At 38.1% G+C, this 72089-nt stretch overlaps 3 protein-coding genes and 1 non-coding gene across 6 annotated transcripts; 1 reads left to right on the forward strand and 3 right to left on the reverse strand.

Moving 5' to 3' along the window:
* The first annotated feature begins 21006 nt into the window (after positions 1-21006).
* Positions 21007-34098, forward strand: LOC142554089 (pathogenesis-related homeodomain protein-like). Of its 3 annotated transcripts, none has more exons than XM_075664721.1 (9): positions 21007-21272; positions 21588-22495; positions 30593-30758; positions 30945-31068; positions 31170-31282; positions 31362-31901; positions 32670-33005; positions 33304-33393; positions 33504-34098. In XM_075664721.1, exons 2-9 carry the CDS (start codon positions 21738-21740, stop codon positions 33834-33836), a joined length of 2460 nt encoding a protein of 819 aa, XP_075520836.1. In that variant the 5' UTR covers positions 21007-21272; positions 21588-21737; the 3' UTR covers positions 33837-34098. The 3 variants fall into 3 exon arrangements, with proteins under 3 accessions (XP_075520836.1, XP_075520834.1, XP_075520835.1); XM_075664719.1 differs by having other exon boundaries at positions 21007-21189; positions 21575-22495; XM_075664720.1 differs by having other exon boundaries at positions 21007-21189.
* Positions 34099-34967: 869 nt separating this feature from the next.
* On the reverse strand, positions 34968-41778 carry LOC142554090 (zinc finger protein 4-like). Its single transcript, XM_075664722.1, has 2 exons — positions 39164-41778; positions 34968-35433 (listed from the first exon to the last, which is right to left on the reverse strand). Exon 1 carries the CDS (start codon positions 40538-40540, stop codon positions 40022-40024), a length of 519 nt encoding a protein of 172 aa, XP_075520837.1. The 5' UTR covers positions 40541-41778; the 3' UTR covers positions 34968-35433; positions 39164-40021.
* A 6431-nt stretch (positions 41779-48209) lies between these two features.
* LOC142554767 (uncharacterized) lies at positions 48210-52607 on the reverse strand. Its single transcript, XM_075665445.1, has 4 exons — positions 51078-52607; positions 50529-50954; positions 50214-50408; positions 48210-49958 (listed from the first exon to the last, which is right to left on the reverse strand). The coding sequence occupies exons 1-4, from the start codon at positions 52605-52607 to the stop codon at positions 48210-48212; spliced, it is 3900 nt and encodes a 1299-aa protein (XP_075521560.1).
* Positions 52608-69455: 16848 nt separating this feature from the next.
* LOC142554869 (small nucleolar RNA R71) lies at positions 69456-69561 on the reverse strand. Its single transcript, XR_012822235.1, has one exon. It is a non-coding gene; the product is annotated as a small nucleolar RNA R71 (small nucleolar RNA).
* Positions 69562-72089: the final 2528 nt, after the last annotated feature.

Here is a 72089-nt window from a genome sequence, read left to right on the forward strand (position 1 = left end):
TTAGTACTCATTTATCATGTAATGTGGTGTTGTGACAAGATCTTCACATGTAAATTCAACCGAGTCAAAACTAAACATCATTTCATCAGTAGTTTCCAGCTCAATTTTAGAAGTCTCTAGCTAAATATCTGCCATGAGACACCGAACATTATCATCACCACTTTCACTTGATGAGTTCACCGAACTAGATTGTTTTGAATCTAAATTGACCCATTTGCTTTTGTTCTCCTTAGCAAGAAACACTCTTTCTTCTTGAAAGATCTTTTTTCATCTTTGGACTGGCATTTCTCAACGGGTTTTTTCACCTTTCTTTATCATATTACAATATTCAATTAAATGACCATGTTTTTCACAGTTGAAACAAGCTTGATTTTCATCATCTTGGTCCTTTTTACTATTAGAATTGAATTTGGATTGATTTTTGTTAAGAAATTTGCCAAATATCTTAACAAATAAAGACATAGCCTCATTATTTATCTGGTTGGAAAATTTTCTTCTAGATGTTTCTTCACTAATGGTTAGAGTTGATATTATGGCGGCCAGAGCTTTTGCTGGTTGAGGAGTGGATGACTCCTCTCCTGTCCTGATCTCCAGCTCAAACTCGTAAGCTTTCAGGCCAGCAAAGAAATCATATAGCTCTAGTTTGTTGAGGTCATGAACTCCCTCACGGATATCGTCTTTAGATCACACTTTTTGAGAAATGCTCTCATTACCTTCAAAGAAATCTCACGATCAGAATATTCATCACCGAGAGATGCAAGTTTAATAACGATACTGTTAAACTGTTCATAAAACTCATTTAGAGTTTCACCGAGCTTCATTTTAGCATCAGGGAACTTTTGGATAGCAACAGTTAACTTATTCTCCTTGGTCTGATCATTGTCCTCGCAAAGTTGAATTAGTTTTTCTCATATCTCTTTGGTGTAGAACAAGTCTTGTTGCTATCCAAAAGTTCCATAATGCTAAATATAAAATGGGAATATAAAAAGAGAACGATTGGAAGAACTAAGAATTAATACATAAAAAAATAATAAGCTGGTTATCTGAGTTTTTAGATTTTTTCTCAATTTTAATTTATATCAATATTTTCTTGGTTATTTCAAATTGCTTGATGCAATAAAACATTAATATAACACCTAATAAATTAATTCAAATATTTCTCGGAGATTGATATATCACAAAAACTCTTATGAAATCGTCTCAATGATCAATTTTGTGAAAAAACCTTCAGCCCAAACCGGTCCACGAAAAAAAATATTTTTTACCTAAAAAAATATCATTTTTCTTTATAAATATGGATCGAGTCAACCCGTATCATACATATAAATATATGATATTTTCTCACATATATAGGACTGAAGTATTATCGAGATGTATATAAATTCCGACAACACGAGTAAATTTAAATTTGAAACTTTAACATATACAATTTTTATAAATACATATCATCGAACCGACAAGTAGGTTCGATTATATAGTAAAAAAAAAAAGATTAATTCTACATCGAACCGACAAGTGGGTTCGATGATATATAGTCACAGACACATACACGAGTCTTTGCCTCTATATGACAGATGTATGGGACAAAAACGTGTTACCCATGCAAAAGGGGTCCTCCAGTTTGAAAAGAAAGCGCACTTTTATTCTTATCGATTTGTTCCATCAGAAATGGTCCACCATTTAATTTGATTGTGAAACGATATTCGTACAGTACTGTAAACTTAGTCAAACGTGGAGATAAAGGGGAAGTTTGACGGAGACTTCCAGTTGCTTTGTCTCACGTTTTTTCCTTCATTCTTCTCTGTTATTTTCCCTTTTATTATAAGGTACAATTACAGTACTTTGCACGTGAAATATTTTTGCGCAGCCACAAAATTCTATCCATTAATCTCCTACACTCGATAACTCGTTATTACAAGCAATGGACTACATGTGATTTGTATGTATTAAGATTTTCACTTAGTAAGCAATAGTTGAGACCCTTTAAACGGATGCGTTTGGTCTGTAATACGCTTTGAAAAATTTTGAGTTTTGATTTGCAGCATCACCGACAATAATTACTTTTGATAAAATGATAAAATTTTGATTTTATGTGATTAGTAACAGAGTCAAGATCGTATGTTCAGTTATAATGAGTTGCATATCAATGCAACTATTATAAGTAGGATTGATGTGGATCGATACTTATTGTTGGTAGAAAGATGATTGAAAAGTAACGTCACTACAAGAAAAGTGGGTTTCCGCAGCGTGCAATATGCGCCGCGGAAAGGTATCCGCAGCGTGCATTGCACGCTGCGACGCACACTGTAAAATTGAAAGCCGTCTTAAGTTTGACACTATTGGCGGCGTGCGATTTACGCTGCGGTTTAGTCTAATAACGGCGTGCAGAGTATGCTATTGATAGTTAAACTATTGGCAACGTGCATATGTACGCTGTTAATACAACTTTTTGCAGCGTGCACAAGTACGTCGTTAATATTCATTAAAAAAAAAATTTTAGCGACGGTTTCGACAAAACCGTCGCAAACGGGCGACGGGGACAAACCGTCGCTAATTTAGCGACGGTCTTAAAATTTAGCTACGGTGTTATAATTTCGCGACGGTTTTGGGTTTGCGTAAATTTTAAAAAAAAATTACTTTTATAATTTAATACATTTTTATAAAAATACAATACAACTATAATAATAATACTCATGATCTTAATTAACAATTAAAAAATACTCATGATCTTAATTAACAATTAAAAAATTAACTAAAAATTGAAACAAAAACAGGTATTTAAATCGAAACTAAAATCATGTAAGTAGAGAAAAATTAGCGACGGTTAATTAATAACCGTCGCCGATTTAAATCGGAGACGGTTTTAAAATAAACCGTCGCTAAATGTGGCCTTAAATCGGCGACGGTTTCTTGTAAACCGTCGCTAAATGTGGCCTTAAAAACTTTAACTTTAGCGACGGTTTACTAAAGCCGTTGCTACGTTAAAATTCGAACTCATTTTCCGCAGCGTGCTTATAATATGCATGCCGTGAATAATACTATTGACGACGTACGATTAATGTGCGCCGTTAATGTCTGAACACAATTTTTTTTTTAAAAAAAATGATTTACTTTTTGCAGCACACATAAACTTGCACGCCGTTAATAATACTATTAACGGCGTGCTTTTATTGTGCGTTGTCGTTTATATAATTATTAACAGCACACATAAATGCAAGCTGCAGATATTACTATCCGTAGCGTGCTTTTAATGCACGCCGTTCATAATAATATCCGCATCGTGCTTTTAATGCACGCCGTCAATAGTATCAAGTTACTATCCGCAGCGTGCTTTTAATGCACGCCGTCAATAGTAATATTCGCAGCGTGCTTTTAATGCACGCCGTTAATAGTGTACGCCGTTAATAGTATCAAGTGCAACACTATTAACGGCGCACATATGGGTGAACGTCGTGAAAAGTAGTATTCGCAACGTGCGTTTAATGCACGCTGTTGATGACGTGCTGCGGAAAATCATTTTTCTTGTAGTGCGTTTAAATTTCTGTATGCTTAAAAAAAACGAGTTGCAGTGTTGGATGCTTTTAGTTTTGTAAAAATATAACGTCATTTTGGGGGTTTAGCTGGTGATCAGAGTTGCTTCTCTCTCGATGATGAAGCTTATCCCTCGTCGTCTCACTGGTGGCCTTCACCCTTACTATTTTGAGATCATATCTAGTATTCAGAGTTTGTCTCGATTTGGTATCGCTCTCGTGGCCTGCACTGAAACAGTGCTTTACCTCTAGATATCCAATTCAACTTATGTGTCGCAACGTTTTGTAAGAATATCAACCGTGTGTGGTGTGTAAAAGATTTGCTGGTTTCCACACATACTAGCCTTTTCTAATCAAGATTTGATTAATGAATGGATATCACATTAGTCGTCCCATGCTTGAAATGTTTTGGATACGAGTCAAATTTCAAAAGTTGAACACCTCGAGTAAATAAGGTGTATTTTTTTTTATTTTTTTGGGTCTTAACTAGATTTATTCAAAACTAATATATGGAGTATTCGCAAAAATATAAAGAAAATAAATACATAATATTCCAAACATCTATAATGTAATCAAATAATTAAAATAAATAGTCTAAAAATCACTTAAATATAATACTTATATTGCTATTTTGTCTATAAAAATATCAAGTAACTTTGCATAATAAAAATTCTTTAATCAACAAATAACATAACAATTTATTTAATATTGATTTGAAACCAGTTGAATCTAATATCATATCTAGGTACTATATAAAATAATTTTTTTGACCCCCTTCAGAATTAGGCCAAAGGCAAGCGACTTTTGGGTCTTAAAACAATTGTCGTTATCGATTCATTGGATCCAAATTGATATCCGAGATTCTTTTGTTACATCACATGCATTGCATTGATTATTCTATATTTCATTTATATATGAAGTAATTTATTCGATCTTCATATTGGAATTTAATCCATGTCCTTCTGAGCATCTATTGCTTGTTACGTGATTCCATAGCAGGTTATACAGGTGATCCTGACGCAGCTGACAGAACATCTGTCAGTGGAGTCCTGTGAGTTGAATTTGTAGTCTCCAAATATTTATACTATATATCGAGTTTTTAGTCAGGGAGAAGACAAATGTATTTGTATGTTAGTATTTTGTTTGATGTATTAAACTCTATTTATAAACATGTTATTGTTATTGTGTTGTTTTGATTTTTCGGTATGTACTATGTATAGAGAAGTCAATGTTGAAATTTCCGTAGATAAAAAATTTGAATTTTTTTTTACTAATTTTTGCTATTTACACTAATAAATCTGATTATTTGATAATTAAATGTTAATCAGGTATATGATATTTCACAATTTGGTAAAAATTTGTGTAAGACGATCTCACGGGTCGTATTTTGTGATATAAATATTTTATTTGGGTCATTCATGAAAAAATATTACATTTTATGCGAAGAGTATTACTTTTTATTGTGAATATCGGTAGGGTTGACCCGTCTCACATATAAAGATTCGTGAGAACTTTTCAAAAGATACATACTCTAACAATTTTATGTGTTCCTCATAAAATAAAGCGTCAAATTCATTTGTCGTTACCCGCACTTTAAATCCACCAAATTAACGAGAAAATATTATTTAGAAGTATACAAGGCAAGGCGCACGCATTATTTTTTCCAATCAATCTTTTTTGGTCAAAAAGACAAAAAAACGTGGCTAGCGATGAGGAAACATTTTACACTCAAATGTCTCCTCTTTTTTCTTAATCTCCAAATGTGCTCTCTTTTTCCTTTTGTGAACTTCACAATTATTTACGCTTTATCATCTTTACTCGGTTATTTCTACGCATTTTCTCTTTTCTTCGTCTTCGGTCCACTTTTTATGCGTCGGTCTAAAGACGACCAGCTTGCAACACGAAAAAAAAAACGAAAATAATTTAACGTAGTTTTTTGAAAGACAAAAACTTGTGTGACACGGTTTCACGAATCGTATTTTGTGATTCATCCATGAAAATGTATATATATATATAACTTGACATCAGTACCCATGTTTTTTTGGACATGCCTAGTTATGTAAAAATTAGTGGTTTGTTGTGTCACCATTGTCATCAAAAGAGACAATTCCAAAATACTTTTATTCTAAACTAAGCATAATGAATTTAATCGATTATTTTTTTAACAAAAAAAATATTTATCCAAAATGTTAAACGGAAAATGAAAAAAATATATTTTATCTTATAATTACATACATAAGAAAAATCAACAGATAATCCAAATCAGTATTAAATAATTATTATAGTTTAAAATTCATTTCATTTATTCCGACATTATTAGAATTGATTTTGTATCAAAATTTGAGTAATTTTATAACAAAATATGTCATTAAAAGAATAACCTATTATGTGATATAAGTCGATTTGATTCAATAATGAATTAGTAATCTTAGGGAGTGTTTGCAATCATTAAAAAATGATTATTTACTTTTTACTTAAAAAATTTTAATATTGTGTATTTCTTAAACACAAATTCCGTGTCAGCTTCTGCATAAATTAATTGAAATTTAGAAGCTGAAATATAAGTGAGATGTTATTTCTCCTTCTACAAAAGTAATTTTAATAACAAGTTACTATTTAAATCAATTATTTATCAAATGCTGGTTCACTTCCAATTTTCACCTTTTCACTTTTGTAGATTTCAAAGGTTTCTTCACAATCTATAAATTAATTATTTCCTTAAAAGCATAGTTATTTTCTTACAAACAGTCGCTTAATCACCTTTTTAAAAGTAGAAGTTGTTGCGAAAGTTTGGTTATAATAAAAATGTTATGAGTAGGGTCTCTTGTGAGACGATCTCACAAATCTTTATCTGTGAGACGGGTTAACCCTACCGATTTTCACAATAAAAAATAATACTCTTAGCATAAAAAGTAATATTTTTTCATGGATGACTCAAATAAGAGATCCGTCTCACAAAATATGACTCGTGAGACCGTCTCACTCAAGTTTTTGCTAAATGTAATTTTTAACTTTTAAGAACATGTGATCTTTCATTACAGATCGGGTCTTCCTTCGGGCAACTTAACGAGGAGATGCCCAGAAAAACAAGGCCCTGTAAATGTTGTCAATTGGGACACTGTGGGCTGGTTTTGGAACCTGAATGAAAATAGACTATAGCCATATGTGAAAATGGCCCAAATCTATTCAATCCGATAATCAATGTTATTCCAAACTTCAACATGTATAAATATTATGAGCAAGGTCAATGAAAAAATAGATACAAAGGATAAAAATACACCAGCTTTCTGATACATGGTTCAAATATACAAAAGTATGCAATCCACAAACTATCAAAACCAACCTCAATCGGGTAATAAACCCGATTAATTGAGAAGTTTTTCCTCATTCATTGAGTGTTGTCTACTATGATATGATAATATCCATTGAACTCGTTGATATGATGAACAACATTTCAAAGAGGACGAGTTCCGTGATCGAGAATCTGACTCGCTTCATTTTGACATTATCGAACTTTTGCGTAGCATCAGTTAGTATGCTATATGGAAAAAAACACAAAGTGCAAAAGTTTTTATGAAACAACAAAAAGAAAGCTCTAAGCACCACACCCTTGAGCATACCTAAACTTGCCCGACACAGAAATGAAGAAACATTTTGACTTCTTTGATTGAAACTAGTTGAATGGAAAACAATGAGTAAAAAGAGAATTTTGAAACCAACACCGCGGTTTTTTTTGGTTGGCGGAAGCACATGACACGATGTCTTTGTTGTTGTATCATTTTCTCGAACCCAAAACACAACGAAAGTTTGAAAAATTTTGTGTTCTGACCAATCAAAAACAGAAGTTCGTGATCTAAGTGAGTGTTCTGAACTCAATGAAACAATATTGGATACAACATAAGACTACAAAGCACAATGGGCAGGGACGGAGCTATATAAGGGGCTGGGTTGGGCTCCAGCCCCACCTAGTTTTTTTTAAAAAAAGAATAAATATGTTTTATTTAAAAAAAAAATTGATTAGTCCGAAAGCCTAATATGTTTTTTCTCTCTCTTTTCACTTACCTGTTACGTCAATCTATTCTTCTATCTCAAACTATCACAATTTTCGTTACTTCAATCGATCATAACTTAATCAGCGGTCATCAGTTTTCAAAATCGATTGTTGATTCGAAAAGCCCATGACATAAGCTTTCTTTTAATACCAAATTTTCGAAGTTTCTTTGTAGTCTTGAAATCAGCCGTCGTCCATCGGTCGCCGTTTTCACCGAAAATCATGAGAAAATCTTAGTGTTAGACTTTCTACAGCTCGTTCTTGTTGTTCTTAGTTAGATTTCGAATTTAAATGTAATTTCATATTTTAGTGTTACGAAATTTGAGTATTTTGGTTTTTTTGAATTCTGATAATAGATATATATTAAATTGTTGATTGTAGATACTATATTTGAGCCGATTGATGGTATTGATAATTTTTTGGAATTTATTTGAGTATTATTTCGAATTTTAAGATTTTATATTGGGTATTGTCAATTTTTAGTGTTGATTATTGATTATTTGGATGTTTAGATGCTATAGAAAATATAAATGTGAATTTATAGAATTTTGTAGGAATTTTTGAGCAATGAAACTTGTTAAAACAGCTCTTCGTAACAAGATGGAAGCATAGTTTTTCGGAGATTCTATGATAATCTACATCGAACGAGATTTGGTTGAAAAAATTGATGATGATTTAATAATTTACGAGTTTTATTCTAAGAAGAATCGCAGAGCACAACTTCAGTAGTGTTTTAGCTCTATGTTTTTGAAGGTATTAAATATTAAATACTCTTGTTCTATGTTTTCATTAAGTCAATGTTTACATATTTTTTATTTTAAATTTTTTAGTTAATTATTTATTTTATTAAATACAACATGGGACGGAGCTAGCCCCAGCTAATTTTAAATCCTGGCTCCGCCCCTAACAACGGGAAAAAAAATCAATTATTAAATCAAGTGATTCCGATCCAGATGCCAAGTGCCGAGATTTAAATTTCGAATCAAAGAAATATATGAATAAAAGAGAAATTTTGAAGCTGATGGAGCAAGTCAAATTGATGAAATTCCCGACCAACACATCAAGGAACATAGAAAAATAGCATATCCTTATTGATTTGAAATGGTAAGACTAAATATGATCGAATTTCCAAATCACTTATTGCTGTGAAATTTTTGGAATGTGAATATATGAAGCTGGAAATTTTCCGTTTCTTGCCGTGAAATTCTGTAGACGTGATGTGAAGCTGAAAATTGTAAACTTAGGAGAACAAAATTGCTCCCAATTCCTCCTTTTACGGGATGTATTGGTTCTAGACTTGTAATGATTTTTATGGAATTTAAAAGTTTAGAGTATTTAAACTAGACTTTTATAGAGTCTATAAAAATTTAGTGGTATTCAATGTAAACTTTTGTAAAATTTTAAAAAGTCACATGATATTCAAACTTGACTTCTAAAAACTATATAAAAGTCTATCAGTATTCAAAATGTCATTTGACTTTTAATGACTCCATTGAATTCTATTAAGTACAATAATTATAGCCTAAGGTACAACAATAAAATGTAAAAAAAAAAATCTTTGATTCAACCTAAAATCTCCCAAACTCACATACACAATACAAACACTAAAATTTTCATTCTTTTCTCATCAATAAAAATCCATCAATTCCACAAAAGTCCGTCATTTTTAAAAAAAATATTAAAAGTTTTTTAAAGTATAAAATGAATACATCCCCCTTAGTTTCTGGAAATTTGTGTGAGAGGCGGAAAGCAAATGTTTAGTTTGTGGAGATGGAGGAAAAAAACTGTCTTATTTACCGATTACAAAATAAGAAGTAATTTAAGAATTCTTGAGATTTATTTGGAATTTGATAAATGAAATATCAAGAAGTCATTCAGTTAGTATATGACTACTTAATATATAATAGAGCATCGACGCACGTATTGCGTACTTGTACAATATATTTTTATATAATTCAATTAGTTTATATTTAAATGAGATCAAAATGTATGTTGGAATATTATAAGTTTCAGAGTTTGACAAATTAATTTGTATAAGAACTGAAGAATCTTACTGATCAAACAATTAAGTAATCGTACTGAAGACTTCGTTTGAGCTAAACTGGAAAACCCTTATCAAACTGAAGAATTCGTAACTGATAGGACATCTGTTAAAATTGATACTGTCCAGATGAACTGATTACCTGATTATTTGGCTTCTAATCAGTTGTCCACGTCATCAGTTGAAGTATCAGCAGACATACTCACATGTCGTACCGAATAAGAACAATTGAATAATAACTATACAATCTGTATACCTCGTACTACTATTAGATAAAGTAACTAGACGACGATTCAACGGATATTTGTCGTTTAATGCATTCAATATGACCGTTGAGATCGAATACTATATATAGCTGATTGAATCCGTTGAAGAAGGTTACTAGAAGTGAGTTAACACTTTTCACGAGTATTTTCTCAATTTACAGATCATACACTCAAGCTCTATAAAAGTCTCCGAACATCTATAAAAGTATGTGTGTTTATTGATAGGAGCATTTGAAGTCTCCGAACATCTATAAAAGTCTGTGTGTTTATTTCAGCTACAATTTCAGTTTTACATTTTATTAACCATAAGTATTCAATTTATATTTCAGTCTTATTCCGCATTATTATCAGTCGAGTAATTTATATCGACAAACAAGATTCTAATATCAATTCCTTGAAGAATTGATTCACACATTTGAAAAGAGTACAAAAATCCTAAGTATTTATTCAATCTTTCTTCTAAACACTTCAACTACCTTAACCGATCATATCAATGTAATTATAAGAAAAAGTGATATACTACACAATAATTTTGACAGTAGTATAAATATATATTAGATTTGAGAGAGTTTGTTACATTATTTGGGTAGATGGAACTATTAAGCTGATTACTTGGATTGATATGCATTTTTTAAATGATCCATTCGATAATTTCAATCAAGACTATTAGGATAGGGAAAGAGTGTAGAAGGGAGGTGAGTAAACTCTTAAAAAATATTTACTTTTTAAAATTGACTTTCAAACGTTTTTAGGTGGTTGAAAGTTTTTCTTGAAACAGTTAGAAATTTGAACCACTTGAGAAGTGTGGAAAACGATTCACAATTTTTAATGATAACTTCAACTGGTTGTGTGGCTTGTTAACAAGAAACGGTTCGGAAAGTAAGTGCAGCGAAAAATAAAGACGTATGATTTTTATGGATGTTTGGAGATAAAAACTCTTACGTCACTCCTTCTTCCTCTTTAAGAATGATTCCACTAAAAGACTTTGGCTTTACAAACTTTTTGTGAGAGTGCGGACCAATCAGGACTTGTTACACTGTTTTTTTTTTGGAACTCTTAGTGATCGATTTACACTTCTAGATTTTAAGAACCCTCGATTCACCAGACAATACAATCAATCAAATAACAAAAAGGTTACTGAGAAAAGAACACTAAATGTTTTGAGTAACATAAAATTAATCATTGAATGATAAGATATCTTTCTGTTAAGTGCGTGCTTGATGAGGGATGAAGTATATAAACTTTAAGTGTGCTCAGATATTTGAGTATGCAAGCTTTTGTGGTGTGTCAATCGCGTGGTTGAAAAGCTTAAATTGATCGAACTTCTTATCTGCATTCTTCAGCTCTTTTTTTATAAGCTATCATCCCAGTGGTCGGAAAAGATACATAATGTCCTGTAGCGTTGGAATGATGTGTCACTATCAGCTGCAACTTCATTAAATGTTCTTCAGCAAACATTTAATGTTCTCTTTGCTTGCACATCTTTGAATCATGTTCCTTGAAGAGTTGCTGCTGAGTATCCTTTTACAACAACTGTTATTAACATCAGAACTTGTAGAATGTATAAGCAATCTTTCTATTCTGGGATATTGACATTAATGCAGATAAATATCGAGACTGGTGCATGACATAGTTGACTCTTGTTGTGGTGCAAAATCATTGAATGTCTTGAGCTGGTTAGAGAATGTCTTTCAGTAAGTGAGCAATAATGAAGCGGTTTGAAGACTTTGATCAGCCGGTTGAAAGTCTTCTAATGGTTGATACTTCTTCAAGCTGTAGGCGAACACCCGATTGAAAGTTCAAACGGTCGAATACCAAGCGGTTGAGATCTAGACGGTTGAAACGGTTTTTGTTATACAAGAAATATTGCCGTTGTTTCGTGAAAAAGTTAGGTACTGTTTTGATTTTGTCAATCACCAAAACTTTAGGGTGTGTTTGGTTGATGTGATTAAATAAGGATAGATGAATAATCACATACTTATCTAATGTTTGGTTAAAATTTTAGGATATATTAATAATCATTTTGATCCGGTTTAAGACCTAATTTTATGATTAATTATTTGATTATTAATCTAACAAATTAAGTGGGATAAGTTATCAACACACCACAAATTACATTTTTATCCTCTTATCTCTTATGAATATAAATATTTATTAAATTCTAATTTATTGTGTTTAATGATTACCGTAATATTTTCAAATATATTTCTAATAAATATATTTAAATTAATTTTAATAAACATAAATTATAATTATAAATATTTAATTATCTATTTAATTATTTTAAGAATATTTATAATTATTTCAAAAAAACAATAATATTATAATATCACTAAACTTTATTTAACAGATTCAAGAATGCAGTAGAGACCTAGCCCCGGATTTTCAAGTAGCCCGGCCTGAGAAGAGAGGATTTTGCACCATGCACAAAGTATGTTATCACAACACTGAGGACTGCAAAACATTGAAGGGAGACTATGTCTTACCTTCCGTCCCGGGACCGAGTCAAGCTAACAAGAGACCGAGATTGCTTCCATGGACATCTCGGCAGCCATGGTCCAGTACCCGAGGAGGAGGTATAAGAAGTAGTCTGAGGAGTGAGCCCAGGAGAATGAGAGAGCCCGAGCCCGAGAGAAAGAAGAATTCGCCCTCTGCAATGGGGTTGATTAAAATGATATCAGGAGGCTCCATTGATGGAGACTCCAATCGGGCGATGAAGTCAAGGAGTAGGAGAGATTGTATGGAAGTGGATGGGGTGAGGAGAAATGAGGCGGTGATCAGTTTCGGCCCGGAAGATTTAAAGGGGGTAAATTTTCCCCATAATGACGCCCTGGTTATCCAAGCCCGGTTAGCCAATTATGATATTTTGAGAGTCTTCGTGGACTCGGGCAGCTCTGTTAATGTTATCTTTAAATATGCATTTGTACAGATGGATTTGCAGGGTTATCATTTGGAAGCTATAGAGACGGCCCTTTTTGGCTTTGTTGGCCATGTGGTTTACCCTGAAGGGGAGATTATCCTGCCACTAACTTTGGGCTCCACAGATCTTAAAAAGACGGTGATGACCTCTTTTACTTTGATGGACTCTCCATCATCATACAACATCATTCTGGGGAGGCCGGCTATGAACGAATTAAAATCCGTGGCATCCACCTACCACCAGAAGATCAAATTTCCTATGGGAGCCCGGGTAGGAGAAGTCCGGGGAGATCAACCTTCTTCCCGAAAATGCTATGTGGAAGCAGTTCGGGCTGATCAGAGCAAAACCAGGAGGGAAGAGAAGAAAGCGAGAGTTGATGAAGTGGGAGGAAGAGTAGTGGAGAAGGGAGATGTTCATTTTGTGGCTGAGGAAGAGCAGGAGGTGATAGAAGTCGGGCCAGGCCAGCAAATTCGGGTGGCTCGGGACCTCAGTACATCCACCCGGGTTAGTTTGATTAACTGTTTGAAAGCTAATATTCATGTATTTGCCTGGTCCCAACAGGATTTGACAGGGATCTCACCCCTGATATCGGAGCATCAACTGAATGTTCTCCCGGGATCTCACCCAATAAAGCAAAAGAAGAGGCACTTTGATCCTGAAAACGACAAAGTTATTGATGAACAGGTGAAAGATCTGCTGAAGGCCGGCCACATTCGAGAAATTCAATTTCATACATGGCTTTCGAATGTAGTGTTAGTGCCTAAGTCCACCGGAAAGTGGAGAATGTGCGTGGATTTCCGAGATCTCAACAAAGCTTGCCCAAAAGACCATTATCCCCTGCCCCGGATTGATCAACTGGTGGATTCCACCTCAGGCTTTGAACTGCTGAGTTTCATGGATGCTTACCAGGGATATCTTCAAATTCCCTTGGCCAAAAGTGATCATGACAAAGCCAGCTTCATCACCTCGGGAGGAACATTTTGTTATGTTGTTATGCCTTTCGGGTTGAAGAATGCAGGGGCCACTTACCAGCGTCTCATGAACAAAGTCTTTGAGAAGCAAATGGGCAGGAATGTGGAGGTGTATGTAGACGACATTTTGGGCAAGTCTAAAGAGATTGCAGAGGAAGAAACTTTCGCCACTTTGATCCATTACGGGATAAAGCTCAACCCTGCCAAATGCATTTTTGGTGTAAAGAGTGGCAAGTTTTTGGGTTTCATAGTGACCGACCGGGGGATTGAGGTAAATCAGGAAAAAGTCAAGTCCGTATTGTGCATGCCATCTCCCCGATCTGTCAAAGAAGTACACAAGCTGACCTGGAGGATTGCTTCCCTGTCTCGATTTATATCTCGGTCAGTACACAGGAGTTATCCTTTCTTTCAAGTCCTAAGAAAGGCACAACAATTCGGGTGGGATGAAAAATGTGAACAGGCCTTCCAGGACTTGAAAATTCATCTTGCAGAGCTACCTGTATTGGTGAAGTCGTAGCCCGGGGAGAAGCTATTCGTTTATCTGTCTACTACGGAGTATGCTATCAGCTCAGTTCTAATAAGAGAAGAGGGCTCTGATCAAAAGCCTGTCTACTATGTGAGCCATGCTCTAAGAGGCCCCGAGCTCCGTTACAGTGAAATAGAGAAGATTGATTTGGCCTTGATCATGACTGCCCGGAAGCTGCGACCTTACTTTCTGTCACATCAAATCATTGTTCTTACCAATAGTCCTCTTGGCAGGATCATAACTCACTCAGAAGTATCCGGGCGGATGATCAAGTGGACAGTGGAGTTGGGAGAGTATGACATTGAATACAAACCCCGGGTTGCCATCAAAGCGTAGGCCTTATCAGATTTCTTATCCGAGATGGTTCAACCCGAGGAAGAAGAAGTATGGAGAGTTTTTGTGGATGAGGCGTCTAGCCTTACTGGGTGTGAAGTAGGGGTTGTGATAATATCCCCCTCGGGAGAAAGAATTAAATTAGCCCTAAGGATTGATTCCCGGGTAACCAATGATGAAGCCGAGTATGAAGCTGTCCTTGCTGGTATCCGAGCTGCCCGGGAGGTTGGAGCATCCCGGATTATTCTGTACTCTGATTCACAGCTAATCACTCAACAGATAAAGGGCGTTTATGAAGCTAAGGATGACAGAATGCTCAAATATTTACAGCTCATTCAAGCCCAGGCGGAAATCTTTGTGGATTAGAGTATTGAACAAATACCCCGGGATGAGAACGGAGAGACAGATGCTTTGACGAAAATGGCTGCTTCATTGTCAGAAGTCAATACCCGGGAAATCTTGCATGTTTCCCGATTGGTCCTTTCTACTGAAGAAGAAGCATTATCAACACTAGAGAATTCCTAGATGACACCTCTGATAAAGTTCATTGTGAACAATGAATTACCCGAGGATAAAGCCCGAGCTCAAAAGATTAAGAGACAAGCTCCCATGTTTGTTTTCTTAAATAATGTTTTGTACAGGAGATCATTCCAGGGACCGTTATTAAAATGCTTATCCGAGGGAGAAAGGGATTATGTCCTCCGAGAGATTCACGAAGGGTGTTGTGCTGAGCACCTCAGAGAGATATCTTTGGCCCGGAAGACAATGCTTGCCGGGTTCTGGTGGCCAACTCTTAGCCGAGATTCTACCCGAGTGGTCTAGGCTTGTGAAGGGTGTCAACACCACTCAAATTTTCAACATAGCCCGGTCACTCTTATGAAGCCTATTTGGGCATCTTGCCCCTTTGATCAATGGGGTATGGATATTGTGGGCCCCTTCTCAATTGTCCGGGCTCAGAAGAAATTCTTACTAGTGGCTGTAGATTATTTTTCTAAATGGGTGGTAGCTGAGCCCTTGGCCAAGATCACTGAGCAGCAAGTTTTGAAATTTCTGTGGAAGAACATAGTATGCCGGTTTGGAGTACCCAGAAGAGTGATCTCAGATAATGGAAGACAGTTTCAGGGCAAAGAGATTACATCATGGTGCCGGAAAATGAAGATCACTCAATCCTTCACCTCTGTTGCCTATCCTCAAGCTAATGACCAAACAGAAGTTGTGAATAGGATTATTGTACAAGCACTGAAAACCAGGTTGCAAGGCAAAGGAAAGGGCTGGGTGGAAGAATTACCAAGTGTTCTCTGGGCATACAGAACAACTCCCCGAGCACCTACTCAAGAAACTCCCTTCAACTTGGTATACGGTTTTGAAGCAGTCCTCTCAGTTGAAGGGCAAACCTCTTCCCGAGTAGAATCTTACCCAGATGACAATGATCAAAGCCAGGCCATGGAATTGGACTTGATAGAAGAGAAGAGAAAACGAGCATTCGTTCGAATGGAATCATACCGAAGTCGGGTTATGAAATCATATAACAGAAAGGTCCGAATCCGAGACTTCCAAGTGAGGGATCTAGTCATGAAGAAAGTCAACCCAGCTGGGGAGGTTGGAAAACTGAAATCTCGGTGGGAAGGACCTTACAAAATCACCCGGAGGGTCAGCTCGGGATCTTTTATCCTGGAAGATACCCAAGGACGTTCTCTAAAAAGACCTTGGAATGTATTTAATTTAAAGAAGTATTATGCTTGAGAGATGTAATTGCTTGGTGGAAGATAAAATTAAAGGTCTATTTTCTCAGAGAAAAGTGTTATATATTGTTTCTTGTATCTTAACTCGGGATGTACCAAGCCCCGATTAGTTAAAAAGCCCAGGGCACTATACCCTGGCTCGGGGAACCACACCTCGACCATTCCCAAGTCCCGGGACATGTTCCCCGGCCGAAGGCTCCGTACCTTGGTTCTTAAAAAGCCCAGGGCACTACACCCTGGCTTGGAGAACCACAGCTCGATCATTCCCAAGTCCCGGAACATGTTCCCCGGCCCAAGGCTCCGTACCTTGGTTCTTAAAAAGCCCAGGGTACTACACCCTGGCTCGGGGAACCACACCTCGACCATTCCAAAGTCCCGGGACATGTTCCCCGGCCCAAGGCTTCGTACCTTGGTTCTTAAAAAGCCCAGTGCACTACACCCTGGCTCGGGGAACCACACCTCGACCATTCCCAAGTCCCGGGACATGTTCCCCGGCCCAAGGCTCCGTAACTTGGTTCTTAAAAGGTCCAGGGCCCTACACCCTAGCTCGAGGCACTACACCTCGATCAGTCTAAATCCCGAGGGATCAGATCTCGATACTTATTGGAAGTTACAGACTTCTCAACACTTAGTAAAATTTTCTGATTTTATACACTCAAGCAGTTACATTACCAAGTTTTTTCAAGACTTATCAGAATATTAATTGTCAAGAACAATTAAAGGAAATAGAATTGCATTAATGAAAGCCCGGAAGCCAAGAATTACAAAATAAAAGTACAAAAATACAATCCTATTCTAAAAGGCTATTCAAGTAGATGGTTCCCCGGCTTCCTCGGGATCCTTCTTAGCTTCTTTATCAGCATCATCATCCTTGGGAAGGGAATCGATGGCTTTGTCAATATCCGGGAAGCCCTCCTTGCCTGCCGGGATAAGACCCTCTTCCTCGAACTGCTCTTGGCACTTCTCAAAGCCGACTTTGAAGTAGTTATACGATCTATCTTCAACAGCCGCTTGGAATTCCGAAGATTGAAGGAAGACAATCCTTCATTCCTCTTGGGTAAGCTGCAAGAGCCCGATCTTCTCCTCAGCAGCCATGGTCTGATGCTGCTGAAGGATGGTTTCATCCTCAAGATAACGAACTCGGGATTCGAGGAAGGAGATCCGCCTCTGAAAGGTTTCCTCCCGAGCCAAGTCTTCATCCCTGGCAATTTGAGCAGAGGCCAGCTGCTGGTTAGCCACCTCCAAGGAAGCCTGGAGGCCGACACTTTATTCTTGATGAGCCCGGGTTACCTGGGTTAGCTCTTCTTGAATCTTGCCAAAGAGGTCTTGGCTGGCCTTGGCTTGTTGACCCTTCTTAGTGGCCACTGCGGCCAACTCCTCAAAGGCCGAGACCATCATTTGAGCGGCCTGGACAACAATAATAATAAAATTGTGTTTATGAATATATACAAAAGAAGAGGAGGAGAAGAGACTTACAGATAGGAGCCAGTTCGAGCCTTCCAGAAATCTGGCATTCACAGGGGTGCTTTTCAAGAAAGCTGCCTCAGCAGGGACGAGTATCTGCTTAAGGCGCCTAATGCCGGTAGCAGTAGCCCCCTCAAAAAAGATATTAATCGGGTTAGGCTGATCGGTTTGAGGGGGCTCTCGGCCAGGTTCATCCAAGGATTGTTGGCGGAGGGGAGGTGATTGGACAGACCGGGAGGTGCCCTGACCACCCTCGGGGAAATTCTCAAGAATGACCAGTTCTGGGTCTGCGACAGCTTTTCGTTTCCTCTGCCTGAGAGGAATGAGATCTTCATCATCCTCTATGGGCCCAGCCGCCACCCTAGAACCGATCTCTTCTTGATCCCGGGGAGTGTTATCCCGGGTAGGTTCAGCTCTCGAGGCTGCCTCCTCCTCGGCCTGCCTCCTCTCTTCTTCAGCAGCTGCTCGGCGAGCTGCCATTTTCTTCTCTTGGGCCGCCTTCTCAGCCGCCCGCTTTCTGGCAAAGGCTGACTGCATCTCGGAATTATCTGCATAAGGAGGTGACAGGGTTGTAAAAAATTAAACGAGCAAATTAAGAAAATAATGAAACAGAGAAGAAAAGAGGGTTGAGAGCCCGAGCTCGCTATCTCGTCGATTACCCAGTCCAAGGGGTCTTCAACCCGGGCGCTCAAACTGTAGGCAATCAAGTTTTCGTTGGAAATAATGGTGGATGAGGAGTATTTACGCCCCTCCACCAGTGTTTGACTTACAAGGAATGGCTCTTCAAGTTTGTAAGTTTTGGGAAGGGCAGGTTGTGGGGGTAGAGAGGGAAGGAAGCCGATGAGACAGGGGAGAGGAGCCGAGAGTTGGATACAGAAGAATCTTCCTTTCCATCCTTTCTGAGATGAAGGGATGTCATCAAGGAATCGGGCATTCGGCCGGGCAGTCAGGAAAAATGCATATCCCCGAGCCGGCAAGAGAAATAGTAATGAAGGATGAGGGGGTGATGGAAAGATTGTTCATTTTAAAAAGGACGAAGGTCGAGGCCATGATCCTGAAAGAATTGGGATGAAGTTGGTTGACTGACACACCAAAAAATTTGGCGACCTCAATATAGAAAGAAGGGATGGGGAACCGGAGACCATTTCTGACTTGATCCCGGAAAAAGGTAGTATAGCCGGGTGGTGGATGGTCTGCCCGGTCAGAGGGACCGGGAATCAAGATGGAAAATTTTGAAGAAATACTGCCCAAGGCCCGAAGTTCCTCATCTGCCCCCGAGCGTAGGGTGCTGCTCATAGAGGAGAACCAGGGAACACCCGGGGTCTCGGTTGGAGGAGGGCCCGAAGCCCGGACTTTGCCTTTGCCCTTGCTCTTTGCAAGAGCTCGGGAGTGGCTAGAAATAGAAGGTTTGAAGAAGTTGGTTTGGTTTGGTGGGCTGAGGGTTTTTTAGAAGGCTTGGTAATAGAACGGTGAGGGGGAGACGGGGAGGAATCAGAGCGCATCGCGGTAGACTCGTCACTAGGCGAGCCTCGCGCATTGGCTCCTGAGGTTGAAGAGGTAGAGTTCGACATGGTTTTAAGAAAAGAAATAGAAAACTTATGAATTTCGGGGGAGGAAATTGATGGAAGATCGCCGGAAGTGGATGATTTTGTACGGAGGAGCTTCAAGAGAGAATTTTGTAAGGGCTTCGCTGTTAGTTTGAATTTGTAAGTGATTTTTGAAAAATCGATTAGCCAATATTTATAAGGGGTGGGAATCAATTTCCACCGTTGATCTAGATCAAATTGGACGATCAGAATGGATCTAGGAAGTTGTGCGGGCATATGAAAGGACACGCGCAATTATTAAAATGTCAAACTTATCGGCTTCTTGGAATGCGAAACGTTTCCGACCATTGGAGTAAAAGAGCACACGTCATTATTACATAGCATTAATTACCTGAGAATACTAAACGACAAAACATGCAAAGCCCGAGAGATATGAGGCCCTGGCATCTCATGCAAAGCCCGGGAGATATGAGGCCCCGACATCTTATGCAAAGCTCGGGCAATGTGTGGCCCCGACATATTATCTTGAGCCCGAGTGGTATCAGACCCCGGTGTCTCCTCCCAATCTATGAGATATTTGAAGCTTCCGATGCTATTACACATTCTGAATTGTGTTTCTACGAAGTACAAGTATGACTGATCGGGACAGCGAGTCAGACTCTAGCCCGACTATTTTAGGGAGGGGTAGAGATACCTTCATGAGGATACGTGTCATGGATCGACCCCATGATATTAAGTGGATAGTCCATAACAACGCCAGTGTGTCGGGTATTCTCCTCAAATACCCGGACACTACGCCTCTTCCCGGGCAATCATCATCACAGCCCGGGCTCTCAAGCTAATAACCGGGATCTCAAGCAAATACCCGGGTACCCTACTACCCGGGCTACCTCGAGAATTGCACCACACTCGAGTATGATTGATACAGGCCGTCTAATCTGTCAGAACCACTTGGACTTGGAGTGTCCTAAAAGTCATCAGAAGCTAGTATGAGCAACCGACTTGCCATACTTAGTAGGTGGCACGAGAATTGAGGTATCTACCCCATTTTCTACTATAAATAACAGGTATTAATGTCATTTAATGATTCGAAAATCTTTAAACTTTCAAGCACTTATATATTTCCTCTCAAATATTGCTTGTGTTCATCTGAAAAACCTGCTGACTCTAGCATCAGAGTGATTACGCCGGACACCCCTCCGGCGCCCATTCACGATTTTCTTTCTTAGTTGCAGGTGTTGCTGCAGCCACTATCTTTACTCAAATTCTCAAATACTAAAAATTATTGATTCGATCCGTTGGAACTCCTTACTCGGCTTATCAATTTCAGCGGGATTGCATCAATCGGATTAAGAAAATAAACTATTCCTAAATTGAACGGATTAAAGCATAATTGGAATCAATTTTTTAATATTTTCCAATAACTATATTCTTCTTTTAAGAAATGAATCCGTTTTCTAACAAGACAATTCGGTTCAACATGGACACCGAATTCAATTCAATACAAAATCGATTAAATGGTTTTGAGATTAACCGAATTAAGTCCGATCCGTTTCGGACCGGTTCAAAGTTATATAAATAAGCATCCCCGGTTCCTTGTCCCGTCGCATTTTTTTGCTCGTGGCAGTAAGCGAATACAAAAGCGCCTCCTCTCCCTCTCTTCGTGAACCTGCGCCGTCTTCGCATGACATATAATGCTACGCTCACACGATACACACACGCAAACACACTAAAATTGGCGACGGTTTCACATTCCACTAGCGGTCTGAAGAATTTTCTGGAAAGCAAATCTCCTCAGGTATCAAGTCTAATTTCTTCTTTGGAAAACCAACCCCTAGCTTTGTGCACGCATATTTTGTCGACATGACGCTGTAGTTACATGTAATTTCAGCTTAATTTGTTCGCATATAGGCGTGCGTTGATATATCTTTTCACGTGCTTGGCTATATGATGTTGTTCTTGAAGATTTCTAATTGAAAATAGGAAATGTGGTTGCTTTTTAGTTTTTATTTTTGGTTTTGGTTTTAGTTTTAATTCTATTGTTTGTTAGCGTATAAATTGCCTTAGTTGATTGTGGATGTTTTAAAAAATCGGTTCTTTGGTTTTGCTGTTGTTTTCTTAATATTTTTTTTGGAGTTTGGAGGACTGACTATTGTTATCCGTGGGCTATAATTGAATTACAGTGTTAAATTACAGTTTTGGAGGATGTGAGCATCATTAAGTACGGTGCTGAAGGAATTTTAAGGCCTAGAGCGATTTGCTATAGAAGAAACGGGAAGTTTGGATCGTGGGTGGTGTTTTGAGGGTGAATTAGGTGGAAAAAGTCTGGAAGTTTCAAGGTAAAATATGGGTTCAACGGGAAATGGGGCTCAAGAACTTGAGTCTAACGAAATCGAAAAATCGAAAGCTTCTGAAATTCTGACTCAGAATTCAAGTCGCGAACCTCTGTCACCAGACAATTGTAAATTGTGTTCTGAGACACCGGTTGTTGAGCTAGCGGATAAGATAAGGCTCTCTGGAGGAGAAAAAAATGAAACGAATAGAGTTTCAACTGAAGAAGTCTCCATAGGTAAAGAAATGAGACCAAGTCGTGTTGTTACTCTCCAAAATTGTAGTGAAGAAAAAAGAGAACCATTATTGGAAAAAGTGAATACTTTGTCGATTCCTGAAAACATGGAATTGTCATCATATGATGGGCCAACAAATGTCATGAGTTTGGATATACCTGCTGCCTGCGCTTCTGTAAGTTCTGCCCATGGAGAATTGGAGCCAAGAAGTAATGGTCTCGGTTGCCTGGAAAATGAAGATAACAGGATTGATGCACAACTGAGATATAATAAAGCTAAATCAAAATCTGTAGTTACTAGTTCCTGGATTCTGCGTTCAAAATCTCAAGAGAAACTCAAGGTGCCAGAGGCTGATCTCACTGTGAAAGGTGTTGATGAAGAAAGGAAAAAAAGGGTAAGAAAAAAGAAGCAGATGAATAAAGGTTCTGTCAGTGAGTTCTCAAAAACAAAGACCCATCTAAGATATTTATTGCAACGGATAAAATATGATCAAAACTTAATTGATGCTTACTCTGCAGAAGGCTGGAAAAGACAAAGGTTCGTGTGATCCTTAAATTATAGTATATATTTAAAGTGGATTTGCTATTTGAATTTACTGTTTACATTGATATTGTCTCATTTATATTATGTGATGGGATATATGGTTCTTAATGTAACCATCTTTTTTAACATTTTCACTTTGATTTTAACTAAACTAAGATAATTGGAAGTTTTATTCATGTTAATTGGGGGATAGATTTGTGGTTACATATTGCCATGAGTATTTGCAATTTGTATATGGTTGTGGGTATGCCTCTTAAATTCGAAGGCATGTTAAACGTGGAAGATGTATATGATTAAATAATGGCGTAGAAAAACTACCCTTTCTTTTTTTATTCATTCAACGAATTTTGGTCATGACCAATGGCCACTAGCTAAATACACGTAAGAAAGCTACCCGAAAAAGGCAAGGTGCACCTTGGAATTAACTTGAAGGATTGCATTTTGCAATAAATAACCACATCTTTCTCTTTCAAAATTATCATCAAAACCAAACAACCGTCTTCAGTTTACCTGGCTCTAGCTGCAAACCAATACCCCATATTCTAGAACCTGGAGAATAAGATCCTCTAGTCGTGTACACTGTAATTATGTCTCATGTTGTGCTTGTTCAACATTGGTTGAAAATAAAAGTTTAAAATATTTTATAATGAATTACAATGGACTCCTAAAATAATTAGGTAAATAATTTTTATAAAGTGATAGACAAAAACGAAGTAGTTACTTTAGGGTCCATTGTGCAGTTGCGTTGGTGCAGGCTTGAGCTCGGGGTGCGACAAAATGTTATCAGAGATGGTCTCGAGCATGAACATCGAGAAATAAGTGATATGCAAGACAAAGTATTACGAAGGTTAGAGTCATCTTTTGAACCCGCGGGGCAAAGTGCTATATCATGGGAGCCACATCTTGAACCTGACAAGCTATCGCTAGATTTCAGGTTCTGGTGGAATGAGGAGGAGGGCGTGACGATGACGTCGCCTTCTGAAGGAGGGATAATTGTGATACTCTTGTCCCACATTGGTTGAAAATGAAAGTTTAAAATACTTGAGACTTATAGTGGACTTTTATAGTAACTTGATTTAATCATTTTCATAAAACGAGAATGAATACGAAGTAATTATTATAGCGGATCATTGTGAAGTCGAGTAGGCGGGGCTTGAGCCTGAGGTATGACATATGTTCTCTAGAAGTGTCTTAAGATTACTCATTTCCCTTCATAAAGTGAATCTGAAGAGACTTCAGAATCACTCGATTTTTGTTTTCAATCGCACATTGCATCCATAGATGTAAGACTTACGAGACCAGATATCTTTTGATCCTTGTTAAAAGGTATAAATGACTAGAAACATATTATTGCCACAATTATTTATGAGTCTGATTGAGAAATATAAATATAAGCTAACGACCTAAATATGAGATCCTTATGTTTAAGCATTAGAAATCTCTCATATCATTTAAACTAGATAAGATATCTCATAATCTTATAGAATTAATGATCAAGATAAAAACATAAAAATTAAAATAACAATCTTATTCTATCTCCAACACTCCCCCTCAAGCTAGTGAATAGATAGTTATCATTCCTAGCTTGCATGTTAACCGTTCGAACAGTACCTTAGACAAACTTTTTGTCAAAATATCTTTAACTTGTTGCCCTGAAGGAATATAAGTCATGCACGCACTTTTATCTTTCGTTGTTACAGTAGAGCTTCATAGGTTCTTTGTTAGACATTTTTAGTTCTTCCGGTACTCTCTTTAGCCATATGCCTTTAGATGGTCCTTGACCAACAACCCTAAACTCAACTTCTGCGCTACTTCGAGCTACTACTGGTTGCTTCTTGCTACTCCATGTTACAAGGTTTAAACCCCACACATAAGTACAATAACTTGTCGTAGTTTTTTTGTCCACTATTGATCCAGCCCAATCTGCATTGGTATAGACTTCAAGTATTTTTGGTTCATTCTTTTCAGGCTTCCTTTGAGATACCTTAATATCCTACGTACAACTTCTAAGTGTTGGTTACGAGGAGAGTGCATGAACCGGCTAACAACACTCCGACAAATGCAATTTCAGCCATAGTGTTAGATAAATAAATCAACTTGCCTACTAACCGTTGATAAATCTCTTGATCAACCTTAGGCTCATCATCCCCTTGTCCAAGTTTTGAATTCTGCTCCATAGGTGTCTCGGCTAGCTTGCAACCCCACATGGCCGTTTCCAACGAATATAAGGTATTTCCTCTTATATATGGTGATTTCGAGTTTGCTTTGAGCTACTTCCATCACCAAAAAATATACGAAGCTTCCAAGATCTTTGGTTTCAAATTCATTGGCCAAAAAACTTTTCAACTCCTCTGTCTCTTCAAGATTGTCTCATGTGATTATAATATCGTCTACATAAACAATTAATATAATAAGCTTTCCATCCTTGGAGTGTCTAAAAAATAGTGTATGATCAGGTTGTGCTTGGATATATCCTCGGCCTTTGATAGATTTAGTGAACCTTTTGAACCACGCTCTAGGGGATTGTTTGAGGCCATAAAGAGCTTTCTTCAATTTGCATACTTGATTAACCCCTTTTTCTTCAAAACCATGTGGAAAATCCATGTACACTTCTTCATTTATATTCCCATTTAAGAAAGCATTCTATACATAATCACATCTAGCTGTTTCAATGACCAATCAAGATTAGCAGCAAATGACAACAAAACTCTTCTTGGGTTTAACTTGGCTACATGGGCAAAGGTCTCTTGATAGTCTATGCCAAAGGTCTGGGTAAATACTTTAGCCACCGACCTTACTCTATACCGTTCTATGCTTCCATCTGCTTTGTACTTAATGCTCAACGCCCATTTGCATTCCACAGTCCTTTTATCCTTAGGCAGAGTTGTAACCTCCCAAGTGTCATTTTTTTTACAGCTTCTATTTCTTCAAGTTCAAACACAGTCTCTCTATTCTGGACTTGCAAAAGCGTCATGCACATTCTTAGGAGTCTGACTGCTTTAAGATTACAAGTGAAAGCTCGGAAGCTAGGAGAAACATTTTTGTAAGAAATAACATGTGAGATGGGATGTGCAGTACATTTTCTTATCCCTTTTCGAAGTGCAGTAGGAATATCAGAGTCAGGAGAAGTTACCTCTGGTTCAAGAACTTGCGGAGCTGAATCCTGTTCGACCTCTTGGTTTTGATGAGTTTCAGCTGGCTCTACTCTTGGAGCTTGCTTACTCCTAGAATAAACAATTAACTCAGGTTCTGCTTCATCTCCCTCTTTTTCCAAACTTTCAAATTCTCTTGTTGGCAAAGTAGATTCAGAAACTCTAGATATGGTATCATTTGGATCGTTAGACACAAGGATAATGTTTTGAAATGATGTAGGTCTAGGAATAGGTACAGAAGAGGGTTCCCATGACTAGTCTTCACCTATACGCTGTTCCCATGACCGATCTTCACCTATACGCTCCCCTTGAGGAGAGGTTATGGGAAATAAAGGTTGAGAGTTGAGACTCAAAAAATGTGACATGTACCGACACAAAAGTTCTTTTCAGCTCATAAGAATAACATTTATAGCTTTTTTGAGTCGGAGAATAACCAATGAATACATATTATATGGTACGGGGATCAAGTTTGGATCTGGTTGGATGGTGATTGTGGACAAACATGGTGTATCCAATTGTTTTTGGAGTTAGATACGACTGGGAAATGAGAATATTTTTGCAAGAAAAACTCGTGTAGGTATTCCATTAATTAGATAATCAGCTGTAAGAACTGCTTCTCCCTAATGATACTTTGGAGTATGCATTGTAAACATCAAACCCCTGGCCACCTGCAAGAGAGGATGGTTCTTTCTCTCAGTAATACCATTTTGTTGAGAGCTATATGGAGAAGAGCTATGGTGGATAATACCCTGACTTGTAAGATAATCCCCAAGTATAGATTGAAAGTATTCACGCCCATTATCAGTGCGGAAGGTTTGAATGGTGGTGTGGAATTGTGTCTTAATCACATCATTGAATTTTTGAAAGATAGGACCGGTTTTTTTATTTTTCTTTCAACGAGTAAACCCAACACACTCTGGCATGATCATCACTGAACGTTAGAAACCATCGAGTCCATGTATAATTATTCACACGTGATGGCCCCCAAATGTCACTATGAACTAATGCAAATGGATGACTTGATCTATAAGGTTTAGCAGGAAAAATACGGTGTGTGCGCGCAATGTTGTAAATGGAGAGAGGCTGTGGCGGGCCAGTTAGTGACCGCCTAATCATGCAATTTAATTATAAATAATCATCATTTTTTTATATATAATGATGCAGTGTAATTATATATAATCATGTAATGTAATTACAAATAATAATTATTTTTTTATATATAATCATGCAATGTAATTACAAATAATAATAATTATTTATTTAATATATATAATTAAATAATTTTATCCATAAAAAAACTTCATACAATATAGACAAAGTACAAATAAATATATGAATGCAAACTAACAAGATTTTAAGGTGGTGGTTGATAGCGGTGGCGGCTGGAGGCGGTTTGTGGTAGGTGATGGCTAATGGTGAAAGACGATTATAACCAAAAGTAATACAAAAAGAGAGCGAGATGTGTTTTTATTATATCTAGACTCTAGAGTTTTTTAAATTGATTGACTTTGACTTGTTTTTAAAATTATTTGACTTTGACAGTTTACTAGGATTTTAAAGTCATTCACCGCCTAGGCCGCCACATCGACTGCTGGATAGCCTTGGACCGCCTTAGACAAAGGCGGGGCGATCGAGGGTGCCTTGGGCGAGCGCCATTTAGAACACTGTGTGTGCGTGGCTAGTTGACAAACTTCACAAGAAAACAAGCTGTGACTATTATTCTTTAACAAAGATGGAAACATGTGTCAAATATTGAAAATTTGGGTGTCCTAATCTACGATGGTTGATGCCATAACATAATTGCATCTTTATTAGAAACATAAAAAAAGTTGACTTCAGCTGTTCAGCTTGGAAAACTTGTTTATTCATAGAAGTGACAGTTTCGAGATATAGAGACTTCCTTCTACTCTAGCATTGTCAATTGTCTTCCCCGAATCCTACTGCTGAAATACTGCACAAGACTCGGAGAATTTAGCAATGCAATTTTGATCCTTGGTTAATTTACTGATGGAAAGCAGATTGCAGGTTAGATTTGGCACATGTAAGACAGTGGATGGTTAAGGAGTCTGAGATTTGAATCGAACCCTTACCAGCTACAGTGGACAGTGTTCCATCCGCGATTTTAACTTTAAATTACCATGACAAGGAGTATAGGATGAGAACAAGTAGGAACTAACTGTCATATGATCAGAAGTGCCCGAATCAATGATGCAAGGACGTTTTGCTTCTGTTACAGCACTATATGCAGTGGAGAAAGTACCTGTTTATGCTAGGGTACAAGAGGCTGATGGAGTTTTTGTCATAGACTGATTTATCAACTTCTGGAGCAGCTGTAACTAATCTCTATTCAATGTAATGCTGACTGGTTTAGGATTAGAAGTCGCACTATTTTCAGTTGTGGCTTGATACCCCTTGACTCCATTGCTTTTACCGTGTGGCTTCCAATCTGCGGCTTTCCCATGCAGCTTCCAACATGATTCCTGTGTGTGATATGGACGATGACGATACTCACACCGAATTGGATCACCTTGTGATTAGATTTGAACTTGGCCTTAAATGTCCAGTTACTTGTTCCTCTTGAAACCAAGGCTGATGACTCTGTGAGTGTTGGATTGGTAGATTCTTTATATTCTCCCAACGTCACTCGACGAACTTCTGAAAATACTCTCGAATGGTTGGAAGAGTACCTAATCCAAGAATGCGTCCCCGAACTTCGTCCAACTCCTTGTTTAGTCCAGTCAAAAACTAGTAAATTCTCTCTTTTTCAACAAATTTCCAGAATTCAATATTTTTGTTTTTGGATCTCCCCAATGAGCTTCATAAAATTGGTCCAATTCTTGCCATATATTGTTGACAAGAGTAAAAAATATTCAGTGACATCAAGGTTTTCTTGTCTGATTTCTCGTAGCTTTGTCTTCAATTCGAAAACTTGAGAACAATTCCCAAGATCTGAATATGTTTCTGTAAAAGCATCCCAGATTGCCTGTGCTGCTTTTAAGAATAAATAATTTTGGCTGATTCTAGGCTCCATAGAATTTATCAACCATGCCATCACGATCGTGTTTTTGAGTTCCCATGTTGCCTGACCAGTTTCACCATCCTCCTCCTTTTTTGTTTCTCCAGTCAGATACCCCATGTTACCTCTGCCACGAATCACCAATAGAATGAATTGAGTCCATAATAGGAAATTTCTGGAGTTCGATTAGTGATTAATGATCTGAAGCGAATTATTATCAGAGGGAGGCATAGTGGAGGGTTGATTTGGATTTGGTTGTGACGGGACTTCAGAGGTGGAATCCTTAGAGTCTCTTGAATACCCAGTCACGACTGTTTTTACCATAATCACTTTGATACCATAACGACCTAAATCTGGGTCCCTATGTTTAAGCATTAGGAATTTCTCACATCATTTAAACTAGATAAAATATCTCTCAATCTTATAGAATTAATGATAAAGATGAAAACATAAAAAATAAAATAACAATCCTATCCTATTTCCACAATCCCATTTTGATGTTCCATTCATTTTATATTCCTTAAGTGTGAGTGAAATCAATAAATATGTTTGAAAAGGCAAGCTTAAACATTCCAAAACATTGGCAGAGGTCTCCGGACATGGGACGAAAAGAGTCTATTTACCTTTACAATGTTCTAGAATTTATCATGGCTCTATCTGTGTGGCACAAACAACAAAAGATAAAACCGATGGTATGAAATGCCAATATCTAACAAGTTTTGATTTCCTAAGCGATGAATTTTATGGCTTTGTAGTTGTTGGAACTTGGAAGTAATGACCTGGATTGCACTTTGTATAGTGGAGCTGAGTTCCATAATTTGGATCACATGGTTTTAACCCGTTTCTGTGGCTGATAAATTGACGTGCTTGGTCATTAAAAGCCCACAAGGTATGCGCCTAGGCTCAAAACTAGTCGAGGTTCTGCTTTTGCTCCTCGACACAAGGTAAGGCACAATCCTTCAATGAAGCATGTGCCTTAACCACGAAGCCCAAGTCTGGTGTGTTTTGAAGGTTCAAGGCCACGTTTAAGCGCACCTTCAATATATATATATATATATATATGGGGTAAATCAGCGATGAATTGCAAGATCATGAACATATATTTTGCTTATTACTAATGAATTTTGTTATAGGTTGTGCTTAGATGGATGAATTTGATGATTTCAAATTCACTTGTTAGGATGCACAAAATTAAAGTTAATTTCAAATCCACTCTATGGCAAGTCAAACAATTTTAATAGAAACTTTGGTGTATCTTAAATACATAGATGAGTGTCGTTTAACATTCATTTCTCAAATTCTTTCTCAAATCAAATTTCTTCCTTCAAATTCAAGCGCAATCTTAGTGTTTCCTGAATAATTTTTAAATCCCAAATTGCCTTATATGCAAGAAACTTTTTTTTTAGATTTTTAGACTTTAGCATATCATTACTTAGGGTTTTACTTTAATAAAGTGGGGGCCTCGCATTATGTGTAGGCTCTACGATACTTAAGAGCCTTCGTGCCCCACGTGCTTCTAATAACCATTGGCTTTAATTACTTTTAACTATCGTGGTTTACTAAACCTTATTTCAGATTAAAGTATGTGTTCCACTATCTACATATGTATGCAGCAACTAACTCTTTCCACCATCATTTATTCGAATCTTTTTTTCAATGTGATATCCTTCAAACGATGCATTTGGGGTTGTAGTGGTTGAAGGACTATTTTAGTGCACTCCTTCAATTTGTGTACAAGCTGCCTCATCCAGGTTAATGTGGCTTAGAAGCCTCCATCCTTGGTTTGGTGAATGAATGGATGCCATGTTTAGGGTTGGTGGTCTTTTCTTATTTTCTTGTGGTTGTCATTCCATCATTCATTCATCTTTAAACTGTTTCTGATAATTAAATTTACAACATGTGATTTTCTTTACATTTTTGCAGTGTGGAAAAATTAAAGCCAGAGAAGGAACTCCAACACGCAAAATCTCATATTATGCGTTACAAATTGAGAATCAGGGAATTATTTCGGCATCTTGATCTGTCACTTGCTGTGGGAAAACTTCCAGAATCTCTCTTCGACTCTGTTGGAGAGATAGACAGCGAAGATGTAGGGAATTGTGTCTTCGTTGCTTTACTATTTTTTGCCTTTTATGTGCTTAATTGCTGAAATTTTAATTGTAGAAAACACTTCTTCCTAATGATGATGACATTTATTTCAATAAGATTGGATGTTCACCTTAATGTCACAAAATTGGCATTCAGGAATGCTTAAGGATCCTTATTCTTTTTGCAGATTTTCTGCGCAAAGTGTGGCTCAAGAGATGTATCACTTGATAATGATATAATCCTGTGTGATGGTACCTGTGAACGTGGATTTCACCAGTTTTGCTTGGAACCGCCTCTGTTGAAAGTGGAGAGTAAGTTCTGTAGCGGATTTTCTATTTTTTCTTTAGCATATCCCGGTTATTCCCTGTTATCGGCCCTTAGTTTATCCACTTTTTTGTGGTGTTATTTGCAGTTCCTCCGGATGATGTAGGCTGGCTTTGCCCTGGATGTGATTGTAAAGTTGATTGCATTGATATGTTGAAGGATTTTCAGGGAGCAAATCTTGACATAGATGATGGTTGGGAGGTCTGTCTGTTCATTGTTATGCATCATTCTTACTATAGCTTAATCTTAACCACTATTTATCTGTCATATCTCTGTGCAGAAGATCTTTCCTGAGGCTGTTGCAGCTGGAATGAAACTGGATGTCGGTTATGGGTTTTCAGATGATTCCCAGGATGATGATTTTGACCCTGATAAGCTGCAGACAGTAAAGATTCAAGAAGATGAATCCAGTTCTGATGAATCTTCTTATTTTTCAGCATCAGATGGCTTGGCAGCTACTCCGGATAAGGGCAATTATCTGGAGCTTCCTTCCGATGATTCAGCTGACAATGATTTTGATCCCACGGCTCCAGATCAAAATGAGCAGGTGAAGCAGAGTAGCTCAAGTTCTGATTTTACCTCCGACTCGGAGGATCTTGGTGCTCTACTTGATGATGCCACCATGACTGATAAAGATCCAGAACACATCTCGCCTTCATCAGGCTGCAAATTTCCCTCCGAAGCTTCTGAAGAAGAAACTGCTGCAGTGGGTAAATTGAAGGGACTAAAAGCTGAGCTTGCTTACCTTCTGCACACTAGTGACCAGTCTGTGTGTGACAAAAGACATGTAGAACGGTTAGACTACAAAAAATTGCTGGAAGTGAGTTTCTCTATGTGCACTCTTGTAGGATGCATAGACACAATAACACAACATTCATGCACGCACTCACAATTTTCCATCTGCAAATCTTTGAAATAATGTAGTTACATAGTCTTATGGCATGGTTCTCCATGTGTTTACTGCCTTTCATGGAAATCTTATACTCCATTTCTTAGTTGCTGAATAAGTTTTTCTTAAACAACAAATTCTGTTAATTTCCGGAGAGTCGCCCAGCAACTCATGCTACTTTGGATTAAACGTTAGAAGTTAGCTTAGCTGTCATTCAATTCGTATTTGAGCTGCTGTGTACCCTAATCAAACTGGGAAAAGTTTGCCAACAGAATCTTTTCATTGCAACAGAAAGACCTTATTTCTTGAGCTGAATGTTTAGATGACGCTTAAAATATGGGGCAACACATTTTTTTCTAGTTAGAGTAACCATAAGAAGCTCTGTTTTTAATTTATGATAATATTTCTATTATCATTGATTTTGAGTTTCTACGCCAATGATCCCATGTAATTTACTGATTTTTGTTATTTGAATTGCAGAGAATAAACATTTGAGTAGACCACAAGAAGTTACTTCATGAAAACCAAACAGTTTATTCAAATTGCATTTTTATTGATGAAAAATCCGGATTGTTCTTCGATTATCTTGATAACTATCATTCGCGAGAATATACTGTCTAGAATAAAGGTTCTTGTTTCTTGATTTGTTCCATTCTTTGTTTTTGCATTGACTACCGGTGTAATGACTATGTGCTGAAGGAAACATATGGAAACTCTTCTTCTGATTCAAGTGATGAGGAATTTGGTGCAAGTTCTGATTCAAGTGATGAAGATTTCAATGATACTGCTGCTCCTTCCAAGCGAAGGAGGATTAGTTGTGACAAAACCATGGTTTTGTCCCCTAATAGAACTCCAGTTAAAAACAGCACTGTACACACCAAGGAGGAAAACCATGAAAAAATTCATCGTTCGCCAAAAAGAACTCGAGAAAACCTTGTCGATGGTGGCACGAATAAGTCATCAGCTGAAAATGTTTCTTCTGGTACTGGTACCAAGAGATCAGCTAATAAGCGGCTCGGAGAAGCTGTAACACAGGTCCTTACGCTCAACTGGCAGGCTTTCCCCTTTGCTGTAATGAATAAAAATATTCAATTATTGTGAAATTGCTTAAAAAAATTTATTATTTAGGAGAGGCATAACGTGAGCATGCTTGCTTTACCCGCATAGAAGTTTTCATATCAATAATTTCCATACGTATGGCATGTGCATACTTAGCCCAGAAAGTAGCTACTTTCAGTTATTCTTCTGCTGCCTGCTCTTCTCCCAGAATGATATTGTCTCAGTTTTGGGGTTTTGGCTGTTGATTTATTATATTGACACTGCATCGATGCAGAGACTCTATCAATCCTTCAAGGAAAATCAATACCCCAAAAGAGATGTAAAAGAAAACTTGGCTAAAGAACTAGGCCTCACACTTCAGCAGGTCTGCACATGTATCCCTTGCTTCATTTCCTTTTTTTCCAATCCACAGTTCTATGTTGACATTTGGCAAGTATTTTATCTTGTCACATTGTACGAACATTTTTTATGCAGGTTAGTAAATGGTTTGATAATGCTCGATGGAGCCATAACCATCGACCACAGATGGAATCAAATACACCTGAGAAGCCGCACGAGTCTCAAGCTCCTATTATCACAGAAAATACACCATCCAATCAGGTGACCCCCCAGACACTTGATCTTGGAGCAGGTGTGGAAAATCTCCTAACCAACACAAATGGAGAGAATTCTGGAATTGGGAAATCCAGAAAGGGGAAAGTCAAGAAAGATCCGGCGACAGCCAGCACTTGTGCTATAAAGCAGAACGTGCAAGCTGATGCTCCGTCTTCACTTGCCACTAGTAAAAGACAGACAAGAAACAGCTAGATGCCTTTGACCAAATGGATTTGAAATTTGGGTACGCTAGCAGTACTTTGTTCAAGATTCTTCGTCCGGGCTTAAAACTTGAGGTGCATAAATTGTTTTAATTGATCCACACTCACGGATCACTAAATCTTTTTTTATGGGATTTATGTCCTGATTTGTAGTTGTATTACTCATAGAGTTAACTCTTTCGATATATTGATGGTGAAGTGAAATCATTCTGGTCATTTCTAGCAAATTATACGCTGTCAATTGTTATCAACCACACAAATCAGAATCCATCAAGAAGAATCAAATGGAATTGATATTCATATGATTTATTGCTCATAACTATGTAACATCACAAATATGATCTAAAACATGAAAAAAAAAATGTAAAAACTTAGTACCATGAGTTAGAACAGCCACCAAATTTGAACCAAACCTACAAACTCCTGAAAATCAAAATTAATGGCAAAAGGTTTTAAAGTAAAGACCAACTGGAAATGGTTGTTTGTGACTACAAAGAAAAGCCTGAAGCATCCGAATAACGAAGAAAATTATATTTGAGAAGATTAGAGAGGAAAAAAGAATGCCTTCCTCCATCATTTCTTCGTACCAGAAATTGGCAACCTGAAGGAATGATTTTCCTGGAGAATTAACGATTAACATTTTTTGTTTTAATTATTATTTAATAATTATAATGTAAATATCTGAAAATTTTGAAAAATAAACTTCTCTCCACTTATATTTAAAAAAAATGTGTTTGTTAGAATAGCAGAATCAAAAGACGTGTTTTAATCACTATTATTACCGTTATCTTTCGTGTGCACTGGGTAAACCTCAGACTATCATAATATAGAGCAAACTACGTTAATTAGGTGAATCATATTAGACAAGTCATGTGTGACGAGACCTTCCGAGAAGGTGTTAATCATGTTATCCAGGTAAACAACATTATGCAAGTTTTGTGCGACAAGATCGTATGAGAAAGTGTTAATGAAGATAATCGAACTCTTGACTATTGATCAAACGTTCACCTACTCTACCAACTCGAACACACCGATATATTTTTTTAATCACTATACTTCATATGATGAGTAATTGATATATCCTAATTTAGTGTTTATTTTTTTACCATACTACGTTTTTAACTCGAACAACAGGTATTAAAGTTCAACCGAATTTGTTGCAATCAAAAGATCAAGCATAGCAAGATGGAACCGCAAAGTGATTAGACAAGCTGAAGGCCCACGCTGCGTAGCCGCTGTTTAATTCCTCCTCCCACCTCAATTCGTGTGTGCGTTGGATATTGAGTATTTTCCAGTATGCATGAGTAATTGCAGCTTTACATGTCTTGAAACCAAGTGATTTAATAATTTTGTTCAATAATATTTCATTGTATGAGGTAATTTATCCCGAATTTTTTATCTGCCTGTGTGAAGTATTGTTTTTTCATTGGCTTGACACTTCTTTGAAACGAATTGGGCAATCTTTTTACACAAGTGTTGCACTTGCAGCGGTTATGAATGATCAGTATGAGAAGAATACTTGCTACCCTCTCATTTTTATGTTTGTGTAGGTTCTTGCAAGACAGATGTGGGCTATTTTGTTAAATATTCTGTACGTATCGCAGTTCTCTATAACCATGTTTACACACGGATAAAAGATCTTAATATCTATGTACGCGAGAACTGTAGTTGTATAATTATCGGCAATCATGAAATATATTTCTTGGTGATTGTAGACACTAAATTTTTTTCTGGTCGAAGTGATTTTCAATAAGTCGATGTCTAGCTAGAGATCCTTATTCATGTTATCAAGTTTCTGGGTGAAATGTGTTGAGCTGGTCCTAAGTCCTTCATTTCAAAAAACTTAGAGAGTTCATTCTTCAACTGACCAATCTTCGTTGCATCCTTTCCCACGATCATAATATCGTCTACATAAAGTAGAAGAGCAACGAAACTCCCGTCTGAAAATTTCTGAATGTAAACGCACTCATCTGCGCAGTTTTCTTATAGCCTTGACTTGCCATGCATGAGTCAAACTTCTTGTACCACTGCCTTGGTGCCTGCTTTAGACCGTACAAGCTTTTCTTAAGCTTGCAAACGAGGTTATCACCTGAAACCTCAAAACCTTCTGGCTGTTCCATATAGATTTCTTCTTTTAAATCTCCATGAAGAAAAGCTGTCTTCACGTCCATCTGTTCAAGCTCCAAGTTCATACTTGCTACCAAGCCAAGTATAACTCGGATTGACGTCATCTTGACTACTGGTGAAAATATCTCATCAAAGTCAATTCCTTTCTTCTGTTGGAATCCTCTGACTACCAATCGTGCTTTGTATTTCACCACTTGTCCGCTGCCATCTTTCTTCATCTTGAACACCCATTTGTTTCTTAGTGCCTTCTTCCCTTTTGGAAGTTCTACGATCTCATAAGTGTGATTCTTCTGCAGAGATTCCATCTCATCTTGCATTGCTGACAACCATGTTTCTTTGTCCTTATGAGATAGTGCTTCTTGGAAACTCTCTGGTTCTCCATCTTCAGTAAGCAGAAGGTATTCGGATTCCGTATATCTTCTAGATGGAATCCGTCCTCGTTCAGACCTTGTTGGGAATGCAGATTGTTCGAGACAGAAACAACCAACGGTTATGGTTATCTCAGGAGAAGTACATTGAACGTGTGCTCGAGAGGTTCAACATGAACAACGCCAAACCAGTCAGCATTCCACTCGCTAATCATTTCAAGATGAGCAAGAGTGCATGTCCTTTATCCAAGAAAGAGATCGGGGAAATGTCATCAATACCATATTCTTCAGCTGTTGGAAGTTTGATGTATGCAATGGTATGCACAAGGCCAGATATTGCTCATGCAGTGGGAAAGGTGAGTCGTTTTCTCTCCAACCCTGGGAAGCAGCATTGGGAGGCAGTAAAGTGGATTCTCAGGTATCTAAAGGGTACTACTAAATTATGTCTTTGTTACGGGGGAGCTGATCCAATATTGGATGGCTATACGGATGCAAATATGGCCGGAGATATTGATAGTAGCAAATCTACTTCAGGATATATCTACACTTTCGCGGGGGGAGCTGTCTCATGGCAGTCACGACTGCAGAAGTGTGTTGCTTTATCCACAACAGAAGCAGAGTATATTGCTGTCGCTGAAGCTGGGAAAGAAATGTTGTGGCTAAAGCGATATCTTCAAGAACTTGGAATCAAGCAGAAAGAGTACAAGGTACATTGTGACAGTCAAAGTGCTCTCGACTTAAGCAAGAACTCCATGTACCATTCCCGTACAAAGCATATTGATATTCGATATCATTGGATACGTGAAGTTATGGATCGACAACTGTTGAGACTAGTTAAGATTCATACGAAGAAGAATCCAGCAGATATGTTGAAAAAAGTGGTAATGCGAGAAAAGTTAGAGCTATGCAGAGACATAGCTGGAATGCTTGTTTTGGATATGGCTGGAAGGGGAGAATTGAAGAACTCAAATTGGAAATCTCCAGCCACCATCTAGAAGGTCCACGGTAGGTGCAGTTATTGTTGATTCTCCAATGGCTGCCATCGTCCATTCACACCAATTAACATGTGCAGAATATCCTCTATAAATAGAAGCTTCAGCTCGTTGTTTAAATCATCCAATTCCCAGTTGAGGAATCCTAATCCCAAGTAGAGGAGAGCCTTGAGAGTGCTGTGAGATCTGAGAGTTTTTATTTCTTTCTGTAAATTAAATCTATGAATTGAATAGATTGATTTTTCTCTCAAATTAGTTTGATCTTTGATAGTTTAATTCCCAACAAAATGTGGTTGAGCAATTGTTGGAAACATTAAATATATTTGAGTAGGTTTCTTGTGAGACGGTCTCACGAATCTGTATCTGTGATACGGGTTAATCCTACCGATATTCACAATAAAAAGTAATACTCTTAGCATAAAATGTAATACTTTTTCATTGATGATTCAAATAAGTGATCCGTCTCACAAAATACGACCCTGTGAGACCGTCTCACACAAGTTTTTGCCAATATATTTTTCAGTGACGACATTATTTAGACCTGTTCTTGGTTGATGAACCATCCAATAAAGATATCAGTTTGCTTGCTAGAGGTCGGTGTCTATGTTGTCTCATTGCTACACACATAAATAGATGCTTATAGGAGGTGTTCACCGAATGGTGAATAACCCTCAACCTAAATTTTCCAAGTGGTGTCTGCTGGTTAATTAGAGAATCTATAGCTGCAGTTATGTAAATATTCCTCACAACCCGATACACACCAATGTATCTCTATTCGACAAGCACTACATCGTGGCTTGTTTTTCGACTTCGAGATGTTCATAAGGTGACAATTTCGATGTTAATCTAAACTGATAGGAGATTGTGCATTGAAGTTGACGATTCACCAATCCCATACATGGATGACTTAATTGTTCTATCAAAAGAGACTCTAAGAGTCTTTGCTCAGAGCATAATGTATATTTTAGAGAAAAAAGAGTTCCTCTAGTTATATACGAACAAGTTATGACACTGGAACGTATGCACGATCATTTGATTCATATTGTTGTCTAAACATGCCAAAGATTTGATCGAGGCACATGAGATGAAATGATCGTAATGCACGCTAATTATTAAAGTTATTGGAGACACTGCCAGTTTTTGTTTAGGATGTCATGACTCCTGACGCAAAATTTCCTGGCGTGGCATCTAGGCGGTAACATGATTTAGCAGGTTGAGTTGAAATTGACTTTGCCATCGATAGTTAAAGGTGTTTAATTAATGAGTGGTTATGATTATGTTTGCCAAAAATCATAGGAGTTTGTCTGTAAAATCAGTAGTAGTTGTGATCTTATGACTATCGCTTGCCTAAACAATTGAGGATCTCACAAATACTGATTACATGATTTGAAACTTAATAAGATTAAGTTAAATTCAAAGAGTTGAATTTAATGCTTTGAAACTTAATAGAATTAAGTTTCCAAACATTCACAACTCAAACTAGAAAATTTGTGAAGTTACTTTAAAAACCTTAAAGTAGCTTAAGAGCATAATTTGCTTTCCCTCTTGGTCTTTACAGAATTCTTTAAATTTAGTAGTTTTTTCTGATACCCACCGGGCCATCTTTCTTTTCATTTATATCATTGTAAGGTGTTATGTTTTGGTTTCTTTATCAACAAATCACTTGATTGTCTCAATTGCTCCACATTTACTAGTCTTTGAACTGTCTTCCTTCGGATCATTTCCTGCATTCTCCGTTTATATATCGGTCTCTAATTAACTGTTGCAGAAAGGATATCCTTGTGATTATGCTGTATATATAAATATCCTGGAAACATAAGTTAAAGACTCACAATTGTCAAGCGCAAGACCCAAAGGCTCGTGTAAGCTGATAGTCGCATGATGATTTTATCACTGAAGAAATCATAATGAATCTTCTTGAAGACTTGGAAGCAATCTGTAATGTGAATGTAATACTAAACTCGGGAATTCGATAGCTCCATTTATTGAAAAAAATATTTATGATTTGAAATTATATCTGTTTGTATTGAGATGAGGTCTTTTAAGTAATTGCATTACATTTGAGATTTGGGTTTGTCCATAAAGGGTATTGGTGTTGCTCTGCGTAATTTGCTTCTGAGAAATTATTGATAAAGATTTCATTTTTTTACAATTTTCGTGGTCTTGGTGATCCTGCAATGAGTTAATGCGCGGTAGAGCAGTCTGAAACGACTCATTCTTCTAATAAGATTAATGAAAAAAATCTCTAAGGAATGTTGTGGAGATTCTTCTAAGCTTATGGTTCCAAATTAAGCGTTACGACTCGTAAAAATGCATGATTTTCTGTTATTGGTAAATATAGTTATCTCATGCTTCAAAACAGCGATGTCAATTCAATTTATAAAGGTGATGAGCAAAACTGATTGAAGAAAATAACTGATGTGGAGATCAGTGGAATTAATGCGTAAGGTCATTCAATTGCTCGGGAATCAGAACATTTCAGCTTTAAGGTCATTTAGGAGCTGTAAATTCTTCTCATAAGCTGAGAAATAAATCTTCATGTTCTTGTTCCTAACTAATAAGATTGCAAATCCTATTCTATTGGAATTCAAAATAATGCTGAGCCAGCCTTTTAAAGGGATTTTGATTGGCAAATCACACGAAGGCACAACGGTATGTTACAATGAAAAGTTAACTACTTTGATAACTGATTACAGTTTGAGACTCAAGTCAAGCATATTAAGATTTGATGATTGCTGCTCCGGTTGCTGGGGATCCAACCGGAAACTTCCGGGCCACATCAAATCTGCTGCTTTCTCCGCTGCGCCGGGTTGCCAGGCTATTCCAAATCTTGCGTTGGCCTCATTAGATTTTGCCTGAAATGAAGTTGCATCTCGGCCTGGTTTGTGGACTTGTGAGTGGGGTTGCACACCAAGTGATCTGAACATTGAAGTATGGATAGGCAGAGCCATCAACGTCATCATCTTCTGTGATTGGTAATGCCTTGCTGCTCCTCTTTCCCTTTTGTGAGCATTTTGGTGACCCCCCAGTGCTTGTGAGCTGTAAAATTTCCTCATGCAGAAGTTGCATGAGAAGACTTTGGTTGAGACAGGTCTTGATTGGAACTCGGGTTCTTTGGCTTCGGATGGATTTCGTCCGAGGCTCAAATTCAACCACTCTCCTGGATTTTGCAGTGACATTTCTGGATCATTACTTTCTTGACTATGCATCTCTTTGTTCCAGCTGCCAATGTTCTGTGCAGAAGAGAGTCTGCTCTTGTTGATTCTTGGTTCTCTGGTGAAGGTACTCTTTTGAATCCTGCTCTTGACTCATTAAACAATGCTATATAGAGGAGTGGAATAAATTGAGCCAGACAAATGAAGCAGTATGATATAAGACATCATAGATCTATCATGTGTCTCTGTTCACCGACCCCACCCAGTGATGCTTGGGTTTCCCAAAGGAGAATAATTACGTAATCTTTCAATATTTGCCTCTTTCAAGCTTTTGATTCCCCACTCACCATATTTCTCCTTATCAGTTGAGACCACATCAACTTTAATTGGTTTTCATTGGAGCAGTGAAAAGTAAACAAAGGTTGACAATCCAACGACGATTCCATTCGCATTCGAATCAAGGTATCGTGGTATGTTTTCATTGCATGCCATGATTTCTGTCTTCTTAAAGTTTATCATCAGCCATCTACTTTTAGCACGTGACTTTAGGTCAATGTTTTTGGATAAATTTCCGCTGTTATTCTTGGTCTGATGTGAGAATCTAAGGTAACTTTTCTTCACTTTTTTCCTTGAACTAACATAGCAGTGAGTTGTGAAAGGTTTCAAGTAAGGTAGGTTTGGACTTTATTGAAGATGGAACCCACCAAAAAATGAGTGTTTCCTCTATATTTTAAATCTGTGAATGATAAGCTTCTATGTAGAATATAAATGTTCAAGCTAGTGGTTGCAGAATTATATCAGATAGGCTGTGTTTAGATTTTGATACCTACAAAAGTCCAGAGGAAAGTGGTGGGGTCTAGATCTATAGCAATAATGGTGATGAAAATAGGAAAAGATTTAGAGGGTATCTTAACCAGTTTTCTTTAGATTTTTTGTGAAAACATGAGTATCTAAGTGGGTGTCTTCATGTTGGGTTTTGTTGGATTTTACAACCTTGCCGGCATGTGTTGGTTATTGTGCATCTGGTTTAGAAGTGCATTAAAAATCTTTTAGTACTTTGATCTAAATTTCCACACAATGGGCAAAGGTCAGAAGTGATAAACTCCAGTTGCCCACTTTAGATTTTCGCCGTAACTTTTTATATTTATTTATAAGGTATACGTTTTACTTATGCTACAATGAATATATGCATGGAAAGAGCAGCTAATCAGGTAGCGCATTCCTCAGTTCATGAAACCATCGAGCAAGATGCTAGTTTCGAGTGGGTTAATTGTTTGTTATCCTCTTGGTTATCAACGATTGTATACCATGACTTGTTGTTATGATTTAATGAAGTGTTTCATTCTTTTAAAAAAAAAGACTATTCATGAAACGTTGAAAGTTTTTATTATTGGTGGATTTTAAAAATTTACTGATGTGATCTCGTTAAAATAGGTGAGCCGGGTACGGGACTTCAACGGACCAAATCAATAATTTATAATGTTTGGAAATTTGAGTGAAGATAATGGCTTGGATCAACACCTGTAAACAAGAAAGTAACTCGTGAATGGGCGCCGGAGGGATGTCCGGCGTGGCCACTCCGATGCTTAAGTCAGCAGGCTTTTTTATGAACACAAGAAGGGAAATATGTAAGTGCTTTTAGTTCGAAGATTTCCGAATGTTTAAATGACACTAATACCTGCTATTTATAGTAGAAAATGGGGTAGGTACCTCGATTCTTGTGCCACCTACTAAGTATGGCTAGTCAGCTGCCCATACTTGTAGCTTCTGATGACTTCTAGGACACTCCAAACCCAAGTGGTTCTGACGGATTAGGCTGCCTGTATCTATCACACTCGAGTGTGGTGCAATTCTCGAGGTGGCCTGGGTAGTTGGTTACCTGGGTACCTGTATGAGAAACCGGGTGGAGAAGAAGTGCCCGGGCAGCTGTCTTCTGATCCGGGCTATTCAACCGATAACCCGGGTCATCACTAACCCGGAAATGGTCACCATTATCCCGGACCCTTACAGGGGTATCACCACACATCCTAAAAATAGTCGGGCTAGAGCTTGACTCGCTGTCCCGATCAGTCATGCATGTTTACTCCAAAACATATCCCAGAGTGAATAAGAGCCTTGGGTCTCTAAATATCCTGCAGAAGTGATGAGGTGTCAGGCTTCCATATCTCTCAGGTTTTGTACATTCATCGTTTAGTATTCTCGGGAAATCCAATGAATGTCATTATGCTGCATGCGTTAACAGTGACACCGTCGAAAATTGTTCGTATTCCGAGGTAATAATGAGCCTGTTTTCTCGATACCCGTACACGTCTTTTCATCTGCCTGCTCAATTTCCTAGATTCCCTCTGATCGTCCGATTGGGTTCGGATCGACGATGGAGACTGATTCCTTCCTATATATATATACAGTAACCTGCTTACCTATTCTCCAACATTCCATCAATTCAGTCCTCAAGAAGTGCAATGGCGGGTTCCAGTGGTTCGAAATCTCCCGACATGGCAGCAGAGTTTATGCAAGCGGCTTTTGCTAAAAGAAAATTTGAATTGGAAGATGAAGTCTTCCAAAAGATCCTCCATTACTGGGAGGAGCTGCAAGGACTTCAGCTTCTTCACGAGTGGGAGGAGGCTATCACTCCTGAACTGGTGGCCAAGTTTGCAAAGTATCGGGAACGCTTGCAGATTTCTGATACGGAGGACCTCTTTGAGGACGACTTTATCCTCCAGCTATTGCTTCATAAAGAGAGGAGGACGCTGCAGAAGATTGCCAACTCTGCTAGCTTTATGAAGGCGTTCACTGGTAGCTCTGTAAAGAGTTTTGTGATTAACGGATAGCCTCTGTAGAAGAGGAATTTTTTAATGTAACGGATAAAGAATTCCCGAAATAATAATAATAAATGTTTATCTAGTTACTCTTATTGTCCGTATTTCATTGACACCGCATGATATATGTACCATAAAATGAATCAGAATAAATATCCAGAACTGATAAGTGATCAACTGAAAAAAAAACGGGCCCTAAAATTCCCCAGGCTCAAAATGAAGTACCGGGGCCTTACTTTTCCCGGGATTAAGATAAGATGCCGGGCTCTCAGATCTCCCGGGCTTAAGATGAGATCTTGGGTAACCCACGTGATGCCATGATAACGCGTGCCCTTTCTATCAACGATCAGTAACGTTTCGTATTTCGATGAGCCTATAAGTCTGACATTTTTAATTATTGCGTGTGTCCCCTCGTATGCCTGGTACAATTTTCTAGGCAAATCGTGGTCGTCCACGCATGCTTTTTAAATAAACGGCTGAGATCTTCCCCCACCGCCTATATATACTAACTAACAGGTTTTCCAAAAATTACTCTCAAATTCGAAATTGCAGCGAAGCTCTTGCGAATTCTCTTCTCGAGACTCTACTTGTGCGAAATCATTTCCGGCAACCTTCCACCGCATATATCGTCGTAAGTTTTCTTCTTTTAAAATGTCTCACTCCACTTCTTCCACCTCAGGAGCGAATGCGCGAGGCTCTCCTAGCGCTGAGTCTTCCGCACTTCGTTCCGATTCTCCTCCCTCTCCCCCACGTCGCTCCATTACCCAACCTTCTAAAAAACCAGTCGCACTTCCAACCAAACCTCTCTTTTCTAAACCTTTATCTTCTGGCCACTCCCGGGCCCGAGCTCCTGCGAAGAACAAGGGTAAGGGTAAAGCCAAGGTCTCGAGTCCTCGGGCGGTCGAGATTCCGGGAACTCCCTGGTTCTCCTCTATGCGAAGCGCCTTACGCTTGGGGGCAGATGAGGAACTCCGAGCGCTGGGCAATATTCCTTCTTCCATTTCTATCTTGATACCTGGGCCCTCTGATAGGGCCGATAACCCTCCTCCTAGGTACACAACTTTCTTTCGGGACCAGGTTAGGAACGGTCTTCGGTTTCCCGTTCATCCCTTTTATATTGATGTTGCCAAATTTTTTGGTGTACCTGTCAATCAATTTCATCCCAATTCTTTCAGGATTATGGCCTCGGCCTATGTCCTTTTTAAAATGAATAATCTTCTCATCACCCCCCTCATCCTTCACTATTATTTTTCTTGCCATTTCGGGGATAATGCATTTTCCCTTAAATCCCGGTTAAACGCACGATTCCTCGATGACATCCCTTCCTCTCAAAAGGGATGGAAAGGAAGATTTTTTTACATCCAACTCCCGGGTCCTTTACCCTGTCTAACCCGGTTTCTCCCTTCCCTTCCCCAACAACCTTCCCTTCCTCCATCCTACAAATTTGAGGAGCCTTTCCTCCTGAGTCAAACCCTCGTGGAGGGACACAAGTACTCCTCTTCCATTCCTATCTCAGAAGAGAACTTAGTGGCCTACGGGTTGAGTGCCCGGGCTGAGGACCCCATAGACCGGGTAATTGATGAGGTGGCTGGCTCGGGTTCTCAACTCGGTACATACTTTATCTTCTGTGCTTTCTTATTCCTTTATCATGTTTATTTAATGTATCATAACCCTGTCACTCCTCTATGCAGATAACTCTGAGATGCAAGCAGCTTTTGCTAAAAGGCGTGCAGCTGAGAAGGCAGCCCGAGAGAAGGAAATGGCGGCTCGCCCGGCAGCTGCGGAAGAAAAGAAAAAATGGGATGCAGAAGCGGCAGCCTTGAGAGCTGAGGTGTCCCGGGAAGAACCTCCCCAAGATGGCGCTTCCCGGGCGATGACTGAGAACTCGGAGGAATCTGAAGATCTCATTCCCCTCACTCAGAGAAAACGAAAAGCTACTGCAAAACCCGAGCTGGATATTCTCGAAGACCCTTCCGAGGGTGACCAAGGCGCCTTCCGATCTGCTCCACCTCCTCCTCTCCCCCCAGTCCAATGAAGAACCTCGCCAAGAGCTCCCTCCAACCGACCAGCTTTCTCTGGCTAACATCTTCTTCGAGGGAGCTTCCGCTGTTGGTGTTAAGCGTTTCAAGAAGGTGCTCAGCCCTGCTGAGATAGCTATCCTGAAAAGCACTCCTTCTAGTGTGAGGTTTTTGGAGGGGTCCAACCGTCTTCTGTCTGTAAGTTTTATTCTTTTATTTCTTTTCCCTCTCTCTCCCTCCCCCCTTTTTCTTTTTTTTTTTTTTTTTTTTTTTAAGATTCCTTCTTATCCAGGCTGCCCAGATGCTAGTTTCGGCCTTTGAAGAGGTGGCAGCGGTGGCAACCAAGAAGGGTAAGCAAGCCCGGGCGGCTCAGGATATTCATGACCATCTCTAAGGAGAGATGGCCCGGGCCCAGAAGCTTCACGAGGAGACAACTGCCAGTCTCCAAACTTCCTTGGAAGCAGCTAATCAAGAGCTGGCCGCGGCTCAACTTTCTCGTGATGAGAGCATAGCCCGGGAGGAGGCTTCTCAGAGGCAAATTGCGTTCCTGGCATCTCGGATTAGCTATCTCGAGGATGAAGCCTGTGCCCAGCAACATCGAGCCGAAGTTGCTGAAGATAAGCTCAGACTTCTTCAGCTGACCCATGAAGAATGGAGGACTACTTTCCTTCAATCGGCGGAATTCCAAGCAGCTGTTGAAGATAGGGCCTACAAATACTTTTCGATTGGCTTTGAGAAATGCCAGGAGCAATTTGAGGAGATAGGCCTGATTCCGACAGATAAGGAGGGCTTTCCTGATATTGATAAGGCCATTGCTTCCCTTCCCAAAGATGATGCTATCGAGAAAGAGGCTGAGAAGACTCCCGGGGAATCCGGAGAACCATCAGGGCAGCAGACTTTAGAATAGGCCTGTAATTTACTCTGTATTTTTTCCTTTGTATTTTTTGCCTTTGAACTTTGTAAGGAAATGTTGATTTCTTTCCGTCGCTTTGCTTTTTTCAATACGATTTTTGACAATTTTTTCGCAACCCGGGTAATGCAATAACTTATGAGTATTTCTTAGTAGGAGAAAACGGTAATTTCAATTGAATACCCGGGGTCCCGGTCCATACGTTAAATAAGTAGCTTAATTAATACTCCAGATGTAGAGATTTAAACCTGAACTCAGAAGGAGTATTTCTTGGATTCCACAAACCAGGGTGTAGTGCCCTGAGCTTTTTAAGAACCAAGGTACGGAGCCTTGGGCCGGGGATCATGTCCCGGGACTTGGGAATGGTCGAGGTGTGGTGCCCCGAGCCAGGGTGTAGTGCCCTGGGCTTTTTAAAAACCAAGGTACGGAGCCTTGGGCCGGGGATCATGTCCCGGGACTTGGGAATGGTCGAGGTGTGGTGCCCCGAGCCAGGGTGTAGTGCCCTGGGCTTTTTAAGAACCAAGGTACGGAGCCTTGGGCCGGGGATCATGTCCCGGGACTTGGGAATGGTCGAGGTGTGGTGCCCCGAGCCAGGGTGTAGTGCCCTGGGCTTTTTAAGAACCAAGGTACGGAGCCTTGGACCGGGGATCATGTCCCGGGACTTGGGAATGGTCGAGGTGTGGTGCCCCGAGCCAGGGTGTAGTGCCCTGGGCTTTTTAAGAACCAAGGTACGGAGCCTTGGGCCGGGGATCATGTCCCGGGACTTGGGAACGGTCGAGGTGTGGTACCCCGAGCCAGGGTGTAGTGCCCCGAGCCAGGGTGTAGTGCCCTGGGCTTTTTAAGAACCAAGGTACGGAGCCTTGGGCCGAGGATCATGTCCCGGGACTTGGGAATGGTCGAGGTGTGGTGCCCCGAGCCAGGGTGTAGTGCCTTGGGCTTTTTAAGAACCAAGGTACGGAGCCTTGGGCCGGGGATCATGTCCCGGGACTTGGGAATGGTCGAGGTGTGGTGCCCCAAGCCAGGGTGTAGTGCCCTGGGCATTTTAAGAACCAGGTCATAGCAGCTCCCAAGATATAATAACAAACGCAATACTCTGAGAAAATATATATTTTTTATTGATTTCTTCCGTCAAATAATTACATCTATTATGCATAGTACTTCTTTAAGTTAAACACATTCCAAGGCTTTTTGAGGGGACGTCCCTGCACATCTTCTAAATAAAAGGATCCCGAGTTGACTCTCCGAGTGATTTTGTAAGGTCCTTCCCATCGGGCTTCCAGCTTCCCAACTTCCCCAGCAGGGTTGACTTTTTTCATGACTAAATCCCCAACTTGGAAGTTTCGAATACGGACCTTCTTGTTATATGATTTCATCACCCGATTTCTGTATGCCTCCATTCGAATAAATGCCATGTTCCTTTTTTCTTCTATTAAGTCCAACTCCATGGCCCTGCTCTGGTCGTTGTCCTCCGGGTAAGATTCTACCCGGGAAGAGGTCTGCCCGATCTCTACTGGAAGAACTGCTTCAGAACCATATACCAAACTGAAGGGAGTTTCTTGAGTAGGTGCCCGGGGAGTAGTTCTGTAAGCTCATATGACACTAGGTAACTCCTCCACCCAATCCTTTCCTTTACCCTGAAGTCTTGCCTTTAATGCTTGCACAATGACTCTGTTGACAACTTCTGTTTGACCATTGGCTTGAGGATATGCAACAGAGGTAAAAGATTGAGTGATTTTCATTTCCTGGCACCATGACGTAATTCCTTTGCCTTGAAATTGTCTTCCATTGTCCGAGATTATTCTCCTGGGCACTCCGAACCGGCACACAATGTTCTTCCATAAAAATTTCAATACTTCCTACTCGGTGATCTTTGCTAAAGGCTCAGCTTCAAACCACTTAGAAAAGTAGTCAACAGCTACTAGTAAGAATTTTTTCTGAGCCCGGGCAACCGGAAAAGGACCCACAATATCCATGCCTCATTGATCAAAAGGGCAGGATGCCCAAATAGGCTTCATGAGAGTGGCCGGGCTGTAGCTGAAATTCGAATGATGCTGACAGCCCTCACAAATCTGGACCAAATGAGCAGAATCTTGTTTTAAGGTGGACCACCAGAATCCGGCAAGCATTGTTTTTCGAGTTAAAGACATTCCTCCGAGGTGCTCGGCACAACACCCCTCATGAATTTCTCGGAGAACATAATCCACCTCTTTTTCATTTAAACACTTCAAAAGCTGTCCTTGGAATGATCTTCTGTACAAAATTTTATTTAAGAGAACAAACCTGGGGGCTTGTCTTTTGATCTTCTGAGCTCGGGCTTTATCCTCAGGGAGCTCATGGTTCGTAATATACGCGATCAGTGGTGTCATCCATGAATCTTCAGGCATGGGTGATGCTTCTTCCTCCGTAGAGAGAACCAGCCGAGTAATATGCAACATCTCCCGGGTATTAACTTCTGATAAAGAAGCAGCCATTTTAGCCAAAGCGTCTGCCTCACTGTTTTCTTCTCGGGGTACTTGTTCAATACTCCAATCCATGAAGCTTTCTGCTTGGGCTCGAATGAGCCGTAAATATTTAAGCATCTTGTCATCCTTAGCCTCATAAATGCCCTTTATTTGTTGAGTGATGAGCTGTGAATTAGAATATAGAATAATCCGAGAAGCTCCAACTTCCCGGGCAGCTCGAATACCTGCAAGAACAGCCTCATACTCAGCTTCATTATTGGTTATCCGGGAATCAATTCTTAATGCTAATTTGACCTTTTCTCCCAAGGGAGACACTAATACCACCCCTACTCCGCACCCCATCAGGCTAGATGCCCCATCAACTGATACTTTCCATACCTCCTCCTCACTGGGCTGGATCATTTCAGATAAGAAATCTGACAAAGCCTGTGCTTTAATGGCCATTCGGGGCTTGTACTCGATGTCATATTCACCCAACTCTACTGTCCATTTTATCATTCGCCCGGATACTTCGGAATGAGTCATGATCCTACCCAGAGGACTATTGGTAAGAACAATAACCTGATGTGACAGAAAGTAAGGTCTTAGCTTTCGGGCGGTCATGACTAGGGCCAAAGCAATTTTCTCCACTTCGCTATACCGGAGCTCGGGCCCCCTCAGAGCATGGCTGACATAATAGACAGGTTTTTGATCAGTTCCTTCCTCTTTTATTAGAACAGAGCTGACAGCATACTCTGTAGCGGACATGTAGACATATAATTTTTCTCCAGGTTCTGGTTTCACCAACACCGGGAGCCCGGCAAGATGAATTTTCAAGTCCTGGAAGGCCTGTTCACATTTCTCATCCCATCCGAATTGCTGGGCCTTCCTTAAGATTTGAAAAAAAGGATAACTCCGGTGTGCTGATCGGGAAATAAATCTGGAAAGGGAAGCAATTCTCCCAGTTAGCTTTTGTACCTCCTTGACAGATCGGGGAGATGACATGCTTAGCACAGATTCGACTTTCTCTTGATTCACCTCGATCCCTCGGTCTGTCACAATGAATCCCAAGAATTTGCCACTCTTCACGCCAAAAATACACTTGGCAGGATTAAGCTTGATTCCATAATGCATGAGAGTCGCAAAAGTTTCTTCTAGATCACTAATAAAGCTGGCACCCTCTCGGGATTTGGATAGAATATTATCCACATAGACTTCCACATTCCGTCCCAGCTGCTTCTCAAAGACTTTATCCATCAGACGCTGGTAAGTAGCCCCTGCGTTCTTCAACCCGAAAGGCATTACAATATAACAAAATGTACCTCCCGAGGTGATGAAGCTGGCTTTGTCTTGATCCTTTTTAGCCAGAGGGATTTGATGGTACCCATGGTATGCGTCCATGAAACTTAGCAATTCATAGCCCGAGGTGGAATCCACCAGCTGATGAATCCTGGGCAAAGGATAATGATCTTTGGGGCACGCCTTGTTGAGATCGCGGAAGTCTACACACATGCGCCACCTCCCGGTAGATTTGGGTACCAAGACCACATTCGAAAGCCATGTGGGGAATTGAATTTCCCTAATGTGGCCAGCTTTCAGAAGCTCCTTAATTTGCGCATCAATTACTTTGTCCTTTTCAGGGCCAAAGTGCCTCTTTTTTTGTTTTACTGGGTGAGATCCCGGGAGGATGTTCAATTGATGTTCTGCTATCAAGGGAGAAATCCCTGTCAACTCCTGTTGGGACCAAGCAAACACATGAATATTAGTTTTTAAACAATGAATCAGACTGACCCGAGTGGATATACTGAGATCTCGGGCCACCCGGATTTGCTGGCCTGGTCCGATTTCTACTACTTCTTGTTCTTCCTCTGCCACAAAATGCACCTCTCCTCTCCCCATCGTTCTTTCCCCGTCCACCCTTGCCTTCTTCCCTTCCTTCCTTGTTCTACTCTGATCCGCCCGAACTGCCTCCACATAGCATTTCCGAGAGGATGGTTGATCTCCTCGGACTTCTCCCACCCGAGCTCCTACTGGAAATTTTATCTTTTGGTGGTATGTGGATGCTACGGCTCTCAATTCGTTCATAGCCGGTCTCCCCAAAATGATATTATATGATGACGGGGAATCCACTACGGTGAATGAAGTCATCACCGTCCTCTTAAGATCCTGAGAACCCAAGGTTAATGGCAACATGATCTCCCCTTCCGGGTAAACCATATGGCCAGCAAAACCAAAGAGGGCAGTCTCCACAGCCTCTAGGTGGTAGCCCTGCAAATCCATCTGTACAAAGGCATCTTTAAAAATTACATTTACAGAGCTGCCTGAGTCCACAAAGACCCGTAGAATATCATAATTCGCCACTCGGGCTTGGATCACCAGGGTGTCGTTGTGGGGCAGACTCACCCCTCTCAAATCTTCCGGGCCAAAACTAATGATCGCCTCATTCCTTCTTGCTCCTTCTACCTCCAAACATTCCTTCCTGCTTCTCCCCTTCCTCGCCCGGTTAGAATCTCCATCAGTAGAGCCTCCTAATATCATTTTGATCATTCCTGTGGCAGGGGGCGAATTCTTTTTTCTCTCGGGCTCAGGCTCCCTTCTTCTACTGGGCTCAATCCTCGGGATATTCCTCACACTTCCTCCTCGGGTGCTGGATCCTGGTGGCCGAGATGTCCAAGGTGGCACTCTCGGCCTCTGGCTATTGTTACTGGGTCCTGGGATGGAGGATGAGGCATAATTCCCCTTTAGTTCCTTGCAGTTTTCAGTGTTATGGTGGCATACTTTGTGAAAAGAGCAAAATCCACTTTTTTTTGGCCGGGATAACTGATGATCTGGGGCCAAATCTCTGCTACACTCCTGCACTTCCCTCTCCCGAGCAATTTTCAGAGGCACGTGGTGAGAAAAGTGCCCCGTATTGCCTCTTTTCTGTCCCCTCTCCTCGGGCTTAGACATCCGGTCTCCTTTTTCTTTTCTCACAGAGTCCCTCTTTTGTTTCTGGGCTTCCTCCATATTGATATATTTTTCTGCTCGCGACAATAGATCCTCGAAATCTCCCGGCACCTTCTTAGTAAGTGACTTGAAGAACTCGCCCTCTCTCAAACCCCAGGTGAATGCAGTAGTCTTCGTTTCAGTGGCACAAGTAGGGACGTCTAGGGCCACTCTGTTGAATCTTCTGATATAGGCCCTTAAACTCTCTTCTGGGTTCTGCTTAACTTCAAAAAGGCTAAAAGCAGTCTTTTTGTACTTTTTACTGCTGCTAAAACGGTGTAAAAACACCTTCTGGAAGTCTTTAAAGGAACTGATACTTTGGGAAGTCAAGCCTTCGAACCACCTCTGAGCTGAATCCACCAGTGTTGTTAGGAACACCTTGCACTTGATTCTATCAGTGTAACAGTGCAACATGGCCATATTTTCAAACCTGGCCAGGTGTTCCTCCGGGTCTGCATTGCCATCATAGTCTTTCACCTTCGCAGATTTGAAATTTCCAGGAAGAGGCTCCCGGACGATGATATCAGAAAACGGGCATCCTCTCGGGACTGCCCGGACAACGCTCCGTCTTTCCAATTGTCCTTCCAAGACCCTCATCTTCTGCCTTAATTCCATCAATTCCTCTGCCACGGTAGGAGATTTGGACCTAGCACTGGATCCCTCGTCTTCTCCTACCATCTCGTTATCCCTCCTTCCCTGCCCCTGCTCCTGCTCCTGCTCAAGTCCCTGATCACGTCCCTGTTTATCACCGGGTGGTGTGACAGGGTGAGAGACCTCCTTCCTGGCCATAGCTAGCACAAAGGCATCGGCCATCATTTTCTTTAACTCTTTAGGGATCAGGGTAATGAGGTTTGTTCCAATGTTATTAACATCAGCTTGTCTTGAAGTTTGCCCCCCATCACCCTGGGCGTGAGAATTACCCTGGTTGGTTCTTCTCGTACGAGCCATATCAACGTCTTGAACTCAGTGTTTTTCTCACAGACGGCGCCAATGATGTGATCTCGTTAAAATAGGTGAGACGGGTACGGGGCTTCAACGGACCAAATCAATAATTTATAATGTTTGAAAATTTGAGTGAATATAATGGCTTGGATCAACACCTGTAAACAAGAAAGTAACTCGTGAATGGGCGTCGGAGGGATGTCCGGCGTGGCCACTCCGATGCTTAAGTCAGCAGGCTTTTTTATGAACACAAGCAATATTTGAAGGGAAATATGTAAGTGCTTTTAGTTCGAAGATTTCCGAATGTTTAAATGATACTAATACCTGCTATTTATAGTAGAAAATGGGATAGGTACCTCGATTCTTGTGCCACCTACTAAGTATGGCAAGTCGGCTGCCTATACTTGTAGCTTCTGATGACTTCTAGGACACTCCAAGCCCAAGTGGTCATGACGGATTAGGCTGCCTGTATCGATCACACTCGAGTGTGGTGCAATTCTCGAGGTGGCCTGGGTAGTTGGTTATCTGGGTACCTGTATGACAAACCGGGTGGAGAAGAAGTGCCCGGGCAGCTGTCTTCTGATCCGGGCTATTCAACCGATAACCCGGGTCATCACTAACCCGGAAATGGTCACCATTATCCCGGACCCTTACAGGGGTATCATTTACATTTCTTATCCACTTTACCAGAAGTTACTCCTGAGAACTGCTACTTGTCATAGGAAGAAACACTAATTATTGTTAATTTACTTGATGAAATAGTATAGATTATACTAGAGAGGTGTTGTATGACTATCTATACGATGATATCGGTGTATTTTTATATTTTATTTAACTATTTTTGCACATTGGCTTTGTTGAAACGATATACAGACGAGATACGTGTTGAACACTCTATGTGTGATTTTACACTTCAATTAAATAAATAATGGATGAATACAGGGCGGAGCTACCATTGGGTAACTTTTTTTTTTTTTTTTGTTTAAAAAAATTAGTATTTTTAAATTTTAAATTTTTTTCAGCCAATATTAAATATAGAACAAATTTTTTATCAGTTTTTTTTATTTTTTAGTCTCATGTTTAAAAATTAAAAATAAAACAACTCCCACGAATCATAATTCATTACTATGTATTCGTTGGTTTGTTGTCATATGTTATGAAATTATGCAACTTTGAGATAAAAATTCAACGACTCTAAAATTATATTGAATATTTAGTTGTGATTATTTGAGTTGCAATAATATTGTCTTATGATGTATATGAATTTTGGAGTTTGAATATAAAAATCTATTGTTGCAAATTTTTGGAATAATAATCAATTGGTTGAAATGTTTGATGATTATTTATGTGTAATTTTTATTGGACTTATTTTGTGATTTTTCTATTTATTATAACCGAAAATTGAATAATTTTGAAATTTGAAAATAATTCTTTGTTATACAATTTTGGAATATTGAATTTTTCTAGTTAAGTAACTCAAGGAATGAAGAAAATAAAAACTGTCAAGTTATTTTTAAACCAAAAGAGCATATATCAACAAATAATGGGCAAACATCAATTACAGTCTATGAGTGAACATAATATCGATTTCAACTGAAATAACAGATCGAAATGAATTAATTTGAAAATTTGGTTAGTTGTTGAGGTGCAATAATTGTCTCTATTAGTAGAGTGATCGAACAATGACGCTTGGGCTGCCGTACAATTTAAAATATTTGAGTTGCACAATTACCACCAGTTATAGCTTTTGGTAAAACGACAAATATTTGGTCCTACATTTGGTTTATTCGGAAGTTCGGTTTAAATTTTTTAAAACATATGTTAATTCGGTTCGATTTCAGTTTTTAATATAAAATTTCAGTTAATCTAACAAACTTTTATAAATAAAATTAATATTATTAAATTTTCTAATAAAATTTATAAAAAATAAATATTACAATTTCTAATAAAATTTATTAGACAATAGTACTATATTTAAAAATATTTTTTTAATAAATAAAATTTAAATTTATTTAATCCAATTTTTATATTACACTTTTTTATTTAAAACATGAGTATTTAAAAAAAAAACTGTAAAATTTCGGTGGATTGTGTTACTGATCGAAATAATCGATTTTTTCGATTTGGTTCGTTAGGTTTTCGTATTAAAGTTCGATCGGTTTGGTTTGTCGGGAAAAAAATTAGGTTAACTCGATTTTTGAAAATTCGGTTCGATTTTAACTGAATCTATTACTGTCTAATACATGATGAAGTCTGCCTCAGGTACTTATGAATCCTGGCTCCGCCCGTGGATGAACGTTTGTTTTTTTAAGTTGCAAGCAAGTTCAGTTGATAATTGAAAATTTTTTAGTTGACCGGTGAACTTTTGGGTTGATAGCAAAGTTTTTTAATGTAAACTTCTTGTGTTTCCTAGGAATTTTAATTTTAAAAGGATCTCTAAATTGTGAGGATGTCTCAATATATTTTAACTAATGTCCATCGGCACACAATGTATACATATATAATAAAGCTTTTTAGTATTAAATAATATTTGTGTGAAATATCTAAAAATTATATTAAAATAAAATATGATAATTTTTAAGTAAATGAAGTTGGATCTTTTTTTAATTTGACAATGACCAAAGAAATAGTTATTATAGCCCTTCAGGCTTTATAATGTAATATTTAGTATATGTTAGGATCAAACGTTTAGTAGTAAGTCAAAAACTATAGTTGTTAGTTAAGACGCAACTCTATTTTTTTATATTTGTGGCACTGCAGAGTGCTCATACTTAAGTGCTAATCGGTAAGTATGTAAGACACATGAATCCGAAAGGTGTGTGCCTCTCTGTTGGCGTTATCTCATATTTTTTAGAGATCAGTCTTACCATTTCTCTATCGTCGGTCAATCAGATCAAGCGGCGCAACTTGACACACGAGAACTTCCAAGAGGTCACTTTTCTCATTAATACTTTCATTCATGTATGCTTAACTCAATATTCTCCCCCAGAAGAATAAAAATATGTTTTTTGAGAGACTTGAATTCATAACCTCGTTCTGTTACCAATTATTATGATCAAACGCTTACCATTAGGCCAAAATCTGTAGCTCTTAGCCAAGACACAACTTTATTTCTTTATACGTGCATCTGCTTGGCTGCTAATAGGTCGGGCTGTTAGGCTCATGAGTTCGGGAAGATGTGTGTGTCTGTTAGTACTGTCTCGTATCACTTAGAGATCAGTCTTACAATTTTCATATTACCGGCCCTATCCCCAAAAGAAACAGTATTACCTGTTAAAATCTGGTGTCACACTTTTTATGACCCACCTCATCAACTAGATCAAGAATCGCACACGCTTAACCCAAGAGTACGAAATATATATATGTATAGTGCACATCCACATGTACACTTATGTAAGCACTGGTGAGGTGACACTCATATATTACATGTAATGAAACATAGAAAAATTGTTCATCTAGTAGGAGAGTATCACGTCATCGATGCTCACATAAGTATACACGGTAGGGGTGTTTGGCTAAATTAATTTTAAATAGTATGTAATCTTTTAAAATGTTCACATGAAATAAAATACTCACTAGAGCTTATAGATGTGTATTATAATTTCGTTTTTATAATCATAATTATAAAATTAGGACATTATAACATGAAATTAATATAACTAAACACTTTTGCATATATTCGAGGATAAGTTATCTTATTATTAAATCTTGAAAATTTGAGTTGGAGTAGTTAATTATTGGGAAAATAACTCTTGATAAAACTAATTTTTCAAATTTTGAATTTCGATCCATTAAGTTTTGATTTTGGTACACTGACTGACTATTTCGGTTGTGAATAAATCTAGCAAGCGGATTAGTTCAAGTTATAGTAAATTGATGATGAGTCCAAGTATCGATCTCATAGAGACTAATATTTAATTACTAGAATTTCACATTTAAGTTAAGCTAGACAAAATAAATAAAAAGATGATATGTGAATTATTAATATAAACTATTAAATAAAATAATTGTAACTAAAAACGACGGATTCAACGATCGAGGAGATATTCAACTTCAAGTAAAGAACTAAGACACACAACGGTACCAAATTCTACTATGTTGACACGTATTAAAATTCAATTAATTATTTAATTTTTGACAATTACTGTGAAATCTCCAATTTTATTTATTAAACGATTACTCGAGTTAAAAAACATATTTAAATCTAACAGTCCAATTATTTCTAATTGAATTTAATTATGTCTAAATGCATTAAATCTTTGTAGAATTTAAGTTTTAACCTAAAACCGCACACTGAAACCGAATATTATTTCTAGTCAGTTTAAACATGTGCTGATGACGTCTTTGTTGCTATATTTAATCAATCATCTTCCGATTCGTGATTAATCGACAAATATTTAAATAATTGATCAGACTATTAAAAAGAAATATTAAACCAACATCAATAAATAATTAAAATCAAGAAAAAGAATATATTTAACATAAACCAAATTTCAAACAAAATATTGTTTGGCCTTATCGTAGTCATAGCCTAAATAAATCTACTCCATAAATTTCAAAACAAAAGTGCAAACCCAATTTTAAATTCAATGAAGAAAACATAATTAGAAAGAATGAAGAAAACATAATTAGAAAGAATGAAAGGAATTCTCAGTGATTTGTGGCGTGCGTTGATAAATTCTTCATGCTTCTGCTCCTTTCTTCTACCTCCTTTGCTTCTCTGCCTCTCTCTCCTCACGCCTCTTCTGCGCTGCTCTTTTTTTTTTTTAATTTTTTTACGCTTTCCCTCTTGTTTCTCACATATGCTGCCTTTTATATTTCTTAATGAGCCCAATCTTCCAACTCCTTGAAGCAAATATCAGGTTTAAACATTGTAGATAAGATTGTAGAGATTTTATTTTTCAATTTTGAGGCTTCTTCACTATCAATATCTGCACAAATTTTTTTCCAAAATTTCAATATTTTCAAGATAATAAAATATAATAATATTTTATTTCCTTTCTTTTGTTATTTTGTTTCCTTTGAAATTTTGTAAAATCATCTTATATCCCAAATTAGGCATTTTTCATCTTTTATTCAAATTTATAAATCTTATAAAATTCGTCATAGTGGTGACATGACATCATAAAATACCGTCATGACAACAAAAAATGCTCACGTGGCAACGGAACACGCTGACTTATCTGATGTCATGTCAGTAACTAGAATAAATATAGCAAAAATTAAAAACTAATGTACGAAAATCAAAATTTGAAAACTCAGTGTACCAGAAACCCAAAATTGAACAATTTAGTAGACCAAATTTTTTTTTCCCCTTAACTATTTAATGACCTTATTTTGACATCCTCTTAGTTCGTTTAATTTTTTTTTACCAAATACAATTTTTTCTTTTTAGAGATTGATCAAATACATTTTCAGACCTTATAAGTTGTTTTGAAAGAGAAATAAGCCTTTTGTTTTAATATTTGGAGACATGGTTTTTACACGGGTCTCTCCACTTGATTCCTTGTCCAAATTTTCGTTGTAGTGATCTAATGGGCGATGATTTATTAAGAAAAGGGAAAAGAGAATCCCAATAGAGTGGATGAATATAAGAAGAAAAGTGTTGGCACAAGATGTTGATAATAATAGGGAACAAGATTACATTTTTATGATAAGATATATATGGATGATACTGCAAACTTCACTTCGTGAAATAAGGAGAAAAGAAGCAAAGAGATGATGAATCATATCAGGATTGGGAATTGGGGATTGAGAATATTAGAGGACCACTACCACCTTGTTCCACATGATAGGGTTTTCATCATAGTTGACATCAAATTATGCTATGATGAATAATTATGCACTGCAGTTTGAGCGACAAAAGATGTTTCAGCAGTAACATATTGTTCCACGGAGCTAAGATCCAAAATATGGAAGAAAGAAACGTTTCCACCACTCTATCACCCAGTCAATTCTCTTCCACTTAATCCCTCTTTCATAGCCACATATCTTTCTGGCTAAGGAATGAGAAATCTTTCTCCTGTTACATGAATACAATTTTCATTCGTATATCATATTATTAATTTTTCAACCAATTAAAATCATTTGACAAAAAACCTAATGTAATTATATAATGGTGGATGTTGGAGGACAAGAAGAATCTTGATTGGCCCTCACCAAAGAAGATTTATGAAATAATTAGGGCATCTGAAAGGGCCAATTCAAAGAAGATGCCAAGTACTTCTGTTCGGCCGACTTAAACCATGATCATGGGATCAGTTCCTCAAGTAATTGTTTCGTATAATAGGACATATCGCAATTGGCTTGTGGCCCCTAAATTTATTGAAAGAGAGCCAATTATTTTTTTAGCACAATTGAAGTTTTATATTATTTTCGTTCCTAGATATTATAACTTTACATATATCTAAATAAAGAGTGACAGGAAAATATGTCTCGGTATGAAAGATATAATTTATTTTAAAATTATTTTTTTCTTTTATTTCACATTATTGCCATCAAAATATAGATTTTTGACTTTTTAGCAGTGTTCTAAAAAGCGGTAGGCGGGCAGTTATCTACCGCCTATCGCCTAGGCGACTAGGCGGTGCCTAGGCGGTTGTCTAGGCGGTTTTTTTAAAGCTTAAATTCATTAAGTAGTTCATTAGTATTATGTTTGTATATGAAATATATTATTATAAAATTTAAAATTGTAATAATAAATATATATTAATAAATTTTTATATATTAATCATCAACATCAGTTTACTACTTTACTACAACCGTTGTACAATGAAAATTAAATTTGTTCAACATTTTTTCCAACATAATATATTGATATTAAACCTAAACATCTAACTCTTCTAGTTCATCTCAATATTTTTCCAATACTTCTTCTGTATCGGATTCAAACTCAAAATCCATGGCTTCTTCCTCCTCTTCATCCGATACAAATTCTTCTTCGTGAAGTTCCCTTACATCTTCAACATTTGTCTCAACATCTTCATCTCTACCATCAACAATCCATCCTTGTGCCATAGTTGCTTCTTCATAATTTGTTTTTTTTTTAAGTGTAAACCGCCTAGGCGGATTTTTAATTGTAAAATCTCCTAGGCGGCTTTCGCGCCAAGCGGTGCCCGATTAATATGGTGGTGCCTAGAAGTTTCGACTAGCCTAAAATTGGGGCGGTTTTGGACCGCCCAGCGCCTAGGCGGGGATTTTTAGAACACTGCTTTTTAGACTAATATTATTTATGATAAGATTTATACTAACTTTAGATATGATTTTCTTATTTAAAAGTGTTTATTTCTTAGTAAAATTTTAATTTTAATGTTTTGTAAGTATCTATTGAAGAAATCATCTCTAAGTCAAAGAAACATTATATATAACGAAGAATAGATGCCGCAAAAAGAAGAGAGAACGACGAAAGAAAACAAGGAAGAACAAAAAACGTGTGGACTATTATGAAGTAATCAAGAGATATATTTTTGTCGTCTTGTTATTGTGAAGTGTTAAAGACTCTCGAACACAATATCTAATCAAAGTATTGTTTGAGAATTGTTAATTCAAAGAGATTTCGGTTTCACGGAGTTTGCATCCATAGTTATTTGATTATTCTTGGTGATAGAAATTTAGGATGCAATTTGCTCCCTTAATGTGTTAATAGAGTTACCTTTTTGTTATTCACTATTATTCCTTTTATGTGTAAACTGACTTTCTTTTCTAGTGAATCTTTAGTCTCGAGGCACTGCACACCTAAAACAATATGCAGCATAATAAATAATTTAGTAGCATAATTATTTGTTTCTTGATTTATTCATATAAAGTAATTGTGTACTATTTTACTGCTTATTGTGTTAGGTGTTACAACAACACACACAACACTTCTGTCTGAAGCACACAGTTCACTAGATATTTTGTACTTTTATGTTAAACAATTTTTTTCAATTGATATCAGAGCGAAACTTGACGTTACTAAGTGAGATTTTGGTTATTTTTACATAACTGAAAAAAATACTATCAATGTGCCACTTGTCAAAACTGAGCTTTGACCACCAGTTTTGGACGGATCCAACTATGCTATTTGAAAAGTCAAAATAAGGGTCTACATCAAATCTATGAAAGATAGGGCATGACAATGTGTTGTCGATGGTTGAACTCCACCAAAAACGGTTGATGAAGACGGTGACAATTTGATCAAACCAGAAAGCATATTGACGAGTGATGAAGTCCAAATTTCAAATTTCGATTCAAATTCGTTGGATGTTTTTTTCACTTCTGTTGACACAAATATGTTCAATTTAATCACCAATTATGTATCTGCCAAGGATGCATGGAAAATCCTTCAAAAACACTATAAAGGATCTGAAAGTGCGAAGAACCAAGTTGAGAATGCTTACCACCAAATTTGAAATTTTGAAAATGGAAAAGACAAACACAATTACTGCTTATGATCGCTGGCTGCATGATATTGCCTTGTCAATGAAGCTTTCAGTCTTGATGATCTGATCTTAAATGAGAGATTGGTCAGCAAAGTTTTAAGATTGCTTTCAGAACACGTGCAATTGATGAAGCACGAGATACAACTGAGCTTGGACTGGATGAATTGATAAGTTCCCTTTGAACCTTTGAGATGAACCTGGACTTACATTATAAGAACAGAGGGAAAACTATTGCATTTCAAGTCTCTGGCGACTCTTACAATGATTTATTTCAACTACCTCTAGGATTCAATGACTCTAACCTATGTGCAAACTCTATCTCACTGATCACAAAAAAATTTGGAGACAACTTGATGATAAAAGACAAGAAGAAAACAGGCCAGCCACCCAAGTTTCCAAGTATAGCTGCTCCTGATGTTGTTACCCACTGAAGGACAATTTTGACCGAGAAATGAAGGAAAGAATCAATCGGATACCAAGATATTTGACTTTTTACATTGCAGATAATGAACTGGTTTCGGACATTATCCAAATGAGTGTCAAAATAGACTTTGCAAAAACAAAGAAATTAATGTCTCCTTAAGTGATGGAGAATTTAACAAAGAACATGAATCCATTAAAGGGAAAAATCATACCTCTATGTTTGCGCTATTGGAGGAGAAACATTGGATCCAAATTAATCAACTGGGTGTTGCGTCGAGTGTTGCAACACCTGGTAGGAACACCTCTCCAAACTCAGCAAGCTCAATTTATCTCAATGTGACAACTTCCAGTGATACAAGTAACCTGGAAACCCAGAAAGAAGATGAAGAGTTAATCACCTTGGAAAATGTACAGAATCTGTATGAGGAACTATATGCTTGTTGTATAAAAAAAGATAAACTGAACTAGACTCTCTCAAAAAAAAAATCGAATTAAAAGGTTTTGTGGCCATACTTGAGGTAATCTTAAGTAAGGAGGACCTGAAGATTTGCAAGATCAAGGTTGAACTCGAAAAGGCAAAACAAACTCTTGCTAAATTTAACTCAAGCTCAACCAAACTAGACTACATACTGATGATGAAAAACGACAACAAAGCTAGTCTAGGATTCAACAATAGTGTGTTTGAAATTGGATAATTATACAACTCTAGATCACAACTAACTGTATTTGTGAAAGAGAGTACTAATACATCTATCTCAATAACAGTCGCCCCCACAGTCAAGGATTTTCAACTAAGAGAAAAGATTTGGCACCAAAGCCGAAACGAAAGAGACGTCGCTTTGTATGTCACTAGTATTTTAAACTCGGTAACATCGAACCTTACTCTTCAGGCTAAGAGAGGACTACATGAGCTGAGAGGCTAACCGGATATTGCACATGGTGTAATACAACACCAACTGCAACAATGCCAACAAGAGAACTTCAGTAAGAAGATCTGGGTACCTAATGTTGAAATTTGCCGCACTGTTATCTATACCTCTTTAAAAAACTAATATTATAGGTCTCTGGTCTTTTGATAGTGGATGCTCAGTCACATGACAGGTTCGAAGGAACACCTTACCGACTACGTTGAACAAAAAAGTGGTCGAGTAACTTATGGAGATGGCGCAAAAAGGAAGATTTTTGGTAAAGCGACACTGAACATGGATGGACTTCCTAAGCTTCACAACGTCCTTCATGTCGAGTGAGTAAATTCCAATTAATAAGCATTACTCAATTATGTGATGAATTGCATGTTAAGTTTGGTACAAATACTCAATAATGCACGTGTTATGACATGTACGAGATCTACCGACAACTACTATCAACTAGAAGAGGCGAAAAAAGTGAACTCGATTTGTGGCATCAAAAGTTGGTACATACCAACTTCAAGACATTGAAGAATATGAGAAAATATGATGATGTGCGAGGTATGCCTGACCTGATCTCAGGAATACCGTATGTATGTGGGACATGTCACAAAGATAAAAAAACTCGAGTGCCACATCAAGTGTTGCAACACTTTGGCACAACACGCTACCTTGAATTATAACATATTGATATTATGGGTTCAATGGAAGTTGAAATCTTGGGAGGTAAAAAAATACTCATTCTTTTGTCTTGATGACTTCTCATGGTTCGCATGGTATGTTTTCTTAGAGAAAATCAGATACTTTTGACGCATTTAAGAAAATACTTGCAAGTAATACAAATTTTCACAGTTTGATTGTTGGAAAAATTAGAACTTACAACGGTAAGGTGTTCGAGAACTCTCACTTTTCTTCTCTATGTGATAAAAAAATGTTTCTCCACCCCAAAAAACCCCTCAAAATGGTATTTCTGAAAGAAATAACAGAACTTTGCAAGAGATGGCTCGGGTCATTTTAAGTTCGAAAAATATTTCAAAACACTTTTGGGTTGAGGCCTTAAACACAGAATATCACATTTTCAATCGGATATACTTAAGGATTGGTTCAACTATGACATCCTATGATATTATCATGGGAAATAGGTCAAACATAAAATATTTTCATGTTTTTGGATGTGTATGTCATGTGTTAAATGACCAAGATTACATAGTCAAGTTTGATTCTAAGAGCGACATGTGTTTGTTTCTTGGATATTAACTAACAGTCGCACCTATCAAATGTTTAATCTAAGAACTAGGATGACTATGGAGTCTGTTAATGTTGTATTTGATGGCCTTGCTGATCTAGCAGGAAATACGTTTGAGGATGATGTGATTTACTGGAAGCTTCACTGCCACTAACAAATACAAATGTTGTGGTTGATGTTGTCACACTGAGGACAACACTGCCTTTGAGTTTGACAGAATCTGAAGATGATCAACAGAGAATGAAATAATGGAATGCTGAATGACGATGATGGTGTGAACAAGAATGGGAATGATATTCCTAGAAAATCCATAAAAAAACATCCCTCATCCCAGATCATAGGAGAGGCACACAGAGACATGCAAACTCGATGGAAGAAAAAAGTGGATTACAAAAAGATGATTAAGTTAGTATGTATGACTGTCGTATACAGTCAGGTAATACATTCATGTTTTGTTTCCAACATTGAAGCAAAAAAGTTTGATGAAACCTTAAATGATGAATTATGTATTAATGCTATGCATAATGAACTGGAAAAATTTGTCTGGAATGATGTGTAATATTTAGTTCCAAGACCTAAACATGATAATATTATTGAAACCAAATGGATTCTTAAGAATAAAACTGATGAGTCAGGGAATATTTTTTAAAACAAAGCTCGGTTGGTTGCACAATGGTATACACAGGTTGAGGTGGTTGATTTTGATGAAACATTCTCTAATGTAGCCTGCATTGAGTCAGTCAGGCTGCTGCTTGCCATTGCATGTCACATGAGGATTAAGCTTTATCAAATGGATGTAAAAAAATGCATTTTTAAATGACATTTTAAATGAGGAAACGTATGTGAACCAACCAAAGGGATTTGAGGATCCACATCACACGAACAGAAGACGACTCCATGTACGTTGTATGGTAGGTTTACTGAATATCTACTCAAGATAGGCTTGAAAAGAGACGAGGTTAATAAAACTCTTTTTATTCAAAGAATTAAAGATGATATACTCATATGTCAATTTATGTGGATGATATCATTTTTTGTGTTTTCTCGCAGAAATATGTTGATAACTTTGTTGAATGTATGTTTTCCACATTTGCAATTAGTATAGCAAAGAAATTTTTCTTTCTTGGACTACAAATCAAATAACTGCATAATGGGATTTTTCTTCGTAAGCAAGTATGCAAACAAACCTGGTAAAGAAATTTTGTAATGAATGAACTAAGCACATGAAAACTTTCATGGGGTTATCATGTAAGGATGATGTTCTTGAAGGTGTTTACAACACCTTATATCGCAACATCATTGACAGACTTCTCTATTTAACGGCCAATCGACATGACATAATATTTAGTGTATGCTTATGTTCAAGATATCAAGCAAATCTTAAGATCACTCATTTGAAGGGTGTGAAATGAATCTTGAAGTACATAGCAGGAACTTTAGATCTAGGATTATGGTATACTAAAGAAACAAATACCAACTTGGTAGGGTTTGGTTATGTAGATTGGGCCAGAGATTTAGATGATAGGAAAAACACCACTGGAGGATGCTTCTACCTAGGAAATAACTTGGTACCATGGCACAATAGAAAGAAAAATTCTGTCTCTCGTTACCGCTGAATCAGAATATGTGGCAACTATGAATAAATAATCCTTATGAAATTTATTGGAACTGATAACCAAACGACATATATTTTCACAAAAGCATTGGATTTCAAGAGATTTTTCAATCTTCGGAAGTCTCTCAGCTTGTGCATGTATTGATCAATCATAATGTTGTCATAGATGTTCCATGTTGTCTTGGATGCTGGAACATCTATGACAACACTCGACATGCATATGTATTCGTAGGGAATTAGATATCTTGCATTTAGCCATTCATCATGTTTTGTGTAATGTTTGTATTGTGATGGTCATTTCTTGGGGAGCTTCTAGTTTTTCCTTTAAATTTCAATCAAGCACTTGACCATTGTATCGCTTCACCTAAGTTACAAAGTAGTTGAGGGATGATCGTGCATTCCATGATTATGTCTCATATGAAAAGTGACTTGAGGAAAAAATCAGAAGAAAATAGAAAAAATTACCTAGAGGAGTCCAATGAAGATCATCATTCTAGTGTGAGAGCTACCACATCTGAGTCAAAATGCAGAAGAAAATGAAAAAAAACAACATAAAAGAGTCCAATGAAGACCGTTCTTCTAGTGTGAAAGCTACCACTTCGGAATCAAAATGCAATCTTAGTGGCCTCTGAGTGTGTAGGAGAAAATAAAAATCTTTTTCAAAGATTGGAAGTGTTGTTAGGAGATGTTGCCAACATTAAGTACAAACACCTCACAATTTGATCACATGTCTTTCATTTTTCTTTTTGTTACATCCTATCTTAGGCATAACTAGGACATGCATATAAATTATTCTGTGAATTTCTCTTGATCAATGTGGTTTCAGTTTTTGATATGTGATATATGGATAAACCATGTCTACCAAAATTCGAATATTCGTGATTTTTAGTGGATTTGTTGTGTTAATTCGAAGAGGAGTTCATGAATGGTTGTTAATTTTAATATAAATTGCATTGTTATTGTTACCGTTGGATACAAATTTGTTATGAAATGAACGGTTTCTTTTGGGTTAATTTTTGTTACCGTTGGATGTGAGCTGAAATTTTGTTAGCGGTTTCTTTGGCATAGAGATTATTACTGGACGCAAGTATATTTATTTGATCGTCTTACTATTCAGTTTCATTTATGCTCTGTAACCTTGATATGTCTCCACAATTTCATCATCATTTCAAATTTTCTCTGAAATCTTTGTGTTTCTATCACAAATGATAGGTTATCAATATGATCATCAGGATATAAGAAATGACATGGGTGCAGCTGGTGTTCCACCACGTGTGGCAACACTGCCTGATGATCGACAATCTTCAGATGGTTGCAGTCGTTGAAGAAATATCACTCATAGGATCAATTTCCCTTGGTCTACCGAGCAATGAAATTGATGTAAAAAAATATTCCCGATTATGAATTACTCAATCGTGTATTTCTCGTTTTTGCTCAACTCCGGAAATCGAAACGAAATGATGGATATGATCTTGATGTTGTTCCTTCGAAGAAGTTCAAACACAAAGAAGAATCTTCCTCCACTCTCTCTACTAGACCCAGATTTCACCTTTGGTGATGATTTAGACGACGAAGATTTCGAATTGGTTACACGTGCAAAGCATGCTACAACTACTTAGAAAGAGAAAAGCCTCGGCTCTGAGGACGAAGCGATGGTTACTGAAAGTACGGGCAGTACAGGTGATGATGACATGTGACTTGCTGAGTTTCTCATCAGGTTGAAAGAGAAGAAAGTCTTGAAGAAAGCTTGCAAAAAGAATAGAGAAGAGCAAAATAAAGCAAGGAAGAAAAGAAAACGTGTGGGCTGTTTTGAAGTAATCAAGAGATCGATTTTCGTCGTGTTGTGTTATCATGAACTATTGAAGACTCTCCAACACAACCCCTAATCAAAGTGTTGTTTGAGAATTGTTCATTGAATACGATTTCGTTTTCACATAGTTTGCATCTGTGGTTATTTGGTTTTTCTTGGTGATAGAAATTTAAGATGCAATTTGCTTCCTTGATGTGTTACGGGAGTTAAATTTTTGTTATTCACTATTATTCCTTTAATGTGCAAATTTATTATTTTTTCTAGTGAATTTTTTGTCCTGAGACGCCGTACAAATATGCACACTTACACATAATTATTTGTGTCTTGATTATATAAAGTAATTGTGTGCTAAATGATACGTGTGGTTTTTACGTGTTTTATTGCATTAGTTTGTGTGTGTTTGCATTGAGCATGCGTACATTTTGTTTACATTTGGTTCATTTTAGAGTAAAGCATATGCATTTGATCATTTCTCACTTGTGCATGACGAATTTGCAGGAAAAATGGCCGGAAAACTAAAATCGGAGCCAAGTTCCAAGCAAAGTTGATGATGTCCAGAAGGTATGGCACTCGGGCGGTAGTTTTCTACCTCCCGGGCGCGAGATTGATCTTCCAAAGAGGCAAATTACAGAGAGTTCGGCGCTCGGACGGTAACTTTCTACTGCCCGAGCGCGAGATGCCACAAGTCCCAAGCAGATTACAGTAGATGTGGCGCTCGAGCGGTAATATTATACCACCCGAGCGCCGTTTATTTTTGGAAAAAATTCATAGCCGATTCCTTACCTTATGTGCTGAATGGGGATGATATGGAAAGGTAGGTTGGACGTTTTGGAGGGCATTCAGACGAGATTTCAGAGCCGCCACAAGCTTTGGAGAGACTTTTGCGCTTGGATTGAAGATTCGAGGATTTTCAGGCACCGTTCTTCGCGTTTTCGTCAATTCTCGTATTTCTAATTGAGTTTTCATCTTTTAAACATTGTTGTGTTTATTTTCAATATGAATTCTAGTAGATAACTTTTATTATTTGTTGGGACTTAAGGAGATCCTACCCCAAAACTTTGATATAATTAATTTACACCTCGATTTCTGATTTATTCTTGATTATACTATTGTGTTTATCGTGTTGTTAGAGCGTAGCTCACTTTAACACCGTCTTTATATTGCGAGTGAGTTCGAGAGAATAACTTGTGATAGAAACGAGTAGTATAATCCGTGGATCTACAATTTGCATAGATATATGAAATTGGATACGCGCCGATAGTCATAGTCTTTAGGGTCGAGAACTAGGGGATTTCACAGATCGAAATGCAATTCACTCTTGATAAATAATTAAAGACATTTAATTACTTCATTGAGTAGAATTAGTTTGGCATAGCTTGAGAGAGTGTGTTCAATTGACTAGGAAATCCTGTCGGAAGTATAAAATTAATTTCGAACGAATTAATTAATTAACGAGGGGTAGGTGAACCGAAATTCCCAACAAATTCATTTCTTATTGAATTTTACTCAACCATTTTAGATATTATATTTCATTACTCGATTTTGAATATTTTTATTTGCATGTTTATTTAATTATAGTACTAATAAAACAATCAGTCACTTTTCGTTGCTAAAGATCTAATAACTGAAAATAATAATTGTCAAACACAGTTTTCAGTGGAACGATACTCGTACTCCGGTACATTATACTATTACTTGACATCGTGCACTTGCGATTAATTTTGAGCATATAAAACATATTTTTATTAAGGATTTCACAGTGCAAGTTTTGCTCGATCAAGTTTTTGGCGCCGCTGCCGGGGACTGTTAATCTACAATTTTATTTTTAGTTATTTTTTTTAGCATTATGTTATTTCTCTTGAGCTAACAGTCCATATTTTATTCCAGATATCTTGTCTAGTGCATGCCAAAGTCACTTGACGTGGAGCTTGAGTTTGATCCTGAAATTGAAAGAACTTTCTGAAGGCGAAGACAACAACAGAGACTTAAAGAACTGATGGAGAGACACGAGCAAGAACGTGAGGAGGAACAGCGTGAAGATAGACAAGTTGAGATGCCACGCCACATACCGATGCTGGAGTATGCCCAACCTTCTTTGGATGGAGCACGCCCCAGCATTGTGAGGCCTATGGTGCGGGCAAACCAGTTCGAAATCAAACCAGCTATAATTCAGATGATTCAGAACACAGTCCAGTTTGGAGGATCTGCAGTAGATGACCCAAACACGCACATCGCGGATTTTCTTGAAATTTGCGATACTTTTAAATTCAATGGAGTTTCTGATGATGCTATTAGGTTGCGTTTGTTTTCTTTCTCTTTACGTGATAAAGCTAAAGCATGGTTAAATTGTTTGCCTGTAGGTTCGATCACTACATGGGAAGACATGGCGAAAGCATTTCTCATTAAATACTTTCCTCCATCAAAGACCATGAAGCTGCGGGCAGACATTACAACATTTGCTCAATTCGATCAGGAGTCTTTATATGAGGCATGGGAACGCTTCAAGGATCTACTACGAAGATGCCCACATCACGAATTACCACTTGAGTTAGTCGTTCAAACATTTCATTATGGTTTGTTTACTCCTAACCGTACTATGATAGATGATGCTGCTTGTGGAAACTTGTTGAGAAAAACTGCGGAAGAAGGATATGAGTTGTTGGGGGAGATGGCTACTAGCAGCTATCATCCTCAATCTGAAAGAAACAACCATCGGAGGAGTACAGGAGTTCACCAGGTAACTAATTTTTCTGCTATTACTGAACAACTTGATGCTTTAAACAGGAAACTAGACAGCTTGAATGTGGGTGGCACGGCCATGCGTCTTCAAGAAATATTCTGTGAAAAGTGTGGAGGGAAACACTATGTGAAGGATTGTCAAGATGACAATCCATTTTATGTGCAAGAAGGGGCACCAATAAATCAAGTAGGGGTCCAAAACCGTCCAAGGAACGATCCATATTCGAACACATACAATCCTGGATGGAGGCAACATCCCAACTTCTCATGGGGTGGCCAAAACAGTCAGAATCGACCACAAGGAGGACAACCATATGGAAAACAACCGATGTACAGATCTGATCCTCCTAGAGAATAAAAGTCCAACCTGGAGCAAATGATGTCTAAGTTTATTTCATCCACTGAAACTAGACTTCAAAACCAAGATGCATCGATAAAAGGGCTCGAGAATCAGATTGGACAGTTAGCAAAAATGATAGCAAGTAGAGGGACAGGCACCTTGACGAGTAACACCGAGACAAATCCAAAAGAGCAAGTGAAGGCCATCGAGTTGAAGAGTGGGAAAGTTTTAGAGTCAAGAGAAAAAGAGAAAACTCAAACATTGGATGAACAGACTGAGACATCTAAAGGTAAGTCTTCTAACACTGCACCAGCACCCACTGCACAATCAAAAATTGTTATCCCAACACCTTTCCCTGCAGCATTGAAAAAAGCAAAACTAGATGCACAATTCGGCAAGTTTCTTGAAGTATTTAAAAAATTGCATATCAATATTCCCTTCACCGATGCTTTAATGCAAATGCCTAGTTATGCTAAATTTTTGAAGCATATCTTAGCAAACAAGAGAAAATTGGAGGATCACATGACGGTAAATCTAACTGAAAACTGCTCTGCTTTGGTGCAAAACAAAATCCCACCGAAACTTAAAGATCCAGGGAGTTTTTCTATTCCCTGCATGATTGGTGATGTTGTTTTTCATAAAGCCTTGTGTGATCTTGGTGCAAGTATTAATCTTATGCCGTTGTCTGTGTTTAGGAAACTGGGATTGGGCGAACCTAAGCCAACGAGGATTTCTTTACAACTGGCTGACAGATCTGTCAAGTATCCACGAGGAGTGATTGAGGATGTGTTAAGTGGACAAATTTATTTTTCCTACGAACTTCGTGGTACTTGACATGGAGGAAGACATGGAGATGCCTTTGATTTTGGGGAGACCATTCCTTGCAACTGGCAAGGCTCTGATTGATGTTCAAGAAGGGAAGTTGAGATTGAGAGTGGGAGAGGAAGAGATTACTTTTGATGTCTTTAATGCACTTAAGCACACTCTGCATTCTGATAGTTGTTTTAGAATTGATGCTTTTGATCCTCTTGTGTCTAACTATGTGCAGGATGCTCTTAGGGACCCTTTGGAGGCCACTATCACTACTGAATTGGGAGAAGAGGACTTGGACGAAGAAAAAGTTGAAATAGTGGCATACTTTAATGCCAGCCATCCATGGAGAAGGCCGATGAGGATGAGGCTGGAAGATCTAGGAGAGCGCAGAGATTTGATCCCTCCAAAGTCGAGCATCGAGGAACCACCAACGCTTGAACTCAAACCCCTACCTCCGCACTTAAAGTACGTATACCTAGGTGAAAATAAAACTTTGCCTATCATTATTTCTACTGCTTTGCCAGATGCTATGGAGGAAAAATTGTTGCAAGTTCTTAAAAAGCACAAAAAGGCATTCGCCTGGAAGGTGGCAGACATCAAGGGAATCAGTCCATCGATATGCATGCATAAAATCTTGATGGAAGAAAAGAACTCACCTCTCGTGCAACATCAAAGATGACTAAATCCAAAGATGCAAGAGGTAGTGAAGGCTGAAACTATTAAGCTTCTCGATTCAGGTATTATCTATCCTATTTCAGATAGTGCTTGGGTAAGTCCTGTTCAATGTGTGCCAAAGAAAGGTGGGATTACGGTAATCACTAATGAAAAAAATGAACTTATTCCCACGAGAACGGTTACAGGGTGGAGAGTGTGTATTGACTATAGGAAGTTGAATGATGCCACCCGTAAGGACCATTTTCCCCTTCCCTTTATTGATCAAATATTGGAGAGATTAGCGGGGCATGAATTTTATTGTTTTCTAGATGGGTATTCAGGGTATAATCAAATCACTATTGCACCTGAGGACCAAGAGAAAACCACTTTCACTTGTCCTTATGGAACTTTTGCCTTTCGTCGTATGCCTTTTGGTCTTTGTAATGCACCTGCTACTTTTCAGCGCTGCATGACTGCTATATTCCATGATATGATTGAAACCTTTCTTGAAGTATTTATG

The sequence above is a fragment of the Primulina tabacum genome, chromosome 8 (genome assembly GCF_025594145.1).
Source record: "Primulina tabacum isolate GXHZ01 chromosome 8, ASM2559414v2, whole genome shotgun sequence".
Classification (NCBI taxonomy): domain Eukaryota; kingdom Viridiplantae; phylum Streptophyta; class Magnoliopsida; order Lamiales; family Gesneriaceae; genus Primulina; species Primulina tabacum.

What these genes read in the sequence shown, in the direction of transcription:
- LOC142554089 (XM_075664721.1), top strand. Translation starts at nt 21,738, where the DNA reads ATGGGTTCAACGGGAAATGGGGCTCAAGAACTTGAGTCTAACGAAATC. An exon ending in GAAGGCTGGAAAAGACAAAG is followed by an intron (nt 22,496 to 30,592) that starts GTTCGTGTGATC and finishes ACATTTTTGCAG; the next exon opens with TGTGGAAAAATTAAAGCCAG. An exon ending in GCCTCTGTTGAAAGTGGAGA is followed by an intron (nt 31,069 to 31,169) that starts GTAAGTTCTGTA and finishes TGTTATTTGCAG; the next exon opens with TTCCTCCGGATGATGTAGGC.
- LOC142554090 (XM_075664722.1), bottom strand. Translation starts at nt 40,540, where the DNA reads ATGCATAGTCAAGAAAGTAATGATCCAGAAATGTCACTGCAAAATCCA.
- LOC142554767 (XM_075665445.1), bottom strand. Translation starts at nt 52,607, where the DNA reads ATGGCTCGTACGAGAAGAACCAACCAGGGTAATTCTCACGCCCAGGGT. An exon ending in GCCCGGAAGATTTGAGAGGG is followed by an intron (nt 50,955 to 51,077) that starts GTGAGTCTGCCC and finishes GCCTTTGTACAG; the next exon opens with ATGGATTTGCAGGGCTACCA. An exon ending in TGGCAGAGGAAGAACAAGAA is followed by an intron (nt 50,409 to 50,528) that starts GTAGTAGAAATC and finishes TGGTCCCAACAG; the next exon opens with GAGTTGACAGGGATTTCTCC.